The sequence below is a fragment of the Takifugu rubripes genome, chromosome 12, assembly GCF_901000725.2.
Source record: "Takifugu rubripes chromosome 12, fTakRub1.2, whole genome shotgun sequence".
NCBI lineage: Eukaryota > Metazoa > Chordata > Actinopteri > Tetraodontiformes > Tetraodontidae > Takifugu > Takifugu rubripes.
The window spans coordinates 5,585,581-5,655,259 of record NC_042296.1 but is presented as its reverse complement, the minus strand read 5'-3'; the positions used below and the strand labels follow the sequence as shown (position 1 = coordinate 5,655,259).

The window sequence follows — 69,679 nt, the reverse complement described above, 5'->3', positions numbered from 1 at the left end:
ATGCACTTGACGTTAACATTTGACGTGCACGCTGAGGCCAAGGCTGAAGGATGCGCACCCACCCACGCGTGTTACATTAGCACGTTTCTCCATGGTGAAACCGTTTATAGACCATTTACTGTAGTATGTCACATGTGGTTGCCATGAGGCAGCCCAATGGAGGGGAAAAAAGCATAAAATCTGTTCTGAATGATTAAAATATCGTGATTTTACAAGAGTAAATGTTCTCGCTCGCTATCTTTCCTATACAGGAGTAGCATCGTCCCACAGTGATTCATCTACTGGAGGCACTTTTGCACAGGAAAGCAAAACTCCTGCTGTTTGGCTTTGTTGCATTTGTCTCTGTTGCACCAAATCATCCTCATCCATCTTACTAAAGCTAAGACAGGCCATTAATTAAGAGACCTTGTTGATTAATTTACAGACGGGCACCCGCACGGACGCCTCGGGACAGTATCATGACAGTAATCCACGTGCGCGGCACACTGATGCATCCACGCTGCGTCGGGATGAGGCTTTTACATGTGACCAGACGGTGCGAGGTGGCGGACGCGTCACACGGGCTGTCACACATCATGACGCATCGGTCTATGAATAAAGGAATGTTTGTTTGCTTGCTTTGTACCAATCCTGCGAGTGCTTTTTGGCCACTTCCTGCGCGTTTATGTGCGTGATTGAACAGACCCAGCAGACAGACAAAGGCGAGGCTGGTTCTTACAGTTTCATTTGAACCAGCAAAGTAAAGAAAGGCGAGCAAACGTGAGGAAGGAAAGGAGGAGGAGGAGGAGAGAGAAAAATCAAAGCTGGTTCTCACTTTGCCAGTGCTGTTTCCTTTCACGGTGCGTTCCACCAGGCTGGACGACCAAAATGGTCTTACAGATTACATTCATACCATCACATACTGTAAATGCATCAAACAGGTCCTCGGGCTTCCTCGCTGCTCGATCCTACAGCGTCGAAGGGAATAAACAAGCAGGCCTATATCTGCCATTATAATAATTGACATAGTGACGGATTTCGCTCATCCGTTGCCATGGCCACCAAACACCACACCTTGGCCTGTCATTTAGGACAGGATCATCCTTCAGCACTGGGTGGTCTGGGGAAAGGAAGGAAAAAGGGTCCAGCAGCAACAGCTACTAAAACAACTACAGAGACATCTGACCTTCCGTCTTAGGTCAGACTAACCGCGCGCCATCTTCCAGGTGTGCTTATACATAATCAATCAATATCAATACATAACATAATCAATCAATATCAACATTCCAGATTGGGCAGCTGCATCAAAACTGTGGCAAACCTTCCGGACGGCTGTGGTTAGTTGAATGGTTGAAGGACACGATCAAATGCGCACGCTTCAGCTCCTGTTAGAATGTGTAAGAATGAAAAAAAAAAGAGAAAACCGGCGACAGCGCACATGTACGTGCGCACTTACACGCGTGCTTATCTACCCACACGTGATGACACACAAGAGACATGAGTGACGCCCGTTCCGCTGTGTCATAACGGCCATGTGACGATGGTGTGGAGACGGAGCCGAAGCCCAAAATCCGGCGGGAGAACGTTGCTCATTCTTGGTTCCTGTTGACTTTTCCCCGCTTCGCTCCACTCTTCAGACCAAAATCGGCTTTGGGATGTCATCATGCGTGCCTCTGGAAGGTCCCGCGGCGAGGGATGCAGGGGCTATGTGCTCCGTTGAGGTGGGAACAAAGAAGAGGACGTGCACAGCACAGAGCCTGCGTGACCTTTGCTTGCACCCTCCTTCTGAAGTATGGATTGCAGATGGGGCGTTTTCTTCATGGTGGATGAGCACACAAGCCGGGCACACACGCTGTCAGTGGGAGAGCTGGTGGTCAAATATGTCCAGCTGAGATAAATCACCCCATCACCATATGTCATCCGCACCCCCCACACACACAGATCCCAAACAGGTTGGCCAGCATCACATCAGCCACCCCAACACTCCTCCATCATCACTCACTCACCGGATGAAGTGTCCCAATCTACTTTTGCAGTCGATTTCCCAAAAAGATGCATGGATGTCGGGGTGATGGAGGCAGTGTGCGAGACTCTTTTTCACCAATATTTACTTTAAAAAAAAACAACAACCTAGGAATGGGTAAGAAAATTCCTGGAAATTTGAGGGATTTTTCAGCACACCTCAGATTTCTGGAAAATGTATTCAAGGCTGCTGACATGCGGGGAGTGGTTGGAGCCGCTCCCACTGTTATGGTCCTTCAGCATCTTAGAATCTTGTTCAAGAGTTAACTGCCTTTCTTCAGCTTTTCAGTCATTTATCTTATTGGTTACTCCTCCAGACGCTCACTGACTCACAGTCCGGCTGGATTTCTTCCTCGTCACATCCGTTCTGAAGAACCTGAACGGGGTTTTCTGCGCACTTCTCTCAGATTCTCTTATTTTGTTTCCTTTTTTAAATGATCTACACACCAACAAGGCAAAGCTTGTAGAAATGAAATAAAGGCTGCGCGTGTGTTCCACCAATCAGCTTCCTCCAGCACACGGTCCCGCCCTTCTTGGAAAAGTCTTTTATAAAATTGTGTCTGCAGGTCCTCGTTGGACGGTAAAAATCTATAATAATCTCAGCTGTTGATAGGCCACTGGACCTCCTGCCTGTTTTGTTTTTTTTAATTGCCTATTTTCGTCAACAGTTTCTGAATGTGAATTGGGCTGAATATTTTTCCCCCAAGTAAAAGCGGAGCTTCTGTGGTGTTTATTTTTCTTTTTTATGTCTCTTTTTAAGGCCAAATAAGTAATTTCAGTATCACTATGGAAACTGAGAGGGCCGGGGTAATCAGCCAGCGTAAGTGGTGCCTGAACAAATTGATGACATTGAAAGAAAAGCCTGTGGAAAACAGCGGCTTTGGTGCAAGACCGGGACCGCAGGAAATTCAAGTGACCATTTTCTATTGTTCACCATGAAAGACAAGAATAATTAGAGATGGAATTCAAGTGCCGTTTAGCACCCCCTCATAATTTAAGAGTTATTCTCCTTAAGACAATAAAGAAGAGGCAATCAGGCGTCTCTAATGGGAGCGTGATTGGTGGCATTTTAAAATATTTAACTGTTATTCACTTAATGGCTTTTCGGGCAGAAGCGATTTGGGATGAGCACGACCTTGGAAAAAAAGAAGGAAATACAAACACCACTGCTTTCACAGCAAAGTATATATAATGATTCTGCTCTCCCTGCTTCATAGAAGGACACTCATTTTAAACGTTGTTGTGCCTGTTTCTGTTGTTGAGAGGCTGTTGGAGCCTCCAGTATTGATGTGAATAATATGATAGGATTAGGACAAATTAAGCCACATTTTATGGAGAAACTTATTGTTCGGGGTTAGAGTTTCGGGGTTAGCCACCCATCAGCCTCAACAAAAGCAGATGAGGGCTTAGACGGTGTCTTCAACTAAAATTTCTGTCATAGTGCAGGTTTATTGGCATCGTGAATTGTGGTCTTTCTGGAAACCAACCTCGTGTCTCTGGCGCCCCCTCTGGTCTATAAGGGAAATAGCGTCATAGCCGCTGTATGAATGACAGTTTGGGTCCAAGTTTATGATGTATTTTCTATTTTATGATTTATTTTCTCTTCAGCTTCTGTCACTTCTGCTCATAGCAAACTTGCAAAACTCTGAGCAAACTTTATGACAAAAGTAGCTCACGTTGTTCAAAGAATCTGACTGATGGGATTCACTGAAATTCAGGATTTTATCATTTGACTACCATCATGACCACACCCATTAGGTTCTGCAGAGGTTTCACCAGAAGTTCACCCTCTCAGCTGAGTGGACAGATTGACAAGACACGCGCAGACACCCCCACACCTTGGTGAGCAGATCGGTACCACAGCAGGGCAGAACGAAATCTAACGCACCCTGGGGAGGTGTGTCTGTCTCCACGTTTGGTCGTGCGTGTGTGCAGTCGGCAGCAAGGCAGACAAGCTGCCTTGAGTTCCCTGTAGAAGAAAAAAAGAGAGAAAAGGTGGGTGAGGGGCTGAAACAAAACAGGATAGAGAGATAGGGAGCAGGTGATGGAGGGGATGGAGGGTGAAATCAGAGATGAGAGAGTGCCCAGGGTGGAAAAGATGACAAAAAATTAAGGCGAGGTGAGGGGAAAAATTGGAGAGAAGCAGGATACAAGAGCAGAAATGCAACAGGGAATATTGGGGGGAGGGGAGAACAAGCGGGGATGGCTGAGTGGTGGTGGTGGGGGGGGGTGGCAAGAGATGACGCCACCTCATCTGTTCCATTATTACTAAACCTCTCGTTGAATTATGAACAGACGCCAGCGCTGCAGTAGAAAATCAGTTCACCGCTTCTGGGGGACGATGTGGAGCTTTGATGGTTCAGATGTTCAGATTTAAGGGCCCTTTTTATCCAAACTGAGGTGAAGGAAACGTCTCCATCACTTTCTTTGTGTAAAATGTACTGGACGTTTTTGAGATATTGTCAGGATAACATCTAAAAAGGCCCTTTGTATGTGTGTGTTTTTATCTATTGAGTGTTTTTGATCGTGAATAATAGCCTCAGTTATGAATGACTTTGCTTTTATTCACATTGGAGGATGTATTAACGCAGAGAAGTTACTATTCTGTAAAAGTGAGAACCCTCTCAGAATGAGAATTTTGCTTTATTTCGCTTTAAATTTACACCACTGGGATGTAAAACACATACAGATCTCAGTAGAGCAGCCAGAGATTCAATTCTTTATTTTTAAGAGCCAAAACGATTTATTTACACCCATAAAAGTACATACTACTGCACAAAAGATGCAGTTTGCGAAGAATCCCAGTCAGAATCATCAGCAGAGCAAAGAATGCAGAGCACCTAAAAACAGCACCTTTAAATAAACACACACCCCTTATTAACAGCCAAGGACAATGACATTGATTTTCTACCCAGGAGACGAAAAGAAAAACTACTCAAATTCAATCTTGTGTTAAATTATAGACAAGCCAGATGCAGCTTTCAAAAAGGTGTGCACACACACAGACACAGAGTACACACAGGGAATCTTACATGTGTGTGTGGGGTGTTTCCATTATGATGCTGATTCTGCTTAGATCGCTCTGATCAATAATGCAGCCAGAGACAGAGTCCCTGATTCAACTAACTGAGGATACGAAAGAGAAGGTGGAGAGAATGAGGGCGCACTCCAGGAGCTATCAAAGGCAGGAGGAATCCAGGAGAATTCAGGACAAACTGGGGTGGCAGGAATTCTATTTAAATAAAGTACACTGAGCGAGAATTAACTCAGATACGCGGCTGGGCAGCCACGGTCCAAAACAACCTACAGAGGAGGATAATCCCGACGCCTGCACGCCAACACACTGATGCCATGGAAACCTCCAGGTCCCCTGACCTGGTTTCCCTCTGCTGGTTCTCTTGTGTTCCCAAACACAGTTAGAGAGGTTTAAACACCCCGGCGTGAGAGTAGGTTTGGAGAGATGATTACACCGGGGCCTTTATTTTCTCTGGGCTCCATGTTCTCCCTGGCCTGGGAGGTCAAGGGTCAGCGTGACCCGCGGTGGTATCGTGACACCTCATTAATCCTGTTCCCGGCTGCCCAGTCACCACGGGGGTTGTTATGGAAACGACAAGACTGAAAGCTTATCTGAGAACCCCAGGGTGTACCGTAGTGCACATGTAACCTACCGTACACACGTGTCTGTGTGTGTGCGTGTGTGTGTGCGCGCGCGTGTGTGTGTGTGTGTGTGTGTGTGTGTGTGTGTGTGTGTGTGTGTGTGTGTGTGTGTGTGTGCAGAGCATATGGTGTCCATCGCATGGGACATCTGAGGCTGGACGAGTGTCCATGCTGTGTAAAATGTATCCACACCCAGTGATGGGGAGGTTTCCCAAATGATGGGTAGCAACAGAAGGAGAAACCTTATATCAGTGGTGGAAACCGGGGGGGACACGTGGAACGGCAACTGCGTCTGGCTTCACCTTCATTTAAAGGCTTTTGTTATCGCACATCATTATTGTGTAATTAAATCAGATGGTTCCACCCGGACTTGATGGGTTATATTAACATCGTTTTGTCGACTTAATGGTACCAGGTAACGCCGCCTCGAGGTGTTTTCCTACCAGAAGAAGCAATAAAAAAATGCATCAACACCGATCTCCTGATACTCCTAATTAGCTCCTGCTGCAGTTCAGCTCACTGGAACTCCTCAGGTGCATCTCCGTTTGCCGCAGGCGTTAGCGGACTGAAGAACCTCCACAATTCTGCTCACACAAACATCAAACACACACAAACCTGGAAACCTGGAAACAAACCACATTTTATAGCACTGGAGGCCTTTTTTAGCCTCCCTTTCTGTCTCCCCATTTTCTTCAAGCTAGATCGGGCGGTAGATAGTTCGGGGGATCGATGGTCATTTGTAAAGTCAGAAGGCACCTGTCACACACAGACGCAGAGTGCTGTGTCAGTCTGACGCACATCTAGATGAGTCAGAATGGATCACTGTTCCTGTAAGAGCTATCAGCTGTCCTCTCTTTCCCCATCCTGCAGATAAGACACACACCCTACCAGAATAGGTTTGACTACAAAATCACAGCGGACGCGTCCATCCAGATCTAATGTATCAGTAAGCCAATACCGGTCAGTTGGACGCATTTGGAGTCTCTATTGTTCTTACCGTAAGTGTGTGTGAGCGCTGTGTGTCCAGTGATGGACAGGTGACGTGCCCAGAGTGTATTCCTGCCGCCAGATCAGAAAAACACATCAGCCACTGGAGAAATTATGGATGGACAAAGGCTCGGCTGTTGTTAGCGCCCCCTAGTGGCGGGATACAGAAGAAAGGTGTGTGCATATTTCACCTCTTCCAACAGCTGCGGTTGCCATAGAAGCTAGCGCACATGGAGAGAGCCTTAATGTTGTGGCTATAGGTGGAATATGCTGAAAAGCAGCCGTATTATGGTGTGAAACTGCACTGCAGCACACTGTTGTATGAACAAAAAGGCATATGTTGAATGTTAAGTATCTCTCTTTTTTTTAATCAAATAGAGAGGAAGAGTGTCTGGCTTTGAGAAGTAAATATTTTATCACCTCCAGACCCGTCGCTTTCCCCTTTTCTCCAGAGCAGAAGGGAAACCGCAGCAGCATCCACAGTCAGCACACTTTCCTGCTAAATTGAGCAATTTCACTTTTGCTCAGGCTTATCCCAGAGGTCATCGGCGATGTCAATAGACTCAGCAGATAGAAATCTTTCATTAAACTTTTCATTTCTTTGCATCCACCCACCAATATGCAACACAATGCAAAACAGCCGCCTTCATTTTGTCCTGTTTTTTTTATTTTTTTTTAACTTTAATGGTCCCGGCGGTGCTGAGGGGAGGCTACAGAAAGTTCATATTGCCAAAGCGGCAGGAATGCGGCAGGGATGTTTTATTCACTTGCTCCGTGGAGCTAAAACAGCGCTCAGGATGGAGCTTCTGTTGTTTGCAGAGACGAGAGCTGTGACACAGAAAAGACAGCAGCTGATGTGATTTTCTGCTTCAGAGTTTTGGCTGATTTCCACTGAGTTCTGACCCAGACTGGGAAATTATCTCGGGCGGTTTCTACTCACTGGAAATTAAATATTCACCTCCTTATGAATGAATAATACACCCAGAATTACTCACTTTTTATTCAAATTGGGGGGGGGGGTTGTCTCTTACATATTCGGTTGCCACCAGACATGTAACGCATCTGATTATACACACTCATTTGCTCACATCATGGATTCAATCTCAGTGATTCCATTTGTTTTGCTGGCTGCCTTTTGTAAATATTCCAGGTCCATGCAGAGCTCACCCCCCCCCCCCCCCCCCCCCCCCCCCCCATCCCAACTCAAGGCTCCTTCTGCTGCCATTCCCAACACACCATCTCCACACCAGCTCGGCGAGTCCTACTTGTTTCTGGTTTCATTTGTTCCCTCATTCATCCCAGCGCTAGGATACGTAGAGGCCCGGCAGGAGATTTAAGAACCTTCTATAGGTGAGAACCCCCCACCCCCAGGTGGGTCGTCGGCTTCCTTTTCAACACATTTTGGATCTTGCATTGTGTGGCGTGGCACCGATGGTGACCTTCCTGTGGCCTATGAGAGTTAAAGCCCAGGCAGGTAGATTTGATCAAGCGTCTCCTCGGCTAATTAACACACTCCCCCCTCGTGCCCGTCTCCTCATTCCCTCCCCCCTTTTCATTCTTTCTTTTTACTCCTTCACTCCGCAACAATGGACATGAAGGGTGTTTGCTCTATGACAGCTAATCAAATGATAATCACTGTCTCTGTGGCTGTTGCTCCTCCCAGTCCTCTCAATCTCCTGTCTCTTTCTTTCTTTTTTGCTAATCTATTCCTTTATCTTCCTCCAAGGACAAGCTTTCTGGCTCCTTTTGTGTGACACTTTATTGCAGCGTGTCAATTCAGCTACAGATGCTGCAGTCAAATACGGTCCAAAACAGATTTTTGTTCCAGAAATTCCTCTTAAATAATCCACAAATAATGAAAATTGCACACAAAAACAGAAGATTAAGGTGACCAAACTTCCTTTTACATTTTGCAGGCAGACACTTTTATCTCTTTACATATATTTTAATTTTTGAAAGTCTAGATGAGCTATCAAAAATATCTAAATGCCACATTTGTGTATTTTGGATGTTTTTGTACTTCAGAGATCATCAGACCCAAAACACTGAGGTGAGTTCTAGAAATCGCTATAAAGATTATCCCCCCCAAAAAAGATCATATCTGAATCACCACATCCATTTCTGACCACTTTTGCATCAGATTTGCATTAGATTAAAAAAAAAAAAGATCCCTCAAGGTCAATCTGGAGTGAAGAGAAACTGGACTCAGTCATGATGTTGCATTCATGATGTGTATGATTGTTCCTTCTCTTTGTCTCTTCTTCCACAGATCTAAATACTGTCTGGGTGCATGACACTGACCCCCCAAGTCTAAACTGACAACACAGCAGATGTGGAGAAATGCTATGATAATAATATGATAATCGGCCATAAACCGGCCTGGAATGTGGAATGACGGAGGAATTGTTTGATCTGATGTATGCTCCCCCACCGTCCAATGTAGCGTCTTAACTTATCCACCTTGTGAGCCTCGGCGCCGCTGAGATGGTAAGACTCCTCTGCTGCACGTGAAAGCAAAGGTTGATCAACACGTCATCGTCTGGATATAATCATCATGTAATGGTAAAAATTAAAAAGAACCAAGCGAAACAAATCAAACATTAGCATTTGATTTGGTATCTTTGGTTAAAGGTCTACTGTCATTTATTTTAAAAAAACAAAAAAACAAACAGAACACAATTATTTAAAAGATTATACATGCTTGACACTATACACATATTTTATAAAGTATAATAACTTCAGTAATAATTGGTTTGTTCCCTTAAAGGGAGTGGGAAATATATAAAAATATTGACGCGGGTCCCCCTCCATGGATGCAGCTATGGTAGCCCAGAACGGACAAAAGGAGTTAAACCTTTTGTTTTGCATTAGTGACATGACGTCCTGCTCACAGAGCTCAAAGCAGAAGAAGCAAATATTTGCAAAAATGTTGTCTTATTTCCACAAATATTACAATATAACTTAAATGAAATGGACAGGGGTGTTGGGAGAACTGTCAATCTGTAGTGAGTCTGGTTGGCCTCACAACAAAACAGGTCAACAAACACACAGGAAAGGAAAGCTGGCCCCTGATCACCAAAAGAAAAAGAGAGAATGAGGGAAAGAACAAGGAGCAGGCTGAGGATGGAGTCCTAAAATAGCCGTGCACTGAGATGACACAGGTATTCTGCTGTGTCAGCTGTCGTCGTTTGCCATTAAAGAGAAGAAAAACCCATTACATAAAAGCTGCCCTGAGCGGAGGATGGGTCATGCAGGCTTCTTGCTGGCTGAGGAACAACTTTAATTCTTGAGCCTGAACTAAAAAAGTCCATCAAATAAAAAATTTAAAAAACCCAAAACAAACAAAAAACAATCATTGGATGTAATTTGACTCATTCGAAGATCAAGAAATGCTTTGACTGGGAAATGAGAGGAGGTTGTAGAGGCCTGATAAAGCCAGTGTGTGTGTGTGTGTGTGTGTGTGTGTGTGTGCGTGTGTCTTTATGTGTGTGTGTGCGTGTCTTTGTGTGTATAAGACCCTTATTAGAGCTATTTCTATCTGCGCTCACTGTAGCACATCAGTGCTTACATAAGCTTAAGGACCTGAATCGCCCTGATTGTGTGTACTCTGTGTGTGTGTGTGTGTGTGTGTGTGTGTGTGTGTGTGTGTGTGTGTGTGTGTGTGTGTGTGTGTGTGTGTGTGTGTGTGCGCGCGTGTGTCTGTGTGTGAGAGAGAGAGAGAGCTGGTGGATGTGTCAGGCTGACCTCACACAGTGACATTCAAACAGAGCAGAAGGCCAGGAGACGGTTGCATTATGAATCCTGCTGCGTCATCATACCCCCCACCACACACACACACACACACACACACACACACTCACATTCTCTCTCAACACACACATGTACCTACTTGTTTTTTACAAAATCTATAGGTGTGGAGCATCTGCGTCAGTTTCTAGAGGCTCGCTCTGCAGATCGAGCGCATCTGGATTAATGAACAGGCCTAGCGGACATGTGCACACAAGCCCACCAATCAGCAGGCAAACGACACACCAGCACTGCTAATAGTGACCCGACACCTATATCCATGCTCACACAGAGAGAGTGTGATTAATTGGCAGATTCATCATGCCTAATTTTGCCATCTCCTCTTAGATCTACCTTTCTCGGGTCCGTTGTCAGGGCGTGGCGAGCCCCTCCTCGCCTGTGTGATGGGATAAAAGTGCATTTTACAGACAGGGGTACACGTGTGGAGGGGCTGAAACACTTTAGCACCTCATTTAAAGCCCAAAAGAATAATTATGATTTTTTTTTTCTGCATTGCTGAGCCTGTGCTCTAGCTGGCTGAAAGTTGAAGCTCAAAAGCCGCAGAGTTGGCCCGACATCATCATCCTACAGTTTCACAGACAGACATATAGGCGGATATAACCAGCGGCTGCCTCCAGAAACAGCAGGTTGCCCGTATTCGTTGTTTTTCAGTGGAGCGAATTTAAAAGCACCGAGGGAGCGTGGGGTTCACAGCAGAGTTCTGAACTTTCTCATTTCTCCTTTTAATGTCTCCACATCAAATGACACCAGATGGCTGTACGGGCTCCATTTGTTCTGTGCGTCTGTCTGTTCGTAATATTCAAAGTCTCTCCATTTTTCTTGGACATTTATCTAAAACTCTGTGGTTCAAGTGCTGAGAGCTTTCTCCCCCTTTTAAGGGGTGATTTAGGGGTAAATAGGCACGCTAAAGTTATTAGCTTCCGCTGCACTTGGTAGGCCGCAACTAAAATGGCTGACAAGGCAGTGTTGGTGTGGGGACTCTTGAGCACCCTCTGGTGGTAGGCTCCAGTAAGGTAGCGACTTTCAGTCCATGAGGTGCCATCCAGGAATTTTGTCGTGGTGTCCAGGAAAATCCATGACACGCTTCCAGGTCTTCCAGCGTGAACTCCTGACATCACCGCCTAATCTCTCTTCATCCTGCCTATTTTTGCCAGTGACAGAGGAGCACAGCCACCAAAAAAACAACCAGCGTTCACCCTTATCAGGACATTAGAGTCACGTGTCCGGGGGTTCTATATGAGTCCGTTACGTGTGCCAAAGCTATTCCCACATCTCTGTTTTCCCCAGAGAGAGGGGCGGCGCAATGCCGCTTGTGACATTTGGATTGAGGGTTGTGGAGAAGCCAAAGCGAATATGTCAAAGACGTGAAAGCAGCAGCACATTCATCCTCCCCTCTATAAATATTCAGGTATGCCTGACTTTTCTGGGCCATATTAGATTACTGAGGATAAAATATATGGCACCTTCCCTCGGACTGATGGCTCAGACTTCTGCGTCTGAAAGCGCCTGGTAACGCTGATGGTGCTGCCACCGCACCGCCAGGCTTAGGTCAGTGGCTTTAGGACAGAATAAAAGGAAAATCGTCATTAGCGCAGCACTGTTTATCATAATAAATCACTTATTCTTTTTTAAAAAGTAGTTAAAGAGCCCATTGGAGAGCTTGGTGGGGGTTATGGCAGAGTTCACAAATGGCATATTTACTGTTACTGTCTCCTCATTATGTGTCCTGATGATCCAGACAGGTTAATTGTCTTAAGTCAGCTTCTGAACGTGAGAAGAAAAGCCCGAAGCGTCCATCCCACAGCGGCGCTCTCCCTTTCATTCAGCGGAGGCACGAGGAAGGTGAAAGTGGGTTAAGGGGGAGAGGAAAATGAAGGCAGAGGGGCTGAAAAATTAAATGCAAAGCTGTTAGGTCTCCGGGAACGGATTAGTCCCTCGCCTGTGCGGACTTGCAAATAATCTGACGTGCGGCCTAAATCCTGGCTATCGCGCGAGAATTATTTCAAAGATGAATAGGCCAGTCTGCGAAGATCGACGATAAATTTGCTCTGGTGAATGATCTCATGTGTCGCGTCACTAATGAGTTCAGTAATCCCGTCGAGACATTTTACTGCCACCAGCAGCATTTCCTGGATGCAAGCTTGTCTTTCTTTAGTGGTGAACGGATTTCTGCATCTCCCATGATGCACTTTTGACCTTGCAAGCCCCTTTTATGCCCAGATTCGCCCTAGATCACCTTAACTAGGCTGTTCCTTTTAGAGCCCCATTGTGTCCTTATCTCAGGCCTCCACCAGGCCCAAGGTGCCGTGGCAACCGGAGTCGAAGCCGGCCATTCTTCAAAGTCTTTTGTGTTTCTGTCTGCAGATTTGCAGCTACGAAGGTCCAGTAGGGGTTCAGGGCGTGCTGCTCCGAATGTGTTCAACCCATCGGCTTCTGCCTAATGGGTAAAGTCCGAGTTTTACTCTGTCTAACTTATAATGTCACAAATGCAAAGTTGGGAGTCCCAAAAGGTGTAAAACACACACACAGACAGAGTATAATATAGAATAGTGTTATTACACTGTGGTACCCAGGGAGCAGCAACACACACTGCAGCACAGACCTTAGCCCCTCGACGGTCCTGGACTAAAGACGAGTGGACTGCGAACAAACGTATGTCCGTCTCCTCAAACCTTCACTAACTTATTCATGAAGCTGCCTGAGTGCTTTCTTTCTGAAAGTGTTCAGTTTGGAGCCCGAAAGGTGAAAATAGTTCAACTTATAAGAAGAGGGAGGGGAAAAAAGTCCCTCAATGTTTGATGAACTTGTCTCGGGTCTGCAGGTGTGCGAGGTCCTCTGAGGACGCCGCAGATCCGCGTTCTGAGGGCAGGACGCGGGCAGAACGGTACAATTTAATCTTTAGGAGACACCGTTCCAGGAACAGCAGTCACCCAATGACTGAGAGGCTTCATCCAGTTCCATGACGTGGGGTTATGTAACTCTGAGCCAGCGTTGCTACTCTGCCAGTCTCGACCAGCCATTAAGCTGCTCACTCCAGTGAGCACATGTTAACTGGCTCTGAAGCCGTCGGCTTAGTCCTGGCCAGTTGGCAGTGGCCTGATGGGCTTAAGGCGAAGGGATGACCGGAGATTCTTGGTTTAACCCTGGAAACAAGCTTGTGGTGGAAGATCTCCATGTGTTCGGTGATTCACCAACCAAACAGAAGGGCTTGGCTGCTTGGCACTGAGCTTATATTCCCACAAATCAGCCAGTTCAGTAGATGAGCATTTTCAGGAGGGAAGATCCTGTTTTCACTGTCAGACACTGGCAGTGATTCCGTCTCCTCTCTGGAGGTATCATGCAGGTGGACGCGAAATCAGTTTGCTGCAGACATTGGACACGTTTTTTTCAGCTAACACACAAACTAGCTTGCAGACATTTTTCACCAACAGTCAGACAGGTGTTCACCACCAGATGCCCCGAATTTCTGTGAAGAGAGAAGCTAGTAGAGGACTTTTTAGGGGAGGGGCCACGTGCTGAAGAATGGGCTGAGGAATGCGCTCAATCACAGACTTTTTGGTTCCTCAAACTTCTGTACAACATATTCTGGCCATACTGGGGGAAAAAACTTAAATAGTTGTAATTCTATGAAAAGAAATTGAAATTATTACCCAAAAAAGGCAAATTGGTCTTCTGGTGTCATAAATGAGGCAACTACAATGAATGTATGTCTTGTTTGGAATGTTAGTTTGTTGGTTAAGCCTGTATTTCTCTCCCTAATAGTTAATGACTTAAAATATTGTTGATAGCTCGCTTCAGAAATGATGTGTGCCATATTCTGGGATGCAGGCGCTGTTGACGCCAGTCTATTTTGGTAATCTCTGACTCTGCTGATGTCACAGACCTTTGGAGGCATGGAAACAAACTGGGACGCTCACATTAGCATGAAGACAAGGTCAAGGGGAAAGAAAGGGATGGGGAGAAAAGAAAACAGGACACAGGTGCAACACATTAAGGGGAGAGTAGGAATATTAGAGAATCTGAAGAGTTGTGGGAGAACGTCAGCCACCGTCTGAGGCAAGGACAGAGAAGGATGATGCATCTGTTCATTACTGTAGTACGAGCGCCGTGTAGGATGTATGTGGGTTTCAGTCATCCGCGAGGAGGGGTGTGTGTGTGTGTGTGTTTGCGCGTGTGTGTGTGTGTGTGTATCTGCAGTGTGATGTCACCTGATCAAATATCATCGTAGGGAGCATGAAGAGAAACAGAATAAAGTGAACCGTTATCAGATTACTGCATACCAAATTCACCTTATCTCTGCAGTGTGTGTGTGTGTGTGTGTGTGTGTGTGTGTCTGTGAGGGAGGGAGGGAGGGAGGGAGGGAGGGAGCAAGAGAATCAAACATCTTCTGATGTTTTGTAAGGTCAGAGTCATATGAAAACCCCGTCCCTCCTTTGAATCACTGTAGATGACTGTAAAGATTTCAACTCTCAAACCACAAACACACACCACAGCTCGCACAAACACACACAGCAGGGTGTTCACAAACACACATTCTTTGGCCGCAGTGGAATCAAACCGTATACGCACGAGCGGCTGAGCTTGCAAATACGCTCCCCCGGGCACCGAAGAGGCAGACATAAAAACAGCACAGCAGAGGACACACACACACACACACACACACACACACACACATTATAGACAGTGATTAATGAGCTTTTGTTGTTGCTGTGTAATGCCACATCTGCTGCCACGGGGGCTTCAGCACGAGTCGGAAACAATCTGACTGGATTGGCCCATTACACAATGGCCAAGCTTGAAAAACACACACACATAGACACACACAGGCAATCACACACACACGCCTGCCCTCGTTATGCTGGTAGCAACCACTTTTTGGCCCAAAACACCCCCGCGACACTCAATAAACACCCATGAGCACAGCCTACTTTTATGTTTGTGTCATCTCCACAGGAGACCTGCAACTAAGGGACAGGATCAAATGGCTTTAGAAACGCTTCAGAAATCATGCTCACATGTTGACAATGTGATATAAGCTTCATTTATCACAAAATAAGTGGGTAGACATCAGAGCCATGCACGCGGAAGGTCACCTTGTTATATATGTGAGGTGGGGTCGGGGGGGGGGGGGTTGGCATTTATTTCATGACCTCTACGGGGGTCGCATCAGAAGACAGAGGTTGAAGCCAAATGGTGAAACAAAGGCAAGTGTTATGGTGTGTGTGTGTGCGTGTGTGTGTGTGTGTGTGTGTGTGTGTGTGTGTGTGTGTGTGTGTGTGTGTGTCTGTGTGTGTGCATGTGTGTGCGTGTGTGTGTGTGTGTGTGTGTGTGTGTGTGTGTGTGTGTGTGTGTCCAGGGGGATGAGAAAGAGACACCCCGAGGACACCAGAGGTGTGCAGCAGCTGACAATTGGGGGAATTATTTAGGGATCAAATTAACATTTCACTCCACCACGTGGGACACCATCATTATTATAGATGCAGCAAAAATTCTATTTCTGTCCAAATTAAACTGTGTCTTAACAGTTTTTTGCACACTTCCTGTTTGTCTGTAACATGAGTCAATTCCTTGTCAGTTCTCTGTGCGTGTAAATCGACTTGTTTATAGGGATATTTTGAGGATACACCAGCCAAGAGAGCTCTGCTGTGAGGAGTCACAACAACTCAAATACAATAAACCCAGCAAAAGAAAAACCAACAGCAGTAAATGATAATCCTGATATCCTGAGAACACGCAGCCTCGAGCCAAAACAGCCTCCGGCTAAATCCTGGATCATCGCCGCTCTAAATATGTGAGAAGCTGCGTTGTTTGTCTTCCCAAGACGTTGGAGGCACCAGGCCTCCGAGCAGCATCAGACTTCTGCCGACCGCCGCCGTGAGCGCCTCCGACAGTGGCGGCGACAGTGATTGATCAAAGTGATCGACTTCCTGTCCCCCCCCCCCCCTTTGCGCGGCCTAACCGAGCGGAGGAGAGGCTACCCGCTGCACGTGACTGCTGAGGCGTCGCACGTTTTCACCTGTGCTATGAAGCGACCCAGGGGCGTCTGCAGACTCACATAATTAAACCAGGGGGAAATTATCACACCCCCACCGTCCTCAGTGTCCCCATCACAGTTCTGCCCCCCCTCCTCCTCGCACCGCTCGTCAGCAAACCAGCTCCACTGCAGATGTAAAATGGCAGTCTAACAAAGGAGATGGTGGGGGGGGAGGGATGTACACATGCCAGCAGTCGGGCCACAAAGTGGGGATGGAAGTGATATTTTCCATTTATTGCTTCCCATCTGTGGTGCTTTTTTTGGCACAGTAATTCCATTTTATAGTTTCCAGAGGAGGTTCTTTGCAGCAGGTGCACGCAGTGTCGTGATGCAGACGTTAGCGGGCTAATTTATGGTTCTGGTTTGGTGGCGCTGCCAAACCATTAAAGGCCGTTACAAATGCACAAACACGCCCACACGAAGTGATGCAGCGAGGGTCCGACGCCAACAGACGTAAACGCCGTAAAGAGTCATGATTCTGGCTGTAACCCCTGTCTCATTATTGTTAGCAACACGCTCAGGACCGGCTCACCGCCACCAGCAGTGCTCTGACTCACTTTATGTGCCTGAACCTGAGTGCGAGGGTGTGAGGATAACGCTCGGCGCCTCCGCAGAATGGTAAGTAGGAGGGCCACTCCTGCTTTGATGCGCTAATGAAAAAAACTACGCTCCAGAACTCCATGATGAGAAAACACCTTGTGCGGCCACACATGCACTTTTGATATTTGCCATGGACACAGGCTTCATCCACAGGGGAGGGAGAGATGGTGGATGGCAGGGGATGGGAGGGGTGTTTCCATGGTGACTGGGGTTACAGAAGGAAAAGGGGGTCTTGCTTCACATCTGTCATTGAGAAACAGAGACAGCCAGCAGCCACAATGCCGCAGAGACCAGCGAGCTATCTGAGGCTGGGTTAGCCTATCATGGCTGTGGGCCGAGCGGCCGGGTCTGTCTGGGGCTCTTAGCATTAGCATCAGAAAGGCATTATGCTAATAGAATCAAAGGCAGCAGCCTCCCCTCCCTCTCTTTTGTATCTCCTCCTCCAACCCAAGGGCGCGGGAGGATCCTACATTTCAGCTGCCTCTTGGGCCGTAAACCTTCGATTCATTAGCATGGAGATAAAATAAAGAGTGGGGAGAATGTGAGGAATTGCACGAATGATGGAGGAGAGCCAAGTTTCCGGAGGCGCTTGAAGAAAGGACCTCAACACATTGGAGTTAAACAAGATACAAATTAATTTAGAGGAGAGCAGAAGCGAAAACATTTGTTTCTCTTGTCCTCCAGGAATAAAACACAACACCTTGGGCCTGTTCACATAACCATAAAAAACCAATAACTGGGAGTAATCAGATAATTGTAATAATTGGATTTCAGTCCATTTATCAGAGTACATTTCTGCGAAGTGACGTAAGACTCAAACTTCCTGTCATGTGTTGGTGAACATGGCGACACCTGCGGCCTCGGCATTAGCTAATACGCCTCCCATTTCTTTTAAACAAATGTTTCATTTACTAAGTCTCATCAGCGAAGTGCTCTCAATTCCTTCATTTCTTGGCCGGACTTTTGGTGAATGATAACATGACGAGGTGGCTTGATGGATTTCTTTGACTCAAAATTTCAGGAAATGCATTAACTATTTAGAGGCCACAGAGGCGTCAGATCACCTGACACTGGCGAGGCACCGCGGTGCCTTTTGTCCCTGAAAAGGTTTGTTACGTGTCCTGTTTCGGGATGAAACGGGAGCACGGAGCTCGTGAAGCGCACGCGGTGAAATATGACAGGACATGACAGCTACTGTATTCACACGGGGGTGACATGTTATATGATCTGTGCCCCCCCCCCCCTCCTCCGGACAAATAATAAAGCAGCAGAGATGGTATCGTGCGCACCCCCCCTCCCCCAGCGTGGTTGCACCTCACCTCTGCTCCTCGGGGAGTGTATGGAAAGGTGCCACGGAGTGCGTGGAGAAGAAGAGAGGGAGGAAGAGGCTGGGAGGGGGAGGAAGATGACCGTGGATGAGTCATCACACAGTCATCACACATCTCAGCAACATACTTAATAGTCAACACCCCAGTTCTGTTCGGTGAAGCGTCTCACACACACACACACACACACACAAAGGGATACTGTGGTGAGCACACGATCTTAATGAAAACAGCCTTTAATTTAATTTTTCACCTCAATTTGTTTCGAATTGGATTGAAAGTCTAACTCGACCATGAGTCACCGCGGCGACGACGTTCGTCACCTAGAAACAGAGACGCGGGGTCAGAGAAGGGACAGGCTATAGAAAAGAGGAGTATAGAAGCAGAGCTGGCTGATGCCAGAAGGTCCTCTGCAGACAAAAAAAGGTTTTTTCAGATTTGTTGCAGAGCGCCGGGAGAGCGAAGGTTTTAGGAAGAAAAAAAGAAAACTGGCCTTGAAAAGTTCCTGCTTTTTGGTATTGAGAGGTTTTCAATAAAAAGAATCAGCTGGGCCAATCCAATTATCCTGTTCTGTTACCCTATTGTGTATGCTTTATTCATTTATTGCGTCAGTGGCTTACTCTTTTTACACTTGTCAAGTGCTTCCTGTGCTAGGCCCAAAGGATATGGGGTCTAAAGCCAACTAACACTGACCACACTGTGATGACCTGCAATAAATGTGCCGTCCCCCTGCCGTGATGTGCGGTTCATATTCCGTGTTTGTGCTCTTGTTTGCCTGCTCTGAACTCCCCCGGCATTCGATGCAGCTGAATATTCCATGGTATTACATTTATGGAGCCATGTGCAGCAGTAATAACATTGACTGTGTCCTGATAAGACAGCACAGGTGGAAATCGATCTTGCGGAGGGTTCCCAGCTGCAGGATGTTGAGTGGTTATTTCATCTTCTCCAGTAAGACTCACACAGCTGATGGAGGGGATGGGAAGCTAACCGCTATCTTTTTTCCTGAGCTGGTCCGCATGCAAGCATAAAAAAGGCCAAAAACTGGGTGAAGCCAAATTTATTTGTTTGGGATATAACCGGTTGTAAAAAGCGACAGACGACCAAAGATAGCCTAGTTAGCTTAGCACAAAGGCCGTTGTGAGATTTTCAGCACACACGCGAGCCAATGTCACGGCCAAGTAAACATTGGAAGCTGTGTCGGATGAGAAAATGAGAAGAGCGTTTGGAACTCCTCTGGGAGGGAGCGACACGACTGTGCTGACAGATCACAGTCGTGTCGCTGTGATCTGTCTTCTCAATAACGGGACTCATTTCCCCGCCTGCCCCAAAGGATCGCCCTCCAGGGTCAGGGAGGCGTGTGGCTCCAAACCCCAGCGGGCTCGGGCGTGTTGGGTCATAACCTGCCGCGAACGTGACGTCGCTGCATCGCCACGGCAACAGAGGCTAACGCTGGGGACGGCAGCCGGTCAGGGCGCATCTTTGCATGGTTTCAGTGGAAAGACTTGAGCCGAGTGAACCTGAACACTGATGTCTTACATGTCGGTGGGTGACCCACTGAGACACAAGAGCTTATTAGTTAATAATTCAACACTCACTCCTGCGGTTATTGTGACAGTGCTCCGCCAGTGGCCGATACTTCTGAAACCACTCCTACTGGGTCAAAACCATTCTACATCCTGCTCAGGCGTCCCGATATCTCCTCTGTCCTTGGCAACGTAGCAACCACTGCCTATAACCACCCTGGATGTGAAGTTGTGTAACCTAATTGGGCTGCAGGTGCAGAAAGAAGAAAAGGGACACTCGCCGTGGTCCTGCTCTTTCCTGTTTCACCAATGTTGCTTGGTCTTCACGCTCAAGTGAGGGCGAATTAATTGTTTCTTACGTTTATGCTGCGAGGAAAAGATAAGTGAAACGTGTCCGACAAGTTGCATTTACTGACAAACAAAACTCATACAAAATGTTACAAATAGCTGAAAGTAATACATGAAATTTCAACAGAAGGAAAGAACAGAACCGCTGTCAATTCGCATCTGCCTTTAATGAATGTGGTCGATAAAATCCTGAACCTGAAGAAAAGTGTTTACATTCCAGGAGTATAAATTTACTGTACAGCAGGAAAGGCTCCTTAATGAAGCTCTCTTTTGCACCCCCATAACCAATGCAGACTTTTCCCTCCCGCCGCCGCATGCTTGCCGTTTCTTTAAGGTAACGCTGAAATGGAAATCGAGGATATAGCTGGTAGAATCAGGGTACCGAGTAGAAAAAAGGATTTTCCTTCAGGAGAACCTGTCGCCACAACACTAATGAAGAATAACAGCAGGCCAGCTTGGTTCAAGTCCACTCAAGCTTTCAGAAGTCACAAGGTGGAGGTCAGAGGTCTTGGTGAAGCGGTCACAAGGAGGAGGCATCCTCACCATGTATGGCCTTATACTTGGACATGTCCTCTGGAAAGACTTTGCTCAGCTCGGAGATCAGAAGGCTCTTGAATTTCTAACAGTGACAGTAGATAAAATAAAATAAGAATCAGAGAAAAATGGAAACACATCCACAGAAACATGTAGCCACTTGTCCCACAGACAGTCAATTATCGATGTGCAAATAATGACAATATCAGGGAGGTTCTATGCGTTTTTTTCACTTTTTAAGTCTATTTGCTTTAAAAAAAAAAAAAAAAAAAAAAGGAGTCAGTGAAACAGCTACAAGACTCTTGTGACTGTCCCCAGGACAAAACCTCAGTAACTCTGATCCTATCGCTTACCGTCATGGTGTCGATCTTCCCTTTGACCTGCTCATTCCTGGCCAAGGCTCTTTCCAAGCATTCCTTGGTGTAGAGCTGGGGGTTCCGGCCTTGGTCGATGTATCTGCAAACACAAGACACACTGTCAGTCATGGGAAGCATGATTACGAATCAATAATTCTTATTAACTACATTTGGTAGTAGTTGGCACATTCTGTTTTTCTTCCAGCAGGTTCTTTGCTTGTACATTGTTATAAATTATGTCTGGTTGCACTTGCGACATTGGTGAATGTTGTTTTAATGTGCATTTTCCACATTACTATCACAATTAAAGAATACACCAATAAGGTATTAGACACAACAAGGCTGCATCTCAAGCTATGGCTGTAAAATTGTTCGGTTTCTGGAAGCGTTTTGAGAAGACCTTCGCTCGATTTTCTTGTGCACGTATAAAACCTAAAAATGACCAACTGGCGTGTATGTAAAACCAAAAGAGGAAATAAATCTAGATGACTGGTAAAACTGAAGTCGCTGAACTCACTCAAAAACCTCCAGCGGGACGTTGATCTCATGAAGCTGCTGACGGCACTTCTCGACGTCTTGCAGTCCAGATATCATGAAATTGCTACAGAGGAAACATGGTAAATGATCAAATCTTATGCTAATTGACTGATTAATATTGTTAGAACGTCCTAAGTTAAAGAATACTCACAGTTTCTGGTTAAGAACGGCTTGGCTGCTAGGCTGGAAGTCACTGACGATGATTCCTAACTGTCGAATATTCTCAATGAATTTCTCCAGATGTTCCTCCAGGCTATCAAATTTTTCAGCCATTTCAATAAATATTATTTTAGTAATTAATATGAACGGAGACGACACGGTTTAAAAACATTCCTTTGTCAAATTTAGACGGTTGACGACTCCACGACAGACACACGACTGGAATGCTTTACGGCAAAGATTCAGCCAATCGTTGCCGCCTACCGTTTTGCTACCATGGTAACAACCAATGACATTTTGCCGTAAATCTGTATCGATAATGTCGTGCAGGTGCTTTTATAATAAAATAATTTTGTTTTTAAATTATTCACAGAACATACAGGGAAAACAAACAAAAAATATTCGAGATTAATATTTAATCTTCCTGTACATTTTGTGGTATGAATGACGAAACTATTTCATATTTGATCACTTGTTTCTACACAAAATGTTTTGGTTGAATTTACAGTAGAGCTGCATGAGAAAGACATTATTATTTGCTTTGAAGAAAACAGAAAGGAACATTTTAAAGAAAAAATGTAATAGCTGAGTTGAAAACAACTTGTTTTGTTTTGAGGCAAATTTCACATTCATAAAGGACAGACTCCAAACCAAACTTAACACATTTTTTTATTATTATTTTTTGCAGCTAAACCAATACAGCAACACTATACTACGAATCTGATGCTTATTAAATGCATTCTGCCGATTGCCCGTCCCGGATCCTGTAAATCAGATCTATCCAAGCACCTTCATCCTTTAGGACTCATAATCTGCCGCCTCAACCAGCTGAATAGAAGAGCTATGGTAAAGAAATATTTTTTAGCCTGTTTAACAGGATCCGGGATGAACTATTGGTCAGACTGTATCGTCAATGTTTTTTATATTTATTCGCAACAGGTTGGGCAGGAAGTGTACAGAGGTATAATCTTGAAATGGGTGTCCAAAACGCAGTTTTGCATACACACAGTGTGAATAAACACGCTGCAAACAAAGAGAGGGGTTACAAAGTGTAATAGGGGATTCGTTTAAAGAGCAAGGATCGATGCGCTGCAGCGCTTCAATCTTTACCCTGCCTTTTATCCTATTCTTACCGAGGTCTTCATATTGGTGGTTCTTTTTGTCCACCTTTCACAAGGCTTTAAGTACGGATTTAGCAAACCTACAAAGCCTCGCTGCTTTTATTTTGGAATCCCCCATCCGTTCCCGTCGTTCCAGCAGTGAGAACGGAACAGTTGACGGCGAGCAGCGAAAAGACGGGCTGAAACATCACCGGGGGCTGCTTCGCCCTCAGCTGCATTAAATAGCCGGAGCTGCCGCAGCTGCACGCACACCGAGCGCTCTCCTCCTCTTCCTCACTGCGGCTGACACCGACACCAGCTCTCCCGGATGGTGGAAAGGATCCTTCTGTTTCTGATACATGCAGCCCGATCGGTGTCCGGTCCGTCTATCGGCGCGTCAGAAAGATTTCAGCCGGTAAGACCGCACTGCCGTCGGATTGGCGGTCCAATGATGGACCTGTGCGCAGCGGAAGGAGACAAAAAAGACGAAATATTTATTTGTAGCAGCCCCGTTTTCTACATCTCTCTTAGTAAAATGGGTGTATTTCATTCTCGTAGTTCCATCAGCGAGATCCTGCGTTTTTCCCCCACACCTTTTGATGCGTTTGTGGTGCTCTTACAGCATATTTGTGCGTTTTACATGCGATGACACGATTGTGTTAAACTAGGATCACCTCGGCGCTTCTGCGCATCGCTCCGCCGTGCAGCTACTGCAGGCATGATGTGGCTTCATTTGTGAGCGCAAATCTGACGAATTGCAAGTCCAACGCGCATATTCATGTTGTTTTGGTGTGTCCCCCCCCCCCCCCCCTCTCCCCCTCCCTCCCCCTCCCAGTTGAGTCGTGAAGAGAAGGTGCGCTGAGAAGAACACGACACAGGCTTTCCCGGTCGTGTTGATCCCGAGGCTGCAGCGAACGGAGGAGGGATTGTGGTGCAACAAGGTTAATAATCAGCGTCAATAAAGGTCTTGTCGGCGAGGACGAATCGAGGCGGAAGGGAATCTTGCCCCAGTGTGGGGGGATCGGCGGAGATCTATTGATCTATCAAAAATATGGCCAACCTACTGCGGAAGATCGGTCTCATCCGCCTGCACGACCGAGACACTGAGGACCCAAAGCACCACCAGGGCTCGTTAAAGGGCACCAAAGGGAACCAGAAAAATAACGCCAACAAACACTGTCAGACCGCCAACGAAAGCAACATCCTGAGCACCCCGGAGATTAAAGCAAGGAAGCTGGACCAGCTTGGAAAGGACAAGCCGTCCGGCAAGGATAAACAGGGCAAAGATGCGAAGGAGAAGCAGCAGACGGGGGGAGGTGGGAGTAAAGCCACCAGTGCCTCCTCGATACCACCGCTGGTGCCTCAACGGCCGAACTGCACCCAGGTCCGGACGCGGAGGCTGATGAAAGAGCTACAGGAGATCAGGAGGTTAGGGGACAACTTCATCACTGTGGAGCTGGTAGAGGACAACCTGTTTGAATGGAACGTCAAGCTGCACCAGGTGGACAAGGACTCTGCGCTGTGGCAGGACATGAAGGAGACCAACACCGAGTTCATCCTGCTCAACGTCACCTTTCCCGACAATTTCCCCTTTTCGCCGCCGTTCATGCGGGTCCTGTCGCCCCGGCTGGAGAACGGCTACGTGCTGGACGGCGGGGCCATATGCATGGAGCTGCTGACTCCCCGCGGATGGTCCAGCGCCTACACGGTGGAAGCTGTCATGAGGCAGTTCGCAGCCAGTCTCGTAAAAGGACAGGTGAGGAAACCAGGGCGGGCTGGTGGGCGAGGGTCTTTCCATGGGTCATGCATGTCCGTCACCTCTGCTTCGTTAACGTTCCGCCCTGGCACGCGCCGGACTTGAGCCGTTCCGCGCGTCACGTGTAATTAACGCATAAAAGCCGTTTTCACGCGCAAGACGTGTCGACCACAGCCAGGCTTTTATTCCAACACGAATGTCAAATCTAGTGCATGTCACGGAAAGTGAATCCCAACCAGTTTTTAAGCTTTCCCGGGAAAAAGAAGCCGTTTTCTGTCCCTTTGGAGGAAAAGGAAACTAACAAATGAGACACTGATCCTACGCTACTCACTAAAATTCACTTTTCATGCCTTGAACGTTTCCGTGCTCAGTCATCAAGACTGTAGTCTTTCTTCCCTTATGTGTTGTGGGGATTCTTAAGATTATCAGTATTGTGGGATTTTTTGGCAGCCGCTGAAAGGCAAACCCCGGTATCTCCTCGCTGCTATCTCCTCGCTGCAGTCTGCTTTTCCTTTTTATTGCATCCATAAATCAGCATTGGAATGACAACAAAGCGCTGCCGCCATGCAGTGGGAGGGAGGTCCCAAAATGAGGAATCAGACAGTTTTCCAACCTCTAAGATGCTGAAAGATGAACTAATGAATAGGCAGAGGATGATTTAGGATGAGTGGATTATGTAATCCCATCAAATTTGTTGACAACTGCAGCCCTGCATCTCGGAATACTCTGAAATGATCATCTCAGCTCGCCAACATGCTAATAGTCACCTTTTATGTCACGTGACTATAATTTAATCTGTTCTATGGAGATTGCTTCTTTCCCCTCGCCGACTCGGGCTTCTGGTGCCAGCTGGATGACTGAGCTGTCACAGGAGGCCTTATGTAAACTGTCAGCAGCCCCTGACACAAGTTTTTGGGAGGGGTTTATGATGATATAATCACATTTTATTCCTGAGTAATCTGTGGCCATTAAGCATCTGTTCTTAAGCGAGGTCATGCAAAAAATCTGTACCGGCAACAGACCAAGACAGACAGAGAGAGCGTGTGCTTGTTTTCCTACACATGTGGGGACCGATCCCAAATAAAAAAAAAGGTTGGGCCAAAAAAGGGGGTTTTCAGGGTTACGACTTAGGTTGAAGGTTGAGGTAAATAGCCCGAAGCCCTAAAAAGATAGCTGTCTAATCGCACACACGCGTGTGTGTGTGTGTGTGTGTGTGTCTTGATTTGCTACTTGAGGAGATGAGTTTGCCGCTCTGCAGCGCTCCCTAATTATGTTGCAGTTTTCTTCTCTGTCTAATGGAAACAATATTGATTAATTATCTGCGTGGGTGTTTGTACGTGCACCTTTTGTCATCCTCTCGCGCGGAAAGCCGCCCGCATGCATTTCCTGTCCTATTTTTTGGGAGGAAGATGTCCTCATCCCTCATCTGTTGTGACAAGTAGAATTACGCAGAAGTATTTATGGAACTGAGTGTGCTGGTTATATTTACCCGTCGCTGGCCAGCGGTGCGCTGCAACAATAGCGGTCCGGCTTGTTTAGGAGCTTCCTTTTATTTTTAGCGTGCATGCAGCGCCGGGGCGTCGAGCTGAAAGTCAACAGAGCTGCACGTGTCTTCGCCTGTACCAGAACACACGCGTGGGCCTGATCTGCATCCTGTCACCAGGTTGGCGGAAGCTCTCGGTGCTCAGGGAAACACTGCTGAGCTGGGCTTGCACGCTAGTGAGCGAACCCCTGCTGGGCCGTGGAGGTGGACACCGGTGTCTGATGAAGGCGCTTTTGTCCTGTTGGACAGTTCTTTTGCATGGCGTTCCCTAAAGCAGAGTTTAGGAAACCACACCGGTGTCATGTTAATTTTGCACCGCAGGACACTGTTAAAAGACTCATTTGCAAAGAGACTGGACTGGCGCGTCCTGAAGGGATTCTCAGAGCTACGGTACGATCGGCGATGGCAATTTCAGCAGGTTGTTTCGTTTATCGGATCAGGAATCTGATAGAGGCAGAAGTCGGCCTAGCTTATCTGTCACAGAAACCGCTTGTCATCCTTCGAAAACAAGAAGCTAAAACGCAAAACATTCAAGCCACAGAGGACTTTTGCAAGCAAGGTTCTTGCAGCATTAGACATTAAACCCAGCGTCTGAAGTCTGAACAGAAGCTGAACCGGCGTTCCCCTTTAATGACCTCGCCGTCAACCCCACGGGCCTCTCCGCACTGATCTGATGAGGATGACGATGCCATTGATCTCCTCCGTTTGTTTATCCCGACCCCTTTAAGCACATGGTGGCGTTATGCAATGCCCACCCCCCCCACCTCCCAACATGCACTGGGGCCTTGCCTGCTCTGCCCATTGACTGATCTCCATTCACACGATTACCCGGCAGCCACTTTACCCGAGTGTGTGCGTCTCTCAATGAACAAGTGGTTAGCTGAAATAGATAAACGTTGACATGCCTACAGCACTCGCTCCTCGCCAGCACCCACACAAACACACACACACACACACACACAAGTGTGTGCACCTTCCCTCCCAGATCATCTTTAACTGCAGCCTACTGAGATGGAACACAATGGCACAAATTTCCGCTCCATTTAGTCAAAGATGCTGCGCGAACGCGACCATTTCTCCATTTTTCAGGTGTTTCGCCGTTTTGATTCGGCGGCGTCTCCTCGCCGCATATGCAAAGCAATTAATTTAATTTGGTCCACCCACCCGCACACTCGCGCTGCCCCCGAGCTCCTCTCGCCGGAGGAGAAATATTCATGGCGGAACGCTGCATTCGGTCTAATGAGCAACGTGCCATTGATTACTATCATAGTTGCTCTTTCCTGACAGCAGCCGGTTGCTATAATGACATCCATCAGAGGCAGCGGCCGCCATTTTGAGCCGATGAAAGCCACCATATGATCCGTCCGCTCTGAAAGTGAAGCACTGCCAACAGATGCATAATCCCCGTGACATATATATATATTTTTTTAAATCTGCAGCGCTGCCCTGTTTCACGGGCCGGGTGAGGTGACGCCAGAATTTGCCACCTCGAACGCTGAACGGCCTCTGAATGAGGTTTATCACAGGAAACACAACTTCCTGAATCAAACCCTGCCAGAACGGACGCCAGCTTCTTTCATCCCCTGTTACACGTGTTTAATGAGGAATAGAATGCCACAGGAGTCATTTGTAAGCAGGATTGATTTGGCGTTGAGTTGGATAATGAGGAGGAGCTCTTTAAAATGTTGCTGCTCACACTAGAAGAGACAGAGAGAGAGAGAGTAAACCCCGCTGGGAAATGAGGCCAGTGATGCCACAGGGTGGCAAATACATGGTAGCGTGTGCTGTAGACAGCGTTTATGCGCGCTGGGGTATCTGTTTCACGCTGCATTTACTTTGTACAATCAGCTTTGTCCAAATCTGCGCTCACGTTTGTGGACTCGTGACCGTTCGATGCGTGAATCCGTTTAAAAAGAAGCTGAAATGCACCGAACATTCTATTTTGGGGCTCAGCCGTGTTGCTGGAATCTAGATTTTAGGCTCATGGCTCTGTTCTGGACCCACGATTACGTCCATCAGCAAAGGATGGCGGGTGCTGCTGTCCTCCCGGTTTGCAGTTTTATTAGCGGAAATGTGGGAGAAGCCGAAGCGTCATCGGGTTGATTTCCTGTGTTTATCTACGCTTTTCTCTTCGTGCCTTCAGACTGTTCATCAGGAAACGCCGGCAGCCGTTTTATTAGTACGGGCGACGCCCGAGCCCCCGCTTTCTCCTCCACCTGTGCTTATTATTAGCTCCAGCGCGTGAAACAAGAATACTGCAGCAAGCCTGGATATAAATGCCCCCTCATATAACACAAGAGGGTTTCATACGATGCACTTTGCACCCTTTTCATGGCTCTGCGCTTCGGCTGCTTCTGATCCGCCCTCAGACATCTTAAAAGCACTTAGTGTAGCTATGAGCATCGCTCAAACCATGGCCACCTTGCCCCTAAAGTGCACGCCGGACCCACTGTAGAAAGAAGTGAGGATGAAAAGTCCTGTTGTGACGCGTTGCTTTGTGAATTCTCTCGCTGTATTTGCATTTGTTGCTAAAACCTTTGGCGATGTTGCTACGAAAGAAAACAGCGTGATCGTACGATAGATTGTAGATGAATGCTGATTGGACGCGGCTCCGCTTGGGAACCTCTCTGATTGCAATCTGCTGTTGTATTCACTTGTTTCCCCCGTCTCTTTCTCCTCCCTTACAGGGTCGTATATGTAGGAAACCGGGCAAGTCCAAGAAAGCTTTCAACCGTAAAGAAGCCGAGGCCACCTTCAAATCCCTGGTGAAAACCCACGAGAAGTACGGCTGGGTGTCCCCGCCTGTGTCCGACGGTTGAGCTGCCGCCCACCGAACCACGACCCCCGCCCCCCCCAACCAGCCCCCCCCCCGAAGCAACACACCACGCTAACTCAAAGATCTCTCACTTTCGCTCTTTCGCCCCAGGTTTTTCTTTCCGTTCTCGCGTTTCCTCGTCGTCGACTCCCCCGAAGCTTCCGGGGAGCAGCCACAAAGAGCCTCATCCCTCTCTCTTTCACCCAGGGAGGTCTTTCCCTTCATTTGAGAAAGACCCCAGAGGGAGGCGTGCGCGTCTGTGTGTGGCGTCTCTGTGTGTGCGCGCGTGCTACTTCACATCATCTGGAAGTGTGAGCACATGGATCGGGCGTGTGGTTAGCCTCACGAGAATTCTCTCTCTTTTTTAACGTTACACTCGCCCCTGCTGATGCGGTCGGATAACTCACGCAGCTCGTGCGTCTGCAGAGATGTGAAACTACCGAAGGAAGGAGCCTCATCCTCCTCTCTCATACGTGTACGTGCCATCCTGTCCTCTGCCCCCTCCTCTATAGCACTGAACTCTCTGTAGCCGTCGCGTCATTTACATATAAATGAAGCTGTTAATGTTTAATAGACGGGCAGCGCTCTGGTGTTTCACGCACTCCTTCATTTCCCCCATTTTCTTTTTTTCGACTGTGCTGTTGCACGCAGTTTAATGCAACATGAAGATTGTACTTTACACGGAGCTGGGCTCTCTTTCGCTCTCTCTCTGTCTTTAGCTAGCTTGTCCACTTTCTCTGCATTTCTCGATGCTAAATTTAGAGCTTGCTCTCACGCAGATTGATGCAGACTATGTATGATAAATGACATAAGAGCTTGTTCTTTCTCTCTGTCGACCTCTCCACTGTCATATTATTTTGTGTGTGTGTGTGTGGGGGGGGGGGGGGGGGTGACAGAGAGAAAGAGGGATGAATACAGTAATTCCTATGATTTAGATACCAGATGGTGCAGTTGAAGGCCAGGCCTGTGTGTGTGTGTGTGTGTGTGTGTGTGTGTGTGTGTGTGTGTGTGTGTGTGTGTGTCAAGGAGACAACTGTTTAAACAGAAAATAAAAACTGTTACTGTTAATGACTCTAAGGCCTAAGGGGAAGGCTGTTTATTTGCTTATTTATTCTTTAAAATATTTGTCATCTGTCCATCAGCTCTTGATTATTACTACTGTAAACACGTGCGTGGTTGTGACTGAATGTTTACGTGCACTCATCCGTGTCCATCCAACCCTCGGAGATCTGTAGAATACACACTTCTCGCTCTTGACTTCTCTGCGCCCGTGGACGCACACATGATCGCGCTCACACCTGCAGCACCGGCGACCGCAGACAGGCGGGGGCGCGAGCGTTGCTTTAGACGGGCCCACCTGGTTGATGTCGGTGTAGAAAGATGGAGGAAACGCAGGGGGAAAATGGCGGGGGGATGCGTCTGGAAATGTCAGGCGGATTTCGAAATGGCTTGGAATAAATGACTGCGTGCTGGGATCGCTGGACACACCTCCTGAGGTGTGCTTAGTATAAATACAACAGATCTGTAAATGTAGGGATCCAGCAATCCGTCAGTTGTCACAGGCTGCCTGTCGGTCCAGGCCCGCTGAGCCCCACCTGCACCTGTTTCGCCGTCTTCCTGTTAAATGTCAGAAGGAGAGCCGTTAATTGGTCTGACATTTCAGCGGAGGAGACCAGCTGAGAATGATGGAGGATGTCAAACATTCTACCGCTCGCTGACATTTCAAAGCCTTCGTTAGCGATAGGGTGCTAGCAGTCGGGCTCTCGGCCCTGTCAACGCTCGCGCCGGAGGTTTGCAAAAACAAACATTTGAGCCGCGGCGCTCTTCAAGATGCAAAGAAAAAAGTTTTGCGGAAAGTGACGCGCCCGTGCTTGGAAAACGTGACAGTGATGTGGAATGTATCGCCACCTGCTGGCCTGGCATAGCTATTGATATCTGAGTAACTAGCGGTGGCTTCAGTATTTCCCTGCATCAGTATTAGCATAAATATCTTAGAATGCTAAGTGAATATGCAGGGTGTTTTTAGATTTAGCGAGCTAATGTAACTAGTATATTTTAGTCAAATTCTGAGAATGGCTTACTTAAAAATCTTTCAAAGCGATGACACGTGAGTGGCTTATAAAAGTAGCAATAAAATCTCCCTACTAATGGCGACAGAGATAAAAGCAGCAGCGCTACGAGTGTTGCTCCGGCTGTACATGTCAGCCAACCGTGCCCCCGCTGTTGGAACAAGGGCAGCGTGTCTGTGAGCGTGTTCATGTGTGGTTAAACACGTGTGTGGAAAACCATATGAACAGAAAGATTTTTAAAAATGCACCACACCATCTGGTATGTGAACATATCCGAGCGCTTGTTAGTCTTTTAAAAATCTGGCTAGTCAGTTCAGGGTCGATGGCGTAGCGACCTCCTGGCGACAGGGAGCAGGAGAAACCGTAAACTGAATTATTATTTAGACGAAATGACTCAAAGTCCGAGTGTTTGCTGGTTTCAAGAGAATACTATTGTGATATACAGTAGATTAGACTGGTAGTTTGCAGACACTAACTGGGTGAACTGATTATGTTGTATTATATCTGCATGTGATATGTGATTGGTAGCTAGCTACTGTATATCTTTTTTTCCAGAAAAGTAAAAAAAAAAAAAAGCGTGGGGGGGGGGGGCATAAACACAAATGCTTCTCTTTCTTTTTTCCTCCTTTGGGTTCTGTATTCTGTATGTATATTTCCGTTTTTCTTTCTTAGCGTCAGAAAAAAAAAACCCTGTCACATTGTGTTACATGAATGTTTGTATTTTAATTTATTTGTGGCTTGCCAAAATGAAGATTTGGAGCATGTTGCAGGTGTTGTCACCAGAAAACGAGAAGAAAAAAAAACTGAACGACAGCCTATGTACAGTATTTGTGTGTGATGGGGGAAGGGTTGTTCATATTGGAAGGGGGGGTTCGGGGACTGAAGAAGAGGAGAAGGAGGACAAAGGGAGTATCGCTTTCATCGGGAGTCGAATCAAGAATATTCACACGCTCCCTTGTGTACTACCTGGTCCCCTCTATGATGTCATTGCCGTCCCTTCCCTGTTCCTGCTCTGAATTTGGCTCAAGGCCGCAACAATCTGGACTTCAAGCTCCCCCTGCCACAGATCTAGGATCAGTTTGATCTCCTTGCGCTTCAAATCTCACGAGTAAAAGGAATGTGCACATCTGACCTGTCATCAGTCACTCTGGGAGGCTTCATCCAGCCCCTGACTTTGAGTATTTGTCGGAGGTCTTAAAAGTAGAAAAAGTTGAGAGGTCTTTCCAAGACCCAACAGGAATGTGCAATAAAAGTTATTCGAATTCTCCTGACTGGATTCTTTTATTATTTTAACATTTTCTCAGGTGATTCCCGGCAGGGCGTTCTGTACATGCCGAACACGACCCACTTCATGGCTGCTGCGTCCTCTGCACAGTACCGCAGTCACCGTGACCGTTCTGTCCTCGGTCAGGACACGCCGCTGTAATCATCTATCTTCTGCCCTCTGGGGTTTATCAAACGACCCCCCCGGGCTGACAGAGATGCGGCGCTGTGTTCTGAAAGGCAAAGGCATCCGAGATGAGACCAATATTCCTTCGTTCGTGTGCGAATGCTGTAAAATCTAGCACTGAATGATTTTAAATGCATTATTTATGATCACAGGGTTAAAGCTTACCTTTAGCTCTTAGCTACGTAGCTAGCATGCTATGTGTTTATAGAGGGGGAAAGCTTACATAGGCATCAACCGGATATAATGGGGAGGTGGGGCAGGAGCTGAATGGTAAAAGCAAATGTGTCTGAGAGAGAGAAAAGCTAAATCAACTGGTTCCTTTGGAAGAGAGAAACTAAATGGATTGGTAATAGGAGGAAAGTGAAGCAGAAATGACTGGTTATATTGGGAGGGTAAGAGCTTTAATTGGGACTGGGACCTGAAGGAGAAAGGTCACATGGATAAATGGACTGGTTTAAGTGGGAGAAAGGCTGACTGCACTGGTCCTATTAGGGGAGCAACCGTCTAAATGCACTTAGCAATTAGGATTTTGCAAACTCGCAAAATGTCCTAATCAGTGAAAACGGGATCTTTGTGAGTTATTCCGGTTATTCCCGCTCGTGTTATGGCTCACAGCCACAGGGTAGATCAGCAGACATACAGTTAATTTTCTATGATTTTGAAGTTGCTTTTAAAACAATGCCCCCCCTCCACACACACACTCACACACACATACACACACCAACCCCCTGCCCCCCCCCCCCCCCCCCCCTCTTCCCCCACCACAGTGCAGGTGCTGAACTGTGCTTCATAAATACAACCAGCACACCGCCATCATCACGACTGACAGAAACCAGTTAACCCAGGCCGAAGCGCTCCTCCACTGTTCATTAGAGAGAGAGGAACAGATGTATGGACCTTCAAGCGTGTCTGAGATATTGACAATGCCTCTTTTTTATGTAGTCTAAGGACACCAGAAGTGGCAGAGGAGCTTCCTTCCACCAATTAGTCAGGAGAAAACCTGTAAAAAAAAACACCTTTACCGTACTGACCTACGTGTGTTTGTGTTCCCTCCCGTTGGAACGGGGGCCACAGGCGAGAAGATCAGTAATTTAATTGCAGTACAAGCTTTAATGCCCTGAAGGTTACCTTGACACAGAAAACACCCAAACAACCTTGGTGAAGCCGCGAGAGGGAGAGAGAGAAACCACCACCAGTCCAAGATGAGAGACAGTTAAGAGGAAGGCGGACGTGACTGTGTTACGTTGATGTGTTCCGCTTTTATCCCCTCCCTCCGGGTCTGCTCGTGTGATTTGCAAATGCAGCACGCAGCGGGATGAAAGGGGGAGGTGAGCCTACGCCACCAGCGCTCACAGGGCTGGTTTAGCCAGAACGGGACTGTGAAAGGCTACAAACTGTTTACAACACCAGTTAGAGGCTGTTTTATGTTGTTTCCTGTAGGTTTGTGGATAAAAAGGTTCAACCTAGATGCACATAAATAGCATCAATTTGTAAGATGGAGGAAGTTCAGGCTGGATACAGGCGAGCCAACAGCCCTCACTTAGCTTTTGAATAAACTAGCTGAGATTCTTGAGATAGTTAGTCCCTAAGCCATAAGGCTTACGTTTAGTCTCTATAGGTGTTACTGGCTACAGCCGACCATCACTGACCTTCAGCCTCATTGACCACCTCAGTTTGATATATTTACCTGCTAAATCCAACTTGGTTCCTCTGAGTAGCAACGATGGAGGCAACAACATGCTTGTGTGCACTAAATGCATACTGTTATGTAAATGTGTTTGTTTTGAAGCACATTTAATCATTTTACATGTATTTTGTCCATTCAGCTGAGTTCACTTGGCAACTTGATTAACTGGGCTATTCTTTAAGTACTTCTGGGAAGCACAGAGGCCCTCTGGGAAAAACAGCACAGAGGCTGGAAAAATAGGAATTGATAAACAAAAAAGGATGAAATAAGACAGTAAAATAGGGCCACAGTGCCTGAGGAGCAGGCTTTGCTTCGCCTCTCCCTCTAAATTATATTATCTTCATTAGACGTGATTTGTGACTCTTCCATTTCCTCCACCATATCCCTGCAACGCCGCCATGGCTCAGTAGGCCTCTGCGTGACATCGGATGTGTCAAGACGGGGGCGTTTGCTCCTGGCGGAAAATGCAAACATACATGTTTTTAGGAAAACAAATGTTTGATTTATGTCACACTTGCCATCGGTTCGGCGAAAAGCCTTGTCGTAGGGAACAGTAACGGGTTGTGAAAGGGTCAGAGAAAAAGAAGAGAGTGGCCAGAAAGCTCTGGAGAGAAGCCCTCAAAAAGCCGGTGTTAAATTATAGACGCTGCCACTCTCCCAATACAAGTCAATACATTATGCATACAGCTATCTTTCAAAATGTATGAATTACTGCAGGTGCTTTTCAATCAATGACATACAGATCACATATAATGTATTATGTCCGAGCCATGACCGTTCCTGTGGGATGATGCAGACAATAATATACACACCAAGCTGATCAAATCTTTAAATATATATATATTTATGCCTGTAACACACATGGACATCTCTCATCCTTCTATGTAAACGCCATAAATTATGGATCTATGCCAACGGAAATATAGCGCTAAATAATATATTTACTGACTTAAACACGTACAGATGGATATGATGGGATCTGCATGTGCAAAGAAATTTGCATACAGATAACGTGGCTGTTTGGCATGTAAAATAAAGGAGGTCATTGAAAATGATAGAACTGCCATTGGTTGTCACCAAACTGATCATCTGGCAGGTAACGTATCGGATTTTATTGCTCATTAACATCACTGATGTGATCTGATGTTGAAAACATTTTGATTTTTCTCCAGGCTATGAATAGTGTCGGCCTTTGACATATGGACATCAAGATGGACAACATCATGCTGGTCGACCAGAACAAGTAGCCTTTCAAGGTCAAACTCGTTGACTTTGGCTTCAGAGTTGTCAGGCTCTGGGCTCAAAGGTGCAGCCTTTGTGTTACAGGTATTTCAACAGGAATATAACTCTTCCAAACCAAAAGATGGAAGAAGAATTGATTTTAAAGGGTTTCTGTATGAGATGCTTTCAGGGTTCCTGGACACTGAAGGTACGGCTGCATCTTTGTCTAGCGTTGCCCTCACTGAATTTAAAAGCTGCAAACACGAATGTGCACCTTGATTAACTGGGCTGTTTCCTTTACCGAACTTTATTTATGATTTCTCTTAATACTGTGACGACAAACATTCAAAAAACAGCCTGACAACCCCTCAGACAGGAAGTCATGTTCCCTAAATGACAGCTTGACAGTAAGTATATTGTCCTTCAGTCATTAAAAGTGAATTTTTATGTCAAGCATAAACATATATACGAGAAATTGCTGCATTTCTTGTCGCTGTTAAACTCTTGTCATTTTGCCCAGGTCTTCCCTATTAAAGAATAAGAAAAAGATGATTTAGTCCTCTTTGTGGATTTAAAGGGGAAGATGCTTCATCATCAAGACATGAGATTGAGTCTCCTGCTAAGAGGATGTTGCCTTATGTTGACGATGATGGACTCCACATCACACTGGGGTCAGACCAGAGTAGCCCAGAAGTTCAGCCCCATTTCGGCCAAAGAAAGAGAACATGTGGTAATAAAACTTAGGAGGCCCTGTAGGATGCCCAACATGAAATCAAGGACCTTTTACGTGCTGCTATCAACAGATTTTTCGATTAAAATAATTCCATTTGTCCAAAGCTGAACTCATTTCCAGGTCTGCATGAAGAAAACTGTCAATTTCATTCATTATACATGTCAAAGTATATCAAATATAGCATAAACCGAAATATAAACATGGCAATAGAGAGGAGAATTCACACCAGAAAGGGTGTGTCAGCGAATACGACGGAGGAATCGGGACATGAGTGCAGCGAGCGGTGATAAATATAGATTCTTGGAGAACACACAGTCACTCCTCTCCCTCTCTCGTCCTGTCTCTCTTTCTCTGTCATTCTCTGATTATGTGTGTGTGGAGGGGGGTGGGGGGGGCGTTAAACACAGGGAGTGTGTAAAGCTCTGTACTCCTCTCTTTGAAACCGAGGTTAGCTCTTATGTAAGCTCCAGCTCTGGGATGGAGGCTGCCGAGTGATTTGGCAGCTTCTCGTCCTGCCTCCCTCCCTCTGTAGCATCTCTGCCATTCTCAGCAGACTGGAGCTCACTATAAATATTTTATATGGCACAGTGCACGTGGGAAAATGTATTTTTAGGCCCTTTCAGTGCTTTCACTGTATGGAGCTAGACTTTCTGTTTTATTTTATTTTATTTTTTTTTAAAAATACAGAGCCTGAGTGCGCATGCACGGGCACGTGTGTGCGGCGGTTGGCCTTGACTGGTTCGATCAGTTACGACTGCTGCACACTAGCAACAGTGAGCCCATTGATTTCCAGTGAGTTCCTTTATGGTAGGATATGCTGCGTTAGCTTTAAATTTAATACAGTGTCAGATTTAAGGAGCGAAGTCTCCGAGGACTTTTTTTTTTTTTAATCACAAGGTGATCCCAGAGGACAATTAGAGAGGTAGAAGCTGTGAGAGTGTGAGACCAGTCCTGGGAAGAGAGGAAAATCAAAGGATGAGGAGGGGGGGAGCCTTTGCAGACATCACCCAGTGAGGGAGGGGATTTTAAAATGCAAAGCACACCCTTCCCTGAGCCACAAAGACATGCATGCATGAACATGAGCAGCACACACACATGCGCACACACACACATCCACATAATACAAATCGCCCAACCATCAGAGGGGATCCAGACGATCATCCATATCTAATGTGCTTTTAGCTCAGTGGACAGGCGATTATCTGCTCCTCTCATCAATGCTGACCTCGCAATGTGATGCCGCAAACAATTGGGTCGATAATCAAATGTCAAGTCTTGAACCCTTGAACACGTCGAATATACTGAGGTGTGAAGTTAGGCGTCGTGGTTTAGGGCGTCCGTGCAGCACGTTCGCCACTCCTAGAATAACAGAAATATCTTTATCAGGTGCAGAATTCCAGCTTTTTAATGAGGAAAGTTGGAACTTTTTGAAGAAATATTTATTTCATTGGGGCAATGCATTAGCTTCTCACTGGCTATGCCTGAAAATAGAGAAGCCTGTTCATTTTTAAACACTGAGCTGTGAAAAAGGGGTGTTTTGGATGCTTTCACGGCTCGTTTGAGAAGCTCTCGTTGTGAACATTTAAATCCAACATTGTTTTCATGTGCATCTGAGCTTTAGAATTGAAACTATACAACCCAATTAAGCTTCCACAAAGATTTGTGATGAGGAGCAGTGGATCAATTAATGCTATGGCAACAGCCTCAAGGTTCTCCACAGGTTTACCTGCATTTCCCCACCTCTGCCTCTACTTTTCTCTCTCCCTAATCCCCCCCCCACCTTCTTCTGCATCCACTTACCACCCTGTTCTCTTCCTGACAGGAGGACTGCAGCCATTCCGACTGCTAATGAGGGACAGAGATTTTACTATTTGCATGTGCGCGCACGCGTGAGGCTGCTAAAAAAAAAAGGGAGAGGCAGAGGGGGCAAGTGTGGGTCTGTGTGTGCCCGTGTGTGTCGGGTTGTTTGGAAAAGTGTGAGGCTAAAAGAATGAGATGGATAAAGGAAGATGTGCACGCTCTCTCCTCTCGATCTGTTTCTACTGTTACTAGGCAACACCTGCAGGCATGCACTAAATAAAGCCTTGTACCCACTTCTGCCCCCGCCCACTCTAACTCCAGCTCCAACTCTCTGTCCCTCTGCTCATCATCCTCATCCATCTCCCCTTCTCTCACCACCCTTCCCCTCATCTAACCAGTGACCATTGTGTCCTTTCCTCCTCGAGCTTCCCTGATTCTCTTTTGCTTTCTCTTCGGGTTGCTCTGGTTTGACACGGCACAAGAGACAAAATAAATCAGACCGAGATAAGATTAATCCCAATTATGCGCAGATTAACCATTCTGCTGCCCGTTCAACAGCCCGGATGTTGCACACCAGCTGTTTTATAAACCCGCGGCATTGTGGGTAAAGTGTGTACGGTGGTTTACATAGTCCTCTTTACAGATCTTTGCAAAATGGGGTTGTTTATTTAAAGCTACTCAGGTGATTCTGCATCCACAGATTTGTTAATCACAGGAACAACACGATTCTGCCTCAGATGCAAGTCAAAATGTCATGAATCTCCAGACCTCTGTCAGCATCACAGCAATTTTATTAGCGAAGTAACCTGCAGGAACGGACACAGTCACCTGCTGCCTCCGGGGCTGCTGCTGAGGTGGGAAACTCCACCCAAATGCAAATATCCTGGATCATTCCACTGGAGAGGCAGCCACAACCAACAGGAAGTTGGAACTTTTTCATTAGCAGGACAAATTTGCTGCACTTGATGCTGATCATTGATGTGGAAGTGTGATTGATTGTGATGATTTTGTAACCGGGGGTTAATTCAATTTTATGGCCCACACAGGCACACATACACACACACGCCACGCGTCAGAGGGAGAAAAGGGATTAAAGCTTTTGAAAGCCGAAGTGCGCATCAGAGATATGGGATGAGCTGCGTTTGAGCATGTGAGGAGTGGGAAAAGAGCTGCTTTAAACTGTTGTGTTGTGGTTGCACGTGCTCACACCACCACTCTCTCTCTTACACACATACACACTCACACACACAGACTACAGAGTTGCAGTTACACCAACAGCCAGAGCCAACATACATAACCATATTTTAAATGTGCGTGTGTGTAGGACTGAGTGGGATTTAGTTTAATCCAGACATGAAACACAAGCCCCCGCCTCCCTGTGTGTGTGTGTGTGTGCGCATTGGCTTTCCTTCCTCTCTTTCAGCATTACGCAACAGCTTGATTATATAATCCCCAACATATACGCGTGTCCACAAGGCTGAGCATGCATCATGCAGAGAAGGAAGCGAAAGAAAAGAGTTGCAGGAGGTGAAGGGGGGACAGCAAAACACAGAAAAGTCACCTATTATGATTAAACTTCTGGGCCGAGATCATATAAGCTATCAAAGTCTTTCACGCAGGTTGGTTTCCCCCACCTTGGTTTGCAAATACAACCTGTTTATTATACCGTTTATACCTAAAAATACAAAAATCTGCACTCCAAAAGGTCATAAATAATTCACTAAGATGTTTTACAGCTTTCCGTCTGCGCGACAGGCCTGTGCCGTTTTGTTTGCAGTGTAAAATCTTGGATTTTGTTACCGCGGGTGTGTAGCGCACGTCGCCTATGCCGCCATCTGCCAACAAAGCTAGCCGTGTTTCTTTGCTCCGCCCGTGAAAATGCGCAGAATTTACATTTCTTTCTTCTTTTTATTTTACAAAGCTTGAGCAGTCTTGCTTTGCGTCTGTAAGAGGGGTTTTGAATCAAGTTAAAATCGTTGCTCATGACAACAGTGTTTGTGGAGTTGACTGGAGAATGAAGTCTGAGGCCACTTTTCTGGGTAAGAGATGCAAAACTCAGGAAGGAAATCGTGACTGTGACAACAGAACTGTCAACTACCAGCTGTCAAATGAACCGTCTGAGCTGTCTTATGTGACAAATCACCCATTCATGGACAATCAAACAGTACATTTTTAGTTCAATCAGAGAGCACTTGTTCATCTTTGATTTCATGTATTCAGAGTTTTGTTAAATTAAAGGGCAGAAGAAAAGGACCCTGATGAAGACAGGAGAGGAAGAAAGATGAGGAAATATCTGAGATTAACGTTCATCTGATTTGGATTTGATCATTTAATTACAATTCCTGGGCCAAATTTCTTCTGCCACTGGTCCATTCCCAATGTTTCCAGCTAGACTTTTAACCAGACTGATGAATTCTGGTATAAGATTAATTAACCAGTACAATAATGTTAAATGATAAATCACAATATTAAAAAAGTAACTTGGAGATGTTTTTACTTCCATTCTTTTAGCTTTGTTTGAATAAAGATAAACAGCCTGTACTTGTTTTATATGAAGCTTTAATATAAATTGAAGGTTAAAAATGGAGAGAAAAAAAGTAACCTTAAGCCAAACTTCAGGACACTGAATCTTAACCTGGTCTATAACGACCAAAAATGCAGGGAACTTAGCTGTGACAGCAATTTAATCATCTCCATAATTCGTAGATTCATCAATGAAAAACAGCAAATGTGGATCTCTCTGAGGAGCACAACCAGAGGACAACAGATACCACATCTGGTTAAAAAACTAAAACACAGCTTCATTAAATAACTAAAAATTTGGTTACAGAAGAAGCTCCAAAACTCAAAAGTCCTCACATACTGCATCTGAGGGAATCCTACGGCATCAGCCGTCGGGAAGTTAAAAGTCTTTCCACTGACTTTTGTCCCCTCCACACCCTCAGCTGCTGGTTCCTTGGTCCACTTTAGGTTCCGATTGGCTTTCCCCACCGTTCTCTGAGTCCATCTGCTCCTCGTTTTCTCCTGCGTTTGCCTCCTCAGTGTCCTTTTCCATCCCTGCTTCACCTTCGTCTTTCCGTTTCTGCCCCAGGCCCTGCTTCTCCCTGAAGACCTCCACGCCTAACATTCGGAGATAGTGGAACCTCTCATTGCGGGGGACGAAGGCTCGGATGGACGTCTTTCCCCTCCAGCCACACAGCTGGATGGGACACTGAGGCTCCGCTGGGTTACTGGCCACACAGAGGGTTTGGATGGAGATTAGAAGAGACTGAGGACACCACTATTGGCACTATGGACATTAAACCAGAAAAGGAGCTTACTCTGGGTTGGGAATGTACTTCAACACGATGCTGCCCATACCTGTAGAGGGAATAAGAGAGTATAAAATCAGCTTGGATAACAGCTTAAACTAATCATTTCCACGTGCCAAATCAGAGATCCTCTATTCAGTCATTTGGCAAAGCCCAATATTAGTTGGATTACGGTAAGGGCATGAGCTACATTATGTATTTACAAACTTTGGCAATGCATACATATTTTCTTGGCCTGAGCGTGGGCATCATCCTGCAGTTTGCTGAGGAAAGGGTTCTCCTGGGTCAGCAGAACTTTAATATCCTCCACACTCACTCTGATTATCCTGGAGCGGATGTATGGCTGAAGAGTGTAGATGCCCTGATGGGAGAGAGCACAGACGAGGATGACACTTCCTATGCCAGAGTAATGAATTCAGATTCTTTACAGTTACACTGAGCAGTGTATGTGTGAACTCTGTCGCACGGCACATGCCAGGAAAATAGCAGCAATGGCAGATATGAATGAAGAGAAAACTTGAGCAAAAATGAGGCACAAAGAGTGGATTGCAAGAAATACTCAGAGTGACACCTCATACAATTACCGGTACTATACATCTACCAAAGATCCTCTATGTAAAAGATGCACAAGAAGGAGGCCAATTTCAATCAATAATGCAGACCTCCTGTAACCAAAGTGGGGCCACTTCCCTTCCTTAAAATTGAGGATTTTCTGCCTTTTATGAATCTGCAACTACTGACTGAAATCCAAATCCTGATAACTTTAAGGTGGTTTAAACTTTAGTTTTACCTCCTGAGCCAGTCTGAAAGCGCAGCCAAACTCCTCTCCGTCACTGTTGCGAGACCACACCTTCACTCCGGTGTTAATAACCTGTGCAAAAAGTAAGCAGGAATGTCCAACACAATGGTGCTAAAATGCCATAGAAGTATAAATAAAAAGACTGGATTTTGTATTTATGGTACGGAAGACATTTACGCTTCCTTGCTCGAGGCAGGGACTGCACACATTCTACTACCGTGTAAACAAAGCACTGCTGGTCTCTGGTGTCCCGGCAGGACCGTCAGCAGAATAATTATTCATCGCGAATTCTTTACCAACCCTCAGGGAAGTGAAGCTTTGCATAATATTTTAAAATGTGAACATTATGATAAGACAAACGATATTAATACTCTTGCTAAAGTGCGTAAAAGGAATGATTTTACATTTTTTTAATAACAAGATAAGGTTAAACTAAGGGAGGTCTAAATTATTCAGGCAATGTACGAGAATGAACTACATTAATCAATGTAAAGATCGATTTGGCTGCATATAAAAAGTCCTGATATAGTCGTTTGAGTGTCCTGCAGCAGTTGATCAATACTAGATCTTCAGCAATTAGAATGGAATCAATTTTTTATTTGAAAACATGTCATTTATAACAACATTTCTGAGCAATAAAAAAGGTTTCACGAAGAAATGTGTCCCTGAATGTGTGAAGCACCTTCAAATGACAAACACACCTTTATGCGCTCACTGTTATTGAGGAGCACGTTGCGCAGCTCTTTGGAGACCATGTACAGATGTCTCTTCTTCCCCTCATGGGTCCTGGTCAGAACATTGAGCTTGGGGAAGTCAGGAGAGAGATCATAGAAAGATCTGATGCAAAACAGAAAACAAACCATATGAAACCATTAAATAGCGAACATGAAGGTGAACTGGCCTTAAAATTCTTTCAAGCCAGCATTTGATGTTATGTACCTGCAAGTAGCCACAAGCTAGCTGTAAAATAGCTGTAACGATCACATTATATTAGATTGTGCTCACTGTATGGTGGTGAAGACGGGATCTTCCTCAGTCAGGAACACAAACGGATCTTCTTTATATCCAAAGAGTCTCATCTTCTTAGAAGCTGGCGGCCTGCAAAAGTAAGTAGTATCATTTTAATTTCTGTAGCCCCATGATTTAGTTTGCCACTGACTTACTGTTGATCCATTATGCTATATTGATACATACATAGAGAGTACATTTATCAAACTATAATACATGTTGCCATCAACTCTATTTGGCAGATATATCCCCGTAGCTCAGTTTGACTCACCCACATATTCCCTCCTGTAGAGTGGGGGTCTCCTGAGCCAAGGAAGTCCCATTGGGTGACTTCTCTTGTTCCTTGCTGTCTCCTTCCCCCTCCGGCTCTGCCCCCTCCCCCTGCACAGCGGTCTCAGGAAGGTGGGGAGCATCTGCGGGAGTTGAGGCCACCTGAGAGGCTTCTGTCTGGGCTGTTGAGAGGGAAGAAACATCCTTCCTCACCTGGGGATGAAGAAGGCCCTTTGCTTAGTTAACACTAAAAAGGTGAAGAATGCAAAGAGGAAGAGGAGCGCTGGGGGGTAGGGGGAATGGGTGAGGAAATACCTTGGGGTAGCGTTTGTTCCAAGGCATTGGAGCCTTTTTCACCAGCACGGCGACAAAAAAACCTCCAGTGTTCTGGTGATGTGGCAGAATCCTCATACTGACACAGGAAATCAATAAACAAGGATTTGAGATTTAAGGTGCCACCTACTGTGTGGATAAACTTTTTTTTTTCCAGAGACTCTATAAAATGTTTGTTTAAAAGTGCGACAACAGCGCCATCTACTGACCAGCACACATTTTGAATGAGCGTCAAACCAGCAGTCAGAAAAATCACCCTTATATGTACATTTCAGCATCACAATGCACGTGTATGCGTGTGTAATGCCTTGTTTGGAAGCCAGTGTTTCACGCAACTAATGAAGACTGTGTAGGCTTGCTTTTGTGAGGACAAAACTAAATTTAATCAGACATTTTGTCTTCTGAAGTGGCTGAAATAATGAATGTTTTTATTACAATGTACGCTCCTTCAGCATTGAACAGAATCTGGCGCTCAAATAGGATTGCTTGACCTTCCTCTGCTGCTCCTATCTGTTTTGGATGGATCTATCACTGAAGATTAAGATTTGCCCGAGTGTGCACGTACCATCTCTCCAGCTGCATGCTAATAAGTTTTTCGGGGTCTTTTGGTGGGAACATGGTGGGGCGGATTTGTGTGTGACGACTGCTGGGAACCTCTGACCAGTCTGAGTACCACTGGCCTTCCTTCGTCATCAGCTGTGGAGTTGAATGCAAAGATTTCTGTTGAAGCAGGCATTTTCTTTGATAGTTCTGTTTCCTTGGCTGAAGACTAAACATTTCAAGTACCTTCCAGGAAGTGACTCCAGGCATCCACTTCAGGCCGGGCAGATCTGCCGTGCAATCAGCCAACTCCAGAGCTCCTGGTTGTGATGGTGGGAAAGAAATTACACCTCAGCAGGCAGAAAAGAGAAAGTACCGTAATTTCCAGACTATAAGCTGCGACTTTTTTCCTACACTTTAAACACTGCGGCTTATTCTGCGGTGTGGCTTATTTATGTTTTTTTTTTCGTGGCGCACTATCACAACTATTGTGAATCAGTCATTTTTACTAACCCTCATCAACATGGAAAATACTAGAAGAAAAGCATATGATGCGACTTTTAAGTTAAAAGCGACCACTCTGGCGGTTGAAGAAGGAAATCGAGCTGCCGCGCATAATCTTGGCATTACGGTAATCAATGGCGAGAAGGTGGAGACGCCCGCCTGAAGAACTGATCCAAAGGAAAAATACGACAACAGCTTTTAGACGTAAACATCGCAGGTGGCCCGAGCTTGAAAACGTTTTGGAAGACTGTGACTCGTCTCTTACGGTAATAAAAACATATACCGGTACTGAATGTTTTCGATCTCATTTTTCATATTACTACGTGGGATACCTGCGGTTTATAATCCGGTGCGGCTTGTATAAGTACAAAATTGATTTTCTTTCTAAAATTAGATTATGCGCTCTATAGTCCAGAAATTACGGTAGTTGTGCTGAACCCTTCTCATTTCTTCTACACTGATAATTCTTGCATCCTGGCTCAGTCAGCAGTTAACAGAAGAACCCTTTCCCATGGTGAAGACCACCACAGAAACAGTTGAGGTTGTTTAATATTAGAAATATTCTGAAGGAACAGCCATACTGAACCAATGCAGGGGGGAATTACACTGTATTTTACATGGTTTCAGATGGTTTGGTTGCTGTGTGTTCTGTTTTTAACCTTCACTCTTCTCCAGTAGTGATGCAATGACCGCTTCATCCTCTATAGGGTTGAGGGAACAGGTAGAGTACACCATCCTCCCTCCAACAGCCAGCTGTTCCACACCACGCACGGCTATCCGCAGCTGCAGCCTGGAGAGCACACGCTAATATTAACATATTGTTTAACTCAGGAGTAGAGGAAGCAGATTCCCATGTTGTTCAGTCATTGCATGAATTCCAGTGGTGTCACAAACCCCCATTCTCTCCCACGTACCCATGGAGATGGAGGCTGTTGCTGGTTGTCCACTTCTTCCACACATCTATGTTCTTCCTCATGGTGCCATCTCCACTGCAACACACAGAACAGACACCAGCAACAGTTAGGCAAATCTCCATTTTTAGGCCCTAAGACCTGAAGACCAAGGCAAATCTATTTTCCAAAAATAAACCAACTAAATGGTAGGATTCAGCCAACTGCTTACATTAAAGCTGCCTAAATCTCTCTGTCTTCATTAGAGCTTTACACCCATCCGTCTCCCGTGTTTTGTTTGGCAGCAATTCGCGGTTTCAGCACTACAGCTGGCCAAATTCACAACATCGTTTGCAAAAACATGCAGCTCTGATTTGTTTGAAACCGCTCAGTGCTATTATTTATGCCCTTATTTATCCATGCATCCTGATGCGCTTCATCAAATTGGTCAGATCTTATTTCATGTTTAATCCACCTCCTCTTTAAGACTTCCAAAACAGCAAACTGTCCTACTTTTGTTACCTAGTGAGCTGTTGCTGACACAATATGAGCCCAGACAGTTCATGCTGCTATGTCTGCAACACCTAATTGGCCTGTACCTGTACTTTGATAATAAAGTTGACTCTAATCTCAAGTGACGCTGACCTGCAGGGTACGTCGCAGAGGATGCGGTCGTAGAAGAGGATGCCCTTCTTGCCATCTACATTAATGTTGAGTGTTGGGATGCAAGAGGCATCATGGTTGACGACCATGATACATGGGCTGTTGAGACGCTTGGCTTGGTGCACAAGCAGGTAACAGCGCTTGTTGTCCACATCGTTGGCAATGACAAAGCCCTCTGGATGGTAGAGAAATTCAAAAAATGAAGAAAGATTTAGGAGGTGCCACATCGACCGACTTATATCCAAGTTACTGTTGGTGTGAAATACAATATTATGCTTAATAATAAATGCCAGGAGTCACAATCAAATGAAAGGTTCAGGCTCTGTGCTTAGTGGGACTGCAATGCTAACCTGGAAATGGAACGTCCATATCAGAATGGAGCATCTCAATGAGCTGCGCTGTCTTTGATCCAGGAGCTGCGCACATGTCCAGGATCTGCATAGAAACACAAACGAGTTGAGAGATGATTCTGAAATATAACAATCAATAGATCCAGGATTGAGGGAACCTTTGAGGCAGACAGTGATTTCACCTTGTGGTGGGGCTCAATTTTCAGAAGGAGAGGAGGAATCATGCTGACGGCTTCCTGTCGACTGATGTTCCCCTGCAAAGACAAAACGTGTTTATCTTAACTTAATGCCTCCTGGCATTATGTCAAAATGTAACTCATTTATGAGGCTGCAGATGCTGAATTCATCTTTCACTCACAGACTCAGTCTCGCTGACCAGAAACTGGTGGAACTTCTCCAGCAGGGGAGATTTTCTAATAATCTTCCTGCTCATGTTGGTGTGCCAGGCCTGCTCATCAGGATACCTAGAGATGGAGAAGCAAAATTTAAAGAGAACTTCTAGTCTGCTTAATGTCTCTACCGCTGTGAAATTAGTGAAATCCTACCAGCTTAGGGGCTGAGGAGCTTCGATTGTCTGGCCATCAATCTCCAGTTCCAGAATATCCTTAAAATATTTGTCCTTCAGGCAATGGAGGATTTCTTTGGCATGGCTGGAACACAATATATAGTCACATTATTGATGGGTTTTTTTAGGGGTTTTTTAAAAATAGTACAGCAGATGTTTGGTCCGCAGTCTTAATTACGGTAATGCATTGTGTATTCTTGCACAGATCTAGATGTTAAACCTTTGCAACATTATCAGACTGCAAATAGATGCGCACCTCTTGTATCCTGTGATGCGGATGGTTGCAGGAAGTGGTTCCCTCATTGCCTCCATAAAATGTTCAAACTCTCCATCGGGCACCAGGCCTTGTTCCTTGTAATAGTGCTCAAAGAGTTTATTCTCTTTGACAATGTCAGCATAGCCTGCACCCCAGCCCTACAAACGTGAGTGGATGGTTAGATGCAACATAATAATCGCAGTCATATCTTTCTATGGTAGGGTGAAAAGATTAAACTTGGACGATTCTACAGAATAGGCGCTTTGCACAACCATTTACGGAGACGTAAATGCAAGGACCCGGCGCAGATTTGCAAGTCTTACAGCGTTGTCTCTGCTGTCTCTGCCAGCAGTCTGGTTCTTCTGGCGCTGCCTGCTTCTTTTCCCCATGTCGAAACGGCAGACAACGCTGAGGAAAAGTCTTCGGGAAAACGTGGTAAAAGGGTATAGTTAAAACAACCCTTTGATTTTGCAAATCAACAATTTACTTGGCGATTGAGGGTGAAACTGAGCTACTGTGTATCCTCGAAACGTGTTTCCTCTGACGCACGTGAATGAGGACCTTTGGGAGGTGGCCACCCTACCCGCCTGAACTAAATTCACCTTTCTTCTTTATTGCTTATTTCAGAGTATTTCGAAAGCTTTTTTGTATTAAAATATGAAGCTGTTATTTTAAATTTAAAAAAAACAGACAAAACGTACACATGTATTTAGTTCACATTGCATCGTTTTAATTAGGTTGCGTCGACTTAAATACATCCAAAGACTAATATTAAAGATTTAATGTCGTTATAGTAATGACATTGTAGCATATTACGTAAAACGGTGTTGTATATTGGCTTATGAATATGTATCGCTGACGTCGGACGTGCCACAATATTGATCAAATCAAATATGCATTTTGATTGGCTGGCAAGACCTGACGCCAAATAATGAAGGCCTATGATTGGCTCCAGGTTATGTACCGTCCTGTACATACATTTGTAGCATGAACGTCTATCCTATAGCATGCACTAGCAGTATGATAGGAGGCAATTATATGTGTTTCCTTTGAGTTAAGGGTTCGTTTGTTTTTAAAAAACAAAAACAAACAAAAAACCCCAAATATATATATAGTCGTATTCGTGCAGCAGCAGTTATGGACGCCTTACTTTCCGCGCTGTTTTCCTCTGAAAAGGAGGAACTGTACATTTTAGACTGCTTGGCTTACTTCATGGTTTTCATGGCAGCCTGCTGTTTCGTTACTTTGCTTTTCGAAAATGTGCCATACGGACGATATTCTACCAGCAAGTATGGATTCCCAGTTAATGCCAAAGTTGCATGGTTCATTCAGGAGCTTCCTGCGTTCCTTGTTCCTTTCAGCCTGCTTGTTTGGACATCTTCAGCGAGAACGTCATTATTACCCAACCAGCTGCTAATTGCTATGTATTTCTGTCACTACGTTCAAAGGTGGGTTTTCACTTAAAGTTTCACCTTCATTACTTGGCATGCTTCTAAAATTACACGTGTTGCATGATGTCAGAGAAATAACTCGATAATATGCGATTCTGATGCAGGGCTCTTATTTATCCGTTCTTAATCCGAGGAGGTAAACCAACACCGTTCGTCTCATTTGCTCTGGCCTTTGTTTTCTGCGTCTATAATGGATACATGCAGATCAGATACCTGAGTCACTATGCTGTTTATCCTGCACACTGGTTCACACATCCATGTTTTATCACAGGTGAGTGATCGCTTCACACTTTAACGTTCATTGCAACACTTTTTTTGTTGTGTCTCTGTTGTAACTTACTTTAACATGTAATTTTCACATAACCTCTTTTCTGCCATTTAATAGTTTACATTCATATGTAAATGATTGCTTTATGGCAGGTGGGCATATTAAAGGATGTATGGCTGATGGATGATGTTATTTATATAAAATCTCTTTTAAATTCCCGGCCCTCTCAAACCATGTAAACTGAAAACATTCATGGATTTATTCTCCAGATGTTATTTTAAGAAACCTCTCATTCTTGCCAGATGTTGCTCTGCTGCTTAATACTTCTTAAGGTCATATTAATATATAAATCATATACATTTTTCACACTGTTGAGGTTTAACAGTCTGTCTTCAGTGTGGGCTGTGTTTAACTCTATTTAATCGTGTTTATTTTACAAGATACTTTCCCTGCCATTGAGTTGACAGGCTTTTGGTTGACTGAAGCAGCTTTCTCTGGCTCTGTCTCCAGGCTCTGTGCTGTGGTTCACGGGGTGGCTGGTAAATGTGCACTCTGACCACATCCTCAGGAACCTGAGACAGCCGGGAGAGTCGGGATACAAGATTCCCACAGGTAAAAACAACTACTGGAAAACTTACCTCTTATAAACCACTGCAAATATTTCTTCTGTTCACATTATAGCAGACCTGTCACTGAGTAAAACCCTGGATACTATACTGTTAAAGAAAAACTCTGAGGCTTTAATAAGCTACTCTGTATTTTACTGTGTACTAAATAGTGATGGGAGTTGGGTTTAGAGATTTTTACTTCCACTGAGGGGGAACAGGAAGCATTAATCACATCACTGCACAGACAGCTATGTGGTCTCTGTGTCACAGTGCAACATGATAATTTTCTGGTGCGGTCGCCTGATTATACAGGATCACACTATAAGCACAATCACAGGTTGTTGACAGGGGAGTTAAACCGGTGCAGCTTTGACATTAATACTGTGCTTGTGTGTCTGACTCACAAAGTATAGTATAGTGTGGTCTTCTTTATGTGATGGATTTGTGAGCCCCCACTGTTGAAAATATTCATTTTAGTCAGAAAGCTGTCCCCCTTCAATAAGGAACACCATGCAAATGTAGAGTCACTTTAATCCAGGATTCAACCTTTAATCCAGTGTTCATGACACACTACAAACATTTAATCCACTAATAATAAATTCTGCCTTACTCAGATGAGCTCGTGTCTTTAACAGGTTTGTTAATTTACACCATTGGCCATTTCATTTTGATTTTCCCCTTTTAAATAAGTAAATCAACAACCATTGAGATGCATTTACAGACGACCCAGAACACGTTTGCAACACCAGGAGTCAGAACTTGCACTAAATCTGTTGAATCTGTCCAGGACCCTCAAGGATAATAAAAGGGGAGAGACAAGGAAAGAGGAAGCTGTGAGCTCCAAACGAACATCCAGGGAAATGTGGAATCTCCTCAGCAAAGACTGTTATTTTCTCATAATGTAGTAATTTTATTGCAGTCGACAGTACGATCGACGGTTGTTTTTTCACGGCTGGTGTGGTGCTGTCAACTCAAATTGTACAGAAAAAAAACACTTGATATCATTAACAATGGGACAGAAAGAATTCAGCCAGCAGGGTGTTGCGTTGAAAGAGCGAAAGATTTGGGTCGTAACGCTCTGTTGGATGTCAGACGGGATGAACATACCTGTCTTAATTCCACCAACAGGTGGAATGTTTGAATATGTGTCAGGAGCAAACTTCCTTGGAGAGATAACAGAGTGGGTCGGCTTCGCTCTGGCCGGACACTCGGTTCACAGCGCAGCCTTCGCCGTCTTCACCGCAGTGGTCCTCGCCAGCAGAGCTGTGGCCCACCACAAGTAAGAATATCAGCGCACGCAGCAAGTTTTGGCTGTAATAACAGAAGAAAATGGACTCTCACTCTTTCTTTCTCCTTTTCTTCCTTCCCCACAGATGGTACCTGGCTAAGTTTGAAAACTACCCCAAACAGAGGAAGGCTTTGATTCCTTTTCTTTTTTGAAAAGACTCTGGGATTTGGAAGCCTAGAAAAGTACTGATTCTTTGAGTGGCTAAGAATAATATTGGTGCCTTGCTCAAAGGTACCAATATTATTCATTAAAATCTGGTTCTCTCAAGTTGTCACACGCCTTTATGGAGAAAGTAGAAGCAGTAATGTGGTCCTGTAAAGACTGAAACTGTAGCAGTTCAGTTCAGCTGCTGGAGCACAAGGAAAATCAAATACCGCTCAATAACTCACTCTTGCCTTAAATGAGAAATCTGGAATGCAGGCTCAATATGTCAGTCCTGACGGGTTACGTTTCTCTCTTGAACGAAAAGAACCTGCAGCTGGTCAACCCGACAAAGCGTGAAGCGTTCAAGAAATAAAGTTATTGGCAAAGTTTCATTGCGGTTGTCACATTTTCTTTTAGATTAAATACCCGGGCTGCTGTTCATTTCCACAATGGGTAGCAGCCAAGCTCACGTCCATATGAGTTTGACTTCATTTTAACTACATTTAATTGGTCATGTTTTTTCACACGGTTTGAGCCGTGTCGGTGTGATTAACAGAGCCAAAGGCTGATGCAGCTAAAGGCCCTGCGTACGGCCGTCCTTCACAATCCAAACTGGTTAACTCTGTTTCCACTGTGAATCCTCTAACCAAGCGTGCTGTAATTGCGTCAATATATTACACAGCCTCCATTTATACCAGACTGCTATGGCTCCCTGCACAGAGCTGAGAGAAGAAAGAGTTACTTTGCAGGCTGCTCATCATATTTTACTGGTCCATAAATTGAGATTGGCTTGTCAGAGACTGGCCCCTAATAAAAATGCAAACAGGGCAGTCAACAGAACTACACTTTTTCCAATTAAATAGGAGTGGCTTTTTCCTGCAAATTATATATTACATATGTGACATTATAGGCAGTAGGATAATGAAACGTCCCTCTTTAAATTACAGATTTTACGTGCCGAGTAGGACCCAAAAGGTGCCTTTCTTTGCCTGTAGGTGGCGCAATCTGCGTGGACCTTATAGGGTTGTGGGCCTGCAGCTGGATGTTGATTGTTGTTATGTTGTATATAACCTCGCAGTTGGGCTGACACCATTGGCGACAGGCTCGTGAGCATGAATGTAAAATGGCTGTTGATACAACCGTGTAGCTACAGCCTTCTGGTAATATGGATGGAATATCTGGAACCTGCTGCTGCTTCATTGTTATTCAGGACATGTTTCAGGCTTCTTTTTTAAATATCTGCAATTACAGTTTAGCCTTTGAGCATCGTACAAACTTGCACTCTTGCACAGACAAGGTGTGTTAGACAATGTGTGTCACGAGCCTGTCACCATATTTTGACCCCCCCCCCCCTTTTTTTGCCTCACTTATATTGTTATTTTATGTTATTCTATTCATTTTTAATTTTCATTTCAGTTTTTACAACATGATAAGCTAGAGAAAAGAGAAACAGTATTTCAGTTCATCTGTATGTTCAAAACATGGAGTGAATTGATAATAAAGTATCTATCTAGAAGTACGGTAAGTCAACCTGTGTTTTAAACCTGTTAAAAATGAGACAAGCCATTCTTCAAATCACCAAAATACTGGCACACGTGTCTGTCAGTGTGCATAACAGACATGAGGTTGACCTATTCGATCTGATGTGTCACTCGAACGCCTGTTTCCACGTAATGATGGAGTGAGAAAGATAGAAGAGCATTTCCAAGGGCGTGCAGTGGAGTGAGCAGCTGTGTTACACACAGAGCTGCACATCCTCGCTGCCATATATTTTGCTCTGGGGGGCTTTCCTTGACTCTGTCACATGCTGCACGTGAGTAGTAATGGCGTAGGGGGGTGGGCATTATGCAAGACAGTCCCTCTCCCCCTCGCTCATGTTTACATGCAGGAGATGCAGGTTATGCCTTTATTCAGCCTGCCTCAGCTCCATCACGCAGTTTAATGGGCTAGAATATGGCCGTTGGTGCAGCCAGGATCAACACCACCTGTGAGCTGTTTTTGAGAGTGTGATGCATGGTATAGCTACATCAGTAATAATAAACAGAAAAAGAATGAGCTCAACTTACACTTGGATAATAAGAAAAAGGCTTCCCCACTGAAATGCTTTGTAAGCCTTTAGTGATCTATGAGTGGCATTTTGGTAGACAGATTTTATTAGGACTTCAAGCCGTCTTTGCCAGCAGGGAAAGGATGAAACTGTTTTCAGAAGAGTCATGTTGCTCTGTTGCTATCATTTTCCTTTTGAAAAATAAATTACGCTGCAACTAACTGTGTCAAGTTTTCTTTTGCATTATAACTGTCTTCGCGTTTAATGTTGTATGTAATGAATCTGCTGTTATGCTAGATAGTCTTTTAAGTTTTGTTTCGTTTGAAATGAACCTTTAGTGTGCAGCCTCATAGCGACGGGGGATCCACTCTGAAACCACCCACTTTGGTGGCGGGGAGGCGGGGGGATACAGTCGGCGTTGTCGCCCTGCTCTCTGGCTTCCTCCGGACTCCTGTCGGATACTTTTAGCTCTCCGTAGACTTCAAGTGTTTGAGCGAATAATGGCAAAATAGAAATGTCCGCGTCGTTTTGCAATTTATTGGTTAACCGGTGCGATAAAAGAGTGGGCGGATGAGGGGGCGCAGTCATTTTAAAGAAACCCCTTCTGGGGCGCATGCGCAAGGATTTGAAGCCAGTACGCCATATTGAATTCCCGTAGGAAACGGCTAGCATTTTTCTTCAGCTAGCGGAGTAAAGGGATCATTTTACCAATGGTTCTTTTTCGGTTTAAGTTTTAGAGTATTTGTCTTTGTGTCACTCCAGACAGTGCGGCGACCTTCAAAGGGTCCGAGTAGCGACTTAGCGTCACAACGGCCTCGCTAGCTTTAGATACTTGAAGGGGGTACTAGAGGAAGAGAAGTTGAATGGATCCGAGGGTAGCTTGGATTCAGCCCGAACAGAAAGGACCTGCAAACGTCTTATGGATGCACGTCTGGGAGACCTCTCAGGGAGTGCGGACGCTGTCCGCCCAGCAGCAGCTCCACAATCAGAACCACAACCACTGCGTGAACTACACCGCTCTGGATATTTTTAAAAATGTGGCGACCGCTATGGCATCGAGTAAGAGCAGCGGCGGTAATGCCGCTGCCAATCTGAGGAACGGCAGCAGCCATCACAGCATCATGAACGGAATTACGAGTATAAGCGGCACTGCGATTTCATCGCTGGGCATTTCTTTGCCTAACGGGAACGTAAACGACTCCTTCCCCGTGGCTAACACCGCTATTCCAGGTGAGGGGAAAGCTCTGCCCCCCAAGACGGGGTCCGTCTCCTCGTCCTCCTCGCAGGAATCCGAGACGGACAGCCCTTCATCCAGCTGCTCACTCGAGAGGACTATGGGGGGAAACGTAACGGGCAACATGAATAAAAACGCCGGGGGTCCCAATCTGGCTTTTAACGCGAGCGACCCCATGGACAATAATGTCAACCTCTACCACCAACATCACCGTCACCTACAGGAGCACCCGGTTTTTAATCTACAGCAGATATGCGTGAATCGACACCAGGTTCACCCATCCGCACCTGTAAATCACACACACGGGCACCACCCAGGAAGAAGGAAAAATGACAACAAAGCGAGCACTTATGGGATGAATTATTTGCTTTCAAACTGCACTAATGGTCATAACGCGAGCACTTGGACTCCCTGGAAGACGAGGAAGTACAACCCCGGAGTCCTCGGGTGAGTGTGTGTGTGTGAGCGCTGTTAACGGCTTTAGGGCGCTTACTCGCCTTTTATACTTATAAATTTTAAAGTTACGCAGTGTGAAAATTAGATGTAAGGTGCTTCGAGGTACTAATTCTGGGCAATAGGACGAACATTCCAGCCTGAGCAGGTTTGGGTGACTCGGTTCATGGCTGAAAAGCTACCGTTACATCAAAGACTCGCGAGACCGGAAGTACCGTCTCTGCTTTTTGAAGTTTGAACTTAGCCGTGGAAATGAAATATCAAACTTCGAAAAACATTTCGAGATTTAAACCTTCGAATCTTCATTCAAACGTGTTTTTAAATGCTTGTCTACAGCGCGAAGTTGTTTTGAGGAAAGTCGCGTACTTCAGAGAGTTTATTGAGAAAGTTCTTAAGCGGATACGTAACTTTGTTGCGCATTCCCTTGAAGCTAACTTGGCTAACAGGTTTTCTGTTTTTATACGGTATAAATAAACAGGATGCAAATATATTAAAATGCACTTAAAAATTCAGAAATGTTACCCCGCGTCCACAGAGAAACTTTTGTGCTGTTAAATATTAGGTGTATATTTTCATCATTTATTCCGCTTTTGGGTGCTGGCATGATTTAAATGTATTCCACCGTCTTCAGAGTGTCATTTTCTGAAGTCACAAATTGCTATTTCATGTTTACAAAAGCTAATTATCTTATTTTAGGTAGTGCAGTGATAAGGGTTATACAGCTATTATACATCAGGTCAAGTTGTAATGACAAATGCTATCTTTAAAACAAATGGACAAGCAACTTCCAGATGTGTTGCAGGCCCTTGTGATATTTGTAATGGAAGGTTTCACCCATCTGGGATTTTTCAGTGCAAGGACTCGTCATAAAAGTCCCACCACAAGCTTGAACAAAAGTTTCACAACTGCTCCCAAACTTAAGTAGATTGCCGGCTAAAAAAAAGTCAGAGGAATTCTAGATTCTGTCTTTGATAGCCTCGTTCTCTTGGTGCTCACAGGCTTTTTCTACTGTCCCTCCTTGTCATCCATCTGCTGTCATTTGCAGAATCTTTATATGTCTATGCATCGAGATAAATATCTTTCAGTGTCATTTTTCCATACAACTGGGACTAAAATGCACATGTGGTTTGATGTGCAGCATTTAAAAATGATACAGAAAAGCTGAAAGTAATCTTTGGTTCCATGTTTGTAAGTGTGTGAACGGCACTTGCCAGCAATATGGATTGCAGGTATTGCAGAAAAGGTGTTGTTTACCTCCCTATATTTTCAAATCTCTTATTTAACTGCGGCGTCCCACCATAGCTGTGCTTCCTGTCTGTGGTGGGCTATTGGCAGGGCTACGCTGTGGCTTTCTAACAAAGTTTTCTGAGTAGGCACACGGAATGCCTGCTTTCCCTCCAGGGCTCTGGTAATTGATTGTGACAGTCTCCCTGTTTTGTATTTCACACCAACATTATGATGTGCATTCCGAGAAAATTAAATGGCCACAGGGTTAAACAGTGTTCCACTGTGTGAAGGCATTTGACCGGTCAAAAATCTTTACAAGTTTTGCACCACCGGTATGAAGCGAGCTATAGTATAAGCATTCTAATTCCACATGGATGCATCGGAGGGTGTGTGGTATCATCTTTAAATGTTGCACTCTGAGTGTGTTGTCATGCATTAATTTTAAAGGGAACCAAATGTCCCCATTAAAAGCAGCACATGTTGTTGTCTCTCCCAGTATTGCCCATAAAAAGGGTTCTTCATCTTCCTTTTGTGAATCAGAGTCTTAAGGATACAGCAGATTATTCTTTTTCTAAAACGTACATTGTGTTCAGTGGTTAATGGTTGTTATAAGTGTATAATTAAACTTTTAAAATGACACTTGAACAGGCACTTAAGACACAATAGAGGTGGTGTCTTGATGCATTCTTTTGTCACTGGTTGAAAAAAATCATCTCCTTTGCAGAAAATAAAAATGGATTGCCATGTTAATCATGTATAATGCTCATAAACTCTCTTCAGCTTATGTATGTGCAGCTCAAAATATTTCATGTGATAAGTATTATTTTTTTCCAGACTCCATGAAGAGGTGATAGACTTCTACAACTTCATGTCTCCCCGGCCAGAGGAAGCAGCTATGAGGAAGGAGGTGGTTAACCGGATAGAGACCATCATCAAGGAGCTGTGGCCTACTGCAGATGTAAGACAGACACTTCTTTTTCTCTTCTAACCCTCATTCAGTAACACGTAGGAGTTGGTGTTATTTGTGGGAACAAATAACAGAGAATGAGTTCATGACCAAAGGGTGAAAGTTCAGCTTTGTTGTGGTTGGTTTTTAAAAAAAAAAAAAAAAAAATGTAAATTGGAATATTTGTGTACAAATTAGATAAGATTTTAAAATTAGAGTGTTTTTGTCACCTGATGTTGAGCTGTAGGTCGTTGCTATCTGACCAAGTTTTCTTTTCTTGGAAAAAGCTGATTCATTTGTTGAATTTTATTTCAGGCTATTGTGATGTTTGAGTCTATTTATACCTTACTTAATTCCATAAATGCCTTCATTAATATTTGACAGATACAGACCTGTTGTAACACATTCTTAACCCCAACCTTTTCCATCAAGATGTTGTTTGAAATTACCTGAGGACAAACCTCACATTCAAGAAGATTTTTTTCCTCCACTCACTGTCCTGTTTTCACAACAGCAACTGACTTTAAACCCTTTAAAACCTCCACCCTGCCAGCTATCTTTACCTTAAACTGTTGCACTTCCAAACAAATTGGAACAAATAAGCAGATTTATATATTAATTCATGCTACATTAATCTAGAAATGAACTTAAAGGCATTTTAATACTGTGTGAAAGGGACAACATAGGATATGATCGTGGGTCTGTATACAGCTCAAATGAGAAATTCAGCTGCTGTGCAGTGTTGAACATCTGGCCAGTCCCTGCAAATAATGAAATTCGTAGGAAACATTTCTCATTGGGGATCCTGCAGCTGGTTGGGTATTGCAGCGATATAGCATTGATGTAAGACCCCACTCTCTTGACTAAATCATGCAAAACATGCAGCGCAGCAGGCGTTTGCGGTTTGTCAGGCTGTGATTTAGATTGTCAGGTAAATGGATCAGGCCTGTGATTTGCACCAGCCCCCTTTTCCCCCCTTTTATCTGTCTATTAATCGTGGCCTGTCTTCGCGGTGTTGCTTTGTCAAATTTACGAGACGAATGAGAAAGGGCTCCATTTCCCCACAAATCTTCACTACTCAATTTGGAAACTGTCAGCATGCAGTTTTACTCTTCCCTCAGCTGACATTATGTTGAAATAAATGGCCCAGTATTGATTTGTAATAATACTTCACCAATATTTGTCCACTGTTCTTGATGATAACAGTAAAATAGCAGATTTTGCTCTTGATTTTCATATTTCTGTGACTGTTCTTCCAGGTCCAGATATTTGGCAGCTTTAGCACAGGGCTGTATCTTCCAACCAGGTAAGACCTTTTTGTTTATTATAAAAGAACTGTTCATTCCTGCCTGATGGGTTTTGTTGGGGAGTATTTAAGCTTTGCTTTTTCATTTTTTGGCATTCAGTGATATTGATCTGGTAGTGTTTGGGAAGTGGGAGCGACCTCCTCTCCAGGAGCTGGAACAAGCTCTTCGTAAGCATAACGTGGCAGAACCTTTCTCCATTAAAGTGCTGGACAAAGCTACAGTGAGTGTTTGCAAACAGGACACGTTCCTCAGCGATTCTCATACTGGTTTAGCCTCAAGATATAGCGTAATTAGATGTTTTGATAGTCTTAATGATATTATATGAGCAGCATTGGAAGTTTGATATTCGCAAGAGAAACTTAATGTCATTGGTGTCGTAATTGGCAAATTAATTGGAATAAACCCAGCATAATCACAATTTGGCAGATCTTTAGAGTTTCTCCCTATGGCCTTCAGATGATGTGAGGTACAAAGCCTTGGCTCCTGTGCCATTTTCCCCTCCGTGAAATTACCGTAGAGGGAGGAAGACGCTCAATTACGGTCTTCCATCTGTTTGCAAGATAGAGAGAAGAGAGCCATGCTATCAGTTGTCTTTTTAGTTATAAATACTCAGCACGGTCTTGAGGCATGCTAAAATATCCCAGTAGCAGCAAAATAGTAAATATGAATTCCAATTAAATACGAATCAGTCTATGCCTGCCCTGTTTGACGTTTAATATAACGAGTTCTGTCATTAAGAGCTATAACATGCACTCCAACATGGACTGTAAATTGTGCTTCTGTGTTGATTTCTAAGATAATATTATATTTGATTACTCATTTTTCATTCTATTTCATGAGTCCTTCCATGAAAATGCCTGCTTTTCCACTAGATTCAGTAATATTCCTCTCTATTCAGGTTCCAATCATCAAGCTGACTGACCAGGAGACAGAGGTGAAGGTGGACATCAGTTTCAATGTCGAGACTGGTGTGAAGGCAGCCAGCTTCATTAAAGATTACGTTAAGGTGGGATATACTTTTTCAAAGTGCAGAGGAGACATTGCTGTGTTTTAAACCCAGTTAAGATCATGATTTCCACTCCCAGTTTATCGGTAGAATGGAAGACAAGAGCTGATTTGGTTTAAAATAATGCTCAGTGTGTCGGGCAGTGTTTACATTGTGACCACCCACCAAACAGTAAATGTGGGAAACCCTGAACAGCTATTGTTATGTTAGCTAACAGTGATGCCAGAGCAACAATGGCTTATCTGAGCTCCCATGCTGCAAGGATAACATTATGCATCCCTCATGTTATACATAATGTCCGCCAACAATAACATGGAGTCTCTTTAAGGTAATTAAATACTTATACAAACATCTATAAATCCTTTTGTCCATTATCTGGTGACCAGAAAAACAAAAGCCATGCGGTTCCATTGTTTTCATCAGATGCTTCTAGCATACTCCCTTTTTTATATTATTTTATCATATACATATTGGTTTATTATAATGTGTTGCTTGAAAACATCTTTGATTGTCCCTCAGGTTGCATGGCTGGTTCAGTCTAGCAGGTCTAAATGACTCGAAGCCAGTAAAACTCCGTTCATTTCCAGGCCCACGTTAGCATAGGTCCAGGCTACGGTGCTAACCTCCCCGTATGTTAGCCTGGGTGCTGCCGACGACCTCTGCAGCAGAGGCGAGATCCACCTGCAGGGTTCCTGCTGAAGGTGGATCGTGTTAGTCACAGGTGCTGACGGTTGACGCAGCAGAGGAATTCCAGATTTTTGTTTTTGTTGCTTTTCCCGGTGTTGCATTTTAGCTCCACGATGTTGGCGTGTTGCAACCTGAACATTGACAGTTGCACTCAGCCGCAACCCAGCTGTCACGGGGATACAATAGAACACCCATCAGGCCAACAGCAGCCGCTTAAACAGGGTGTTTACAGGCTGGGCAGTGGCCTACGGGATGTTATTGGATTTTTCTGAGATGGGAGGGGCGCCCAGTGTTCTCCACGGTCCCCATAACCCTCGGAGGTGCTTTTGTTTGCCGTGGAAGCCCAGGAAGCGTCTCAGCTCAGTCCTTTCTCACTCACGTCTCCCTCTTTCAGATGTACCCAGTGCTGCCTTACCTGATCTTTGTGCTGAAGCAGTTTCTGCTGCAGAGGGACTTGAACGAAGTCTTCACCGGAGGAATCAGCTCGTACAGTCTCATCCTCATGGTCATCAGTTTCCTGCAGGTACAGTAACAGGATATGAAAGGTTCCTGTTGTAGTAGAACCGGAGCTCTGGTCTTACTGTCAATATTAAAGCAGCGATAGAATTTAGAATTTCCGCACTCACTTCGCAGCTTCACCCTCGCATCGATGCCAGGAACCCCAATGAAAATTTGGGCGTGTTGCTGATTGAATTCTTTGAGCTGTATGGTCGCCATTTCAACTACTTGAAAACTGGGATTCGTATCAAGAATGGCGGTTCGTACATGGCCAAAGAGGAGATCATGAAGGAAATGAATAACGGATACAGACCATCCATGCTCTGCATAGAAGACCCCCTTCTTCCAGGTTGGCAATGATAACAAATTGACTTCATATCCCTCTGCATTATGTTAAAAAAAAACCCTCTTTTGTTCCTTCTCCATCTAGGTAATGATGTGGGACGGGGGTCCTATGGTGCCATGCACGTGAAGCAGGTGTTTGACTATGCCTACACCGTCCTGAGTCATGCCGTGTCCCCGCTGGCACGGTCTTATCCCAACAAAGACTCAGAAAGGTCAGTCTTAAATCCACAGTACAGGCATATGCAAGGCCGGAACAGAGCTGCTCTAAACTCCCTCCGTCTCCTCCCCAGCACCTTGGGCAGGATAATTAGGTTGACCCAGGAAGTGATTGACTACAGGGAGTGGATCATTAAGAAGTGGGGGGGCAGGGACGCGACTCGACCTGACAACAGAGGTAGACCTTCCTGTGCATGTGTTGGCCTCAGTTATAACCGTGTCCTGATCAATGTTCCGTACAGTAAATAGAGTTAATTAAACTAGCGCTGTTATGCAGCAGATCAGGCGTGCAGGTGTAACTTTCAGGACCTTGTCCGCTTTGTAGTTTCACCTCCGAAGCCGCTGGTGTCGGAGCAGGTCCCCTGTGTGGTCGGTACCGGCGTCGGGTCAGAGGAGCAGCAGAGGGACTCGGTGTCGCCGCACAGCGCAGACTCCCCCATGTCCATTTCCAGCCCCCAGCAGCACTCTTCATCCTCCTCGGTGTCCTCGCTGTCTGGGTCAGACAACGTAAGGACGCCCACCACTCGCTCCACATGGCTTATGTTGATTACAGCGTCATGATTTCTGATCTGATTGATGGTTTCGTGCAGATTTCAATGACTCTCCTCCCTCCTCATTATCTCCAGGACTCGGATTCAGCCCCCCCACGTCCTGTTCCGCCACCAGCCATGCATCCCTACCCCTCATTCCCACCTCTGCGACTCGCTTTACCACCCGGCCTCAGCATGGGAACAGGAAAACCCAGCATGGGGGGACACCCCCTGCTCATACACCCAGGCTCTCAGGTATGTAGAGATCATGTGACGGGTTTTTGGTGAACATGTAGACGGGAATAAAAGCTCATTTCTGTCCCCCCAGGCTCGCGTCTCACTGCCCGGTGGTCTAGCAATGCACTCCATACCTGGCAGACAGGTGTGTATAGACACCGGGCTCCCCCCCTTCTTCCATATGCCTCCCCCAGCCCATGCTCATGCCCCCGCCCCATCCAGCCCCCAGCCTCCGCCCAGTCCCCACTCCAGCCACACACACAAGGTAGGCGCAGGACGCCACGAACGGGGCGGACTCTTTCACGCACTCGCACTTCATGTTTGTTTCTCCTGAGCTGTCTCCATTCTTTTGAACGCAATGTGTTGCCATGGTAACCAACTCCAGGGATAAATAACCAGAAACTCCCCCCTCCTGGTTTTTGAAGGGAGTTGAGTTCAGATCCTAGAACAGTGTTGAGTTTGTGATGTGTGGCGCTCATATACTCTTCTGTCCCTGCTCCGATTAAGTTCCTGTTCCTTTATATCCACTTACAGAACGGAGTCAAGTTCAACCCGAAGGGCTTCCATAACCCACCGCTAGCCAACAACCCCGCCGTGGCTAACCGCGGTCACACGCACGCTCACACCCACACACAGTATCACCGCAACACGTGGCGACGCAGAAAGAGGGACAGTCTGCCCGTCAGCATAAGCAGATAAACCACTCGATCCAGGGAGGGGAACCCTCTCCACCCCCGGGCGAAGGACCCTGGTTCTGTGGTCACCGTGGCAGGCAGGCAGACGGACGGACGGACGGACAGACAGACAGACGGGCCAGAGACCAGCAGATTTCAACTCTGGCTGCCGCCACCGCCCAGTGGATGAACAGCCCTCTTCTCTGCTTCCTCCTCCTGCTGCCTTTTACTTTTCCATTCCTGCATGACCTTTGTTCACGGTTTTCTCTCCTTTTTTTTCAGTATTATGTCACGTTCAGTATTTTTTTTACATTTTTTTCAGGTCAGGTCTTGTTTGCAGGTTGTACACTTAAGAACAAACTTTCATGTTGTGCAATATTTTTTTTTTTTCCAAGGGTGGGGCTAAAGTAATAGTTATTTAATTTTGTGTGTTTGTGTGTTAAAAGGCATTTTTATACTGTTATTTTTCTAGAATTTTAAATTTTGTTTACAAAATGTGTGTGAGTGTGTGTGGAGCCCAGTTTACAGCCTCTCCGTCTCTCCCCTCTCCAGCTGAGGATTTTATTTTTGTTAAACGGGAACAGGAAGGGATACGGACCTTCTGTCTTGATAGTGTGTTTTTTTTTCCTTAGCTGCCTGATGGAAATTGGGCGAGGTGACTGTCGAGTTCCTCGTGGAAGTTTTGTTCCTCGGCCTAGTTAGTCTCTGGCATCCTGGAGGGAAGAGGAGGGAGGAATATTGCACCCTGGGACATCCTGAAACTCGCAGGGAGAGAATGTACCTCTTGTTTTGGCCTAAAATGGAGGGAGTGTTGAGCAGAGAGCTTGAGCAGGGACACCTCACCACTGCGCATTTGTGTTCTTAACGTCAGGAGAGCGGCAGCCGTGCTCTCTTTGTCTTTCACCATCTTTCTGCCCACGGGAGGCGGAGTCTTATCAGTAATGCCTTCACGTTGTGTGGAATTCTGGCTTTTTTAAACATATAGGCTCACCTCCCTTCATTTTCTGGGCTGTGCTGGGCTTTTTATTGTGTCGTATGAGGCCATTATCTCCTATGACTTCAATTTGAAGATCCGGGTTATAGTAAGAGGGCGGAACGCCACTGATTGAGGGTCAGAAAAGGCCTCTTTGGTGAAGGGACAGGATGACGGGGACCCTAACTTCCCTCCAGGGCTGGGGTCATCTCTGCCTGCAGCTGTAAACTAGTTCACACCAACACTAAGATGCTCAGCGATAACCTTTTGTTTGTTTTTTTTCCTCCTATGTGGTCCTTGATGAGGACAAAGTGGGGGTGGGTGGGGGAGTCTTCCTGAACCAAGGACCCTCGTGAAAGGGAATTATATTTTGATTCCATTCAGGAATCTTGTGTATATTTGATTGCCAGGTACTTCCGCTAATTGTTTGCAATGCCTTTCTTTGTGTTTACTTGGAGCGTGTGTACTTTGTTTATGCGAGCACACCGGACACACACACGCACGCAGACACAGACGGGACTGTCAAAGGTCGTGACTCGCGCAGAACACTGCACACGCCAGTGTTATTACTATGCAAGTGGATTATTCTATTTATCGTCATCTCCTATCTTTGCATTCAGATTATTTTTCTTCCGCGGCTCTGCTCGTCAGACAGGAGTAATGCTGCGACCCCCCCCCCCCCCCCCCCCCAACCCAACTCCCTCCCTATACGAAGGTCCTAGGATGTTCTCAAAGTCTAGTTTTCTACGTGTATCTGTCAGATGTAAGAAAAGGGGGGATGTAAATGTCATTGGCTGGGTCTGTGTAGTGTGTGGCATAGTAAAACGTCTGTGAGAAAGCTTCGGGACCCACCTCCGCAGGTTTTTAAATGGGACATCCAAGCGCACCCAGAGAGCGACTTGCACCCTGCAGCGCGCTTTGCGATGGGACAACGCGTCCACCAACAATTCTTTAAATTATACCGAAAGTCTGTTCAGTACTGTTATGCTATTTATGTTTTTTTTTTTCTTCTGTACTCCATGGCAACTCTGATCTTTCAGTCAAAACTTCAGCCAACATCAGATCAGTCTCAGACCAAGACCAATCCTGCTCTCCGTGCAGGATTATGAGCTAATCATTTACTACATGAGTCAAGATTTGATGAAAAATGACCCCCTCCCCCCAAAATAAATTTGAATTATGGCCACAACAACCACTCTATACGTTGGATGCTTAACGTGATAAATTGAATGCGTTTTTAGGGTTTTAGAACCGCCATCATTAACAGGCCGTACATGAAATTGGTTGTGGAAGTTTGTGGACTAGGTTAGAGTTGCCCTCGACGGTATCCTCGGATGTCTGTACGGATTCAAAGCTCCGCGCACCTCAGCGGCCTCAGAATAGCTCGCTCTCATTTTCACCTTTACTCTGACGGTGTCGGGAAAGGCAGAACGCAGCCGTTGATTGTGCGTTGACACATTACCTTCACCCGACGCTGATTTGGGCGAGAAAGGTGAAATACGCAGAGCGCCCGAGGCCTCTGGGGTTGTAATGTACAGATGTACACATAGATGCAATGTAATATTGCCCCATTGCAACACAATGAGGGATTTTAAGCTGGCAGCTGCCGTTTAGAGAAAGATGGCAGCCCCCTCTATGTCCTGGCTGATTTATGTAAGCAGTGACCCTCTAAATGGACAAAATGGACACCTAGCTACTGGTGGCCAGAGGGAACCACTGTATTTTTTTTTTCTTTGACATTTTTATGTAAATATATTTTTTTCTATTTTATTTTTTAATAAATATTTTAAAACCGCCAGACTGTTTTCTTTGTTTTAGAATAAAGTTCTTAAAAAGCAGACTCAAAGGTCAAATCCATGAGATTTGGTGCCCTCTAGCGGTCAGATGATATATAGCAATCAGATCCATACCTGCCGTCATACTTTGGTCAAAACTTTAGGTGGCTGCTGGTGAACAAGATGTCTTTACTACAGGATTCTCAGGCGTCTCCCAAATAGTGGGCTGTTTTCATTTTTGCCTTTTAAAATTATAGTTTAGCAATTTTATTTATGTGCGATTACCAAAAAAGTAGACCCGATAAATTGTGTTAGAGTTCTAAGTCGTCATACCCGCATACTGCGGAGCAAAACCGTCAGACAAACAATTATTATAACTTAAGCTGAGTGTTTCCTGAAGCCGGACCACCAATGACGCCATACCCGAATTATAGGTGTGACCTGTCCTGTGCAGGCAACTGTATTGTTCTGGACACGTGAAGGCCTCTGTCTCGGTGATGTGGAAAAATGTTACAGCCAAAACCCGACAACAGTGCAAAATCTATTCCGACAAAGTGAAATTTAAGCAGTCGCGCTTTATCGGAATGTGTTATTCTCATCTTCGCCACTGGGTGGCGCAGCGCCGCTTCTCAAACCGGTGGCGCTGTTCTCTGCCCTGCTGGGCTCAGCTGCACCTCCAGCGTCATTAAACCCGGCCTCCAAATATAAACGCGTGAACTCCACGCTGTCAGACATTGTTCACAGGCCTGTCACATTCTGTCCCAGCAGGACGACTCTGAGAAGAAATTAGGAGCTGCTAGTTGACAGGTGAGATGTGGATACAAGTTTAGTGTTTATAACATGCATAAAGCTGCTTGTTATAGTATGAAATAACCGTAATATGCGATTATTTTTTTCACTCACTGACGATTGAGATATTTAAATAAATATTGATGCGGTCCCCCCTCTACAGCTGCTGTGTTGTGGGTCCAACAATTGTACAGTAGCCCAGAATGGACAAACATAACTTTAGCATTACTATATATTATTTATGTATTGGATGCACACACATTTGCAGTATCATTTATAATCCCAGTGTTCATTTCGTGATATATTTCTGGACTGGAAACTCCTTTGAGGTCACCAGAAACTGAAGAAATGGGTCCCCTAGCTGCCGCCGTAGCTTCTCCGCAACACACCACCAATATTGCACATGGGGTCTTTGTTGACAATTGCAATCAGTGGTTTTAATTAGCGATAATTCAAACTCAATGATCATCTGATTAGATTATTCCCCCACCCTCACCCAGCACCTTTCCAGGCAATTTCAGCTTTGATTAGCTTAGCATAAAGTCAATTTCTGACTCGGAGCAGAGTAAATAAATGGGTTTGAAGGAAAAACGTGTGGCGATTAATGAACGACTTAAAGGTTTGGATCTCTCCCTCTCTCTCGACCACATCCTATCCTGATTGGTACCAAACTGGGTCATACCTGGAGGCTTTAATCTCAGTTGGGCCGAGAGGAACCAGTTAGGTGATGAAGCCCACTTTTCTCCCATCAGGGGTGGGAAATCTAGTGAATTCGCACTCAAGCAAAGGTGTTGCAGATGCTGGTTCCTGGCCAGCCACCACGGAGACGGCGTCGGAGTCTGATTGCTCTTCGGATAAAATGAGAAGTGGCGGATTCCAGCCGGCGTGGCTTGTTCTGGTCCTTCATTTGATTTGGACAACTCGACGTGATAAATAGCATTCATCTCCTCCGCCGCGTTTGTCGGGGCCAGATTTTCCCATCAACCCCTGCGTCTGGCGCTCAGCTCTTCTGAACGCAGACATCGGAAAGCGTGTACGATTCGTGAGGGACCGCAACCGACTGCAGCGCTAAAAAAGGAAAGAAAGCATCCCGTGGTAGTCAGTTTGGTTTTCCCCCGACCATCATGTAACGAACTTGTTGTTTTAGATCTCTGCATGCATCAATCTTCTCATTTTTTATGCTGAATGGAGAAGCTGACGAGGGCATGTGACATCTCCAAAACACAAAGGATTATTCATTGAAGCCGTCGTTCAAAACACAACCGTGAAGCACAAAGTGTATAAAAGTCCGTTTAGCTTCAAAGTGGAAAACCCCGCAGAGTTAGCACATGAATGGTGAGGAAAGCCCTCGACCACTTCAAAGATTTGAGGGATCTCAGCTGCAGAGTAGGAGTGAGCCCCACCTTATTCAGCCATTCTTTTCTTTTCTTTTTCAAGATAGTTGTGATTAAGTGACAGACTATTTTGAGGCATCAAATCAAAGGAATGACCCCAACTGCCAGCTGACCTCTGCTGACCTGTGTCCTGTGAGGAATAGAGGGAGTTTCCACCATTTTTTATGTCTATAAACTGAAACAACCTCTAGCATGGATGACCTCTGTGCTGTTATCATCTACAAACATTTATATAGTTTTCCCTGGTGATGATGATGAAACAACATATGGCGGCGTAGCTTTAACATATTTGTACTGAATAAAAGGTTTAAACTATACCAGAGCTCGGTGAGGACCCCTGGCGGTGAAAGGTAGCCGCGCAGAACGCCAGAACATGAATACTTTTAGTTTCTTTCTCATGAAAAGAAAAACAAGAAAACCTACCTAAACCTCACGACTATGCGCCAGAACATTTATTTGGCTTAATAAACAAGTGGATAGATGTGGAATGTCCATCCATTTCCCACAACCGTTTAGTCGTGCTGGTCTCATAGTTCCAGCGCTCCCGTCCGCCCGTGAAGGCAGCACGTCTCCACCGTCCTCTTTCCATCTGCTCGCCGGTGTTGCCTCATCTTTGGTCCTGACACTCTGCCTCTGTCTGTACGTGGGAGGGTGTTGATGCAGAATTAGTGCGTTCAGTCCACTCTTCCTCAGTGTGCTCTCATTCTGTCACTGCACTCTCTCTCTCTCTCCCTGTGTGTGTGTGTGTGTGTGTGTGCGTGTGTGTGTGTGTGTGTGTGTGTGTTTGACAGACAGAGAGGATAGCAGGTGGTCAGAAAATATGCCTGTATCCCCCCCTCTCATGATAAGAGGAAGAGCTGATTTCTCCCTTTGTGGCTGAGAGGATGAAGAGCATCATTGTCTTCATCTCCTCTTCCACTCCCGTGCTCCTCCTAACCTCCATCGATCGGTTCCATTCTATTTTTCTTCTGAGGCCGGGGATGTTTTTGCTCTTTGTGTAATTGATTGCACCACACTCAGAGCCCCGTCCCGCCTGTACAGTAAAACAAGAAGCAAAGTCTAAAGGCGTAATTAGGTCTCAGCAGCAATTACAGATCACATGATATTTCGCAATATGCCGGACAGACAGACAGACAGACAGACGCGGCTGATGATCACGTTCAGATGTTGCCTGCAGAAGGCGACACTTGAGGTGATGGTTTAACAGCCTCCCACCAACAGAGTTGCCAGAATGAGCAGCCCGGCGACACATTTTCCCATCATGCAGCGACCTCCTGTCCCAGCAGCCCCAAAACCTCTGTCTTTTTTTTATTTTTTCCAAGTCAGAAAAATGCATAAATATTTGGGCTTTAGCTGTTCCAGAGGGATTGATTGTTTACAGCGGGTCCTTGTTCGACATCCAGGAGTTTACTGACCCCTTGAGTTTAATCTCCTTCTGATTAACTGTCGCAGCAGCTGAATTCAGCTGTTCGGACATCTCCACTGGTATTTTTAGACTGCAGCCAAAGGGGACATTAAAACGGGTGAATTCCTTGGAAATAGCTCCTTAAACAAACTGAAATAAAGGTGTATTTTGGGGTTTTTTTCTTTCTGTTTCTGGCAAATTCTGTCGACATTTTATTTAAACCTTCATTAAACTTGGTAACATTTAATCCTTTAGCTCGCACCCCAGATAAAGTTGGTGGCCAATTGTCAACAAACATGCTTCCTGCCCACTACAAAAAAAAAAAGAAAAAAATTACAGCGGAAGTTAAAAGATCATATTTGAAAGTAAAAGGTCGTTACTGCCATTTATAGCTTGTTGTATATTGTTAATGAGCAAAATAGAAGGATGTCAACAGAACAAAACCCGCTACAGTCACACAAGATTGTACTATTCTTAATTTAGAATGCTGATTCAATAATACACATCTTATTAGACAGTTTATCTGAAACCAAACCCTGATATTTAGATACAGAAAGCTAAACAAGTAATACCAACTACCAACTAGTTGTAGAAAGGCATGTTAGCATGCTTGCTAAAGTAGCTCCCTTTGCTTTTATAACAT

The 69,679-nt window shown here is 45.3% G+C and overlaps 5 protein-coding genes across 8 annotated transcripts; 3 read left to right on the top strand and 2 right to left on the bottom strand.

The window, feature by feature from the left end:
- Positions 1 to 20,330: 20,330 nt before the first annotated feature.
- med10 (mediator complex subunit 10) lies at positions 20,331 to 22,105 on the bottom strand. The gene is made up of 4 exons (XM_003969006.3): positions 21,864 to 22,105; positions 21,693 to 21,776; positions 21,173 to 21,275; positions 20,331 to 20,904 (listed from the first exon to the last, which is right to left on the bottom strand). The coding sequence occupies exons 1-4, from the start codon at positions 21,983 to 21,985 to the stop codon at positions 20,806 to 20,808; spliced, it is 408 nt and encodes a 135-aa protein (XP_003969055.1). The 5' UTR covers positions 21,986 to 22,105; the 3' UTR covers positions 20,331 to 20,805.
- Positions 22,106 to 23,247: 1,142 nt separating this feature from the next.
- Positions 23,248 to 31,957, top strand: ube2ql1 (ubiquitin conjugating enzyme E2 QL1). Its single transcript, XM_003969007.3, has 3 exons — positions 23,248 to 23,386; positions 23,807 to 24,727; positions 28,958 to 31,957. The coding sequence occupies exons 2-3, from the start codon at positions 24,023 to 24,025 to the stop codon at positions 29,087 to 29,089; spliced, it is 837 nt and encodes a 278-aa protein (XP_003969056.1). The 5' UTR covers positions 23,248 to 23,386; positions 23,807 to 24,022; the 3' UTR covers positions 29,090 to 31,957.
- Positions 31,958 to 40,587: 8,630 nt separating this feature from the next.
- Positions 40,588 to 47,999, bottom strand: nsun2 (NOP2/Sun RNA methyltransferase 2). The gene is made up of 19 exons (XM_003969008.3): positions 47,858 to 47,999; positions 47,535 to 47,692; positions 47,259 to 47,363; positions 47,072 to 47,177; positions 46,896 to 46,967; positions 46,714 to 46,798; positions 46,346 to 46,538; positions 45,725 to 45,799; positions 45,470 to 45,600; positions 44,553 to 44,626; positions 44,332 to 44,462; positions 43,749 to 43,845; positions 43,435 to 43,646; positions 43,161 to 43,253; positions 42,857 to 42,992; positions 42,147 to 42,227; positions 41,579 to 41,717; positions 41,366 to 41,405; positions 40,588 to 41,275 (listed from the first exon to the last, which is right to left on the bottom strand). Exons 1-19 carry the CDS (start codon positions 47,921 to 47,923, stop codon positions 40,987 to 40,989), a joined length of 2,283 nt encoding a protein of 760 aa, XP_003969057.1. The 5' UTR covers positions 47,924 to 47,999; the 3' UTR covers positions 40,588 to 40,986.
- On the top strand, positions 47,846 to 51,685 carry srd5a1 (steroid-5-alpha-reductase, alpha polypeptide 1 (3-oxo-5 alpha-steroid delta 4-dehydrogenase alpha 1)). Of its 2 annotated transcripts, XM_011609022.2 has the most exons (6): positions 47,846 to 47,977; positions 48,896 to 48,982; positions 49,090 to 49,256; positions 49,764 to 49,865; positions 50,990 to 51,140; positions 51,235 to 51,685. In XM_011609022.2, the coding sequence occupies exons 1-6, from the start codon at positions 47,922 to 47,924 to the stop codon at positions 51,299 to 51,301; spliced, it is 630 nt and encodes a 209-aa protein (XP_011607324.1). In that variant the 5' UTR covers positions 47,846 to 47,921; the 3' UTR covers positions 51,302 to 51,685. The 2 variants fall into 2 exon arrangements, with proteins under 2 accessions (XP_011607324.1, XP_003969005.1); XM_003968956.3 differs by lacking the exon at positions 47,846 to 47,977 and having other exon boundaries at positions 48,491 to 48,982.
- A 2,041-nt stretch (positions 51,686 to 53,726) lies between these two features.
- tent4a (terminal nucleotidyltransferase 4A) lies at positions 53,727 to 65,471 on the top strand. Of its 3 annotated transcripts, none has more exons than XM_011609024.2 (13): positions 53,727 to 55,021; positions 57,089 to 57,212; positions 58,460 to 58,506; positions 58,607 to 58,727; positions 59,406 to 59,513; positions 60,595 to 60,723; positions 60,834 to 61,047; positions 61,129 to 61,255; positions 61,334 to 61,437; positions 61,585 to 61,766; positions 61,886 to 62,044; positions 62,118 to 62,171; positions 62,561 to 65,471. In XM_011609024.2, exons 1-13 carry the CDS (start codon positions 54,204 to 54,206, stop codon positions 62,723 to 62,725), a joined length of 2,352 nt encoding a protein of 783 aa, XP_011607326.1. In that variant the 5' UTR covers positions 53,727 to 54,203; the 3' UTR covers positions 62,726 to 65,471. The 3 variants fall into 3 exon arrangements, with proteins under 3 accessions (XP_011607326.1, XP_003969058.2, XP_029700635.1); XM_003969009.3 differs by having other exon boundaries at positions 53,728 to 55,021; positions 62,118 to 62,291; XM_029844775.1 differs by lacking the exon at positions 53,727 to 55,021 and adding an exon at positions 55,028 to 56,435 and having other exon boundaries at positions 62,118 to 62,291.
- Positions 65,472 to 69,679: the final 4,208 nt, after the last annotated feature.

Bases quoted from the DNA above. Each gene is read 5' to 3' on its own strand.
- tent4a (XM_003969009.3), top strand. From the start codon at position 54,204: ATGGATCCGAGGGTAGCTTGGATTCAGCCCGAACAGAAAGGACCTGCA. The intron at 58,728-59,405 runs GTGAGTGTTTGC...CTCTCTATTCAG, and splicing joins AAGTGCTGGACAAAGCTACA to GTTCCAATCATCAAGCTGAC. The intron at 61,256-61,333 runs GTCAGTCTTAAA...TCTCCTCCCCAG, and splicing joins CCCAACAAAGACTCAGAAAG to CACCTTGGGCAGGATAATTA.
- med10 (XM_003969006.3), bottom strand. From the start codon at position 21,985: ATGGCTGAAAAATTTGATAGCCTGGAGGAACATCTGGAGAAATTCATT. The intron at 21,777-21,863 runs GTGAGTATTCTT...TTTCCTCTGTAG, and splicing joins GCCGTTCTTAACCAGAAACT to CAATTTCATGATATCTGGAC. The intron at 21,276-21,692 runs GTGAGTTCAGCG...TTGTGTTTGCAG, and splicing joins GTCCCGCTGGAGGTTTTTGA to ATACATCGACCAAGGCCGGA.
- srd5a1 (XM_003968956.3), top strand. From the start codon at position 48,672: ATGGACGCCTTACTTTCCGCGCTGTTTTCCTCTGAAAAGGAGGAACTG. The intron at 49,866-50,989 runs GTAAAAACAACT...TTCCACCAACAG, and splicing joins GGGATACAAGATTCCCACAG to GTGGAATGTTTGAATATGTG. The intron at 51,141-51,234 runs GTAAGAATATCA...CCTTCCCCACAG, and splicing joins AGAGCTGTGGCCCACCACAA to ATGGTACCTGGCTAAGTTTG.
- nsun2 (XM_003969008.3), bottom strand. From the start codon at position 47,923: ATGGGGAAAAGAAGCAGGCAGCGCCAGAAGAACCAGACTGCTGGCAGA. The intron at 46,968-47,071 runs GTGAGTGAAAGA...TTGTCTTTGCAG, and splicing joins TGGTCAGCGAGACTGAGTCT to GGGAACATCAGTCGACAGGA. The intron at 45,601-45,724 runs GTACGTGGGAGA...TGTGCTCTCCAG, and splicing joins AACAGCCTCCATCTCCATGG to GCTGCAGCTGCGGATAGCCG.
- ube2ql1 (XM_003969007.3), top strand. From the start codon at position 24,023: ATGGCCAACCTACTGCGGAAGATCGGTCTCATCCGCCTGCACGACCGA. The intron at 24,728-28,957 runs GTGAGGAAACCA...CCTCCCTTACAG, and splicing joins CCAGTCTCGTAAAAGGACAG to GGTCGTATATGTAGGAAACC.